This window comes from Lactuca sativa, chromosome 8 (assembly GCF_002870075.4).
Source record: "Lactuca sativa cultivar Salinas chromosome 8, Lsat_Salinas_v11, whole genome shotgun sequence".
Lineage (NCBI taxonomy): Eukaryota > Viridiplantae > Streptophyta > Magnoliopsida > Asterales > Asteraceae > Lactuca > Lactuca sativa.
The window spans coordinates 60,388,125-60,460,213 of NC_056630.2; the positions used below are offsets into that span (position 1 = coordinate 60,388,125).

Here is a 72,089-nt window from a genome sequence, read left to right on the forward strand (position 1 = left end):
ACAAGGTTACCAAGAAGCCAATAATTGATTCTGTTTTATTCAAACACGTCGTTACCATCGTTTCGGTAATGACTAAGAAGATTGTTGTTATTCCGACCCTAGTGGTCATATCGAATTGAGTCCGACTACAATAAGTATGTTCAGAGAACTATGTTTGATGTAGTGTCCGACTTAAACCAAACAATTGAAATCAAAGCAATCAATAGAAGTATCGCGCTCGTTGTTAAAGAAATTTGTGGCTAGAAATGCTACATGTTAAAATGTGATTATATCACATTAGACCATGAAGGAAGGCATATTCCATTCCAGAATTTGACTCTAAGAGACCTCAGTCTAAGCGTTGTTACATTTAATGATGACACATCGGTCAATTGTAGTAATCAAATTAATTTATCCTAAGTTGGTTAAGAAGAAGAAGGAGCCTCTGATAAAAAATGAGGTTGTGACGCGAAGGTCTAACGAGCAGGTGCAAGATCGAGCACCGCTTGTAGTCAAGGAGGCTAAGAGTTAGATACTCGTTCGAAGAAACATCAAAGTTATGACTTAGGATGAAGAGATAATGTATGGAGTCATCATGTGAGCCCTGTTTCGTTGATGATTCTGGGATGTAATCATCTTAAGGGGGAGATAATTGTAACTCCCGTAGATCCAGGCTAATCAATTTAGAGGCAATAGGGGTCGAAAACGATTTTTTGAAAAAAGATTATTTAGAATAAATAATTTGAACCAAGTTGTAGTATATGTCACAAGGTTTCCGTACATATAAAGAACGCCAAAATCCGTGTTATAACGAACAAGTTATGACCCGTTGAAGTTTCGCGGCGGAATCAGCACGGCACCAGGAAGCGTAAATAGTGAATTTATGATAGAGCAAGTTTTAGCCTTAGCGATATAAACGAAAGTCGTAGAATACGTTAAACTAAGAACATCGATAAAAAGAACGCCCAAATCTGACTTCGTATGAAGAAGTTATGATTTTTCGAAGTTTCAGATTAGTAGTGTACAACCCGAAATTTGAATGTTAGATCAAGCGGTTTTTTAGCCGACACGGCCTGAACGAGAATCGAAGATCTCGTTAAGAGTAGCGTAACGAGAAAAAGATGGGCAAAAACGGACGTCGGATGAAGAAGTTATGAGAATTTAACGGACCAATCATGTCCCGGCCTGTTAATAATATAAAATTTAAAATTGAATCAAAATTAGCCGACGGAGTTTAAACGAAAGTTGTAGAGTACATTCCCACCTTTGCATGGATATAAAGAATGTCAAAATCGGAGCTCGTACGCGAAATTTATGAATTTTTAAAGTTGAGTATGCAAATTGCAAAATCTGATGTGAGATGGATGACGTGGCCTCATCGCAGCCGTCCATCACCGATCACAGAGCGCCCTTTGGATCACGCCACGTCGCATCGCTTCGCCTTACGCCCCGCGTCGAAGTTCGGTACGCCCAGCGTACCCTCGGTCCTTATCCTCTTCCGAAGTGCGAGACAGCTGGATGCAGCTGGACCCTATCCGAAGTTACGCCCCGCGTAGCCAAGGATTACGCCCAGCGTAGTCCGAGGCCTCGCGGGGTATAAAAAGTGGCGAGGGTCTCCGCATTTTTCACACCATTTCTCATTCTCTCTCTAATTTATTTCTCTCTCTCTCTCTAAGGGTTTAACCCCCCCCCCCCCCCCCTAAGCCTAGGTGATCCCCTAGCACCCTAAGGAAGCCCCGAGGCTCCCGGTGTCCCGAGAAAAAGGGTCTTTCGGTTTCGGAAACCCTGCTCCGAAAAAGCCCGGTTTTCTTTAAAATCAGCTGTAAGTGAGCTACGCTTACGCAATTTTTAATATAGCTTCCAAATAATTATAGTAATGTTATTAGGTCCTTAAAATAATTATTTGGGCTATTATTATGAGTTATATTGAGTGTTATTTAACACTTATATATTAATAATAATAGTCAGACTATTAATTTGTCGCAGTTATCGTTAGACTAAACCCTAGTGGTATTGATACTAGGTTTTATCGAAGGAAATTGTTTTTAGAGAGTCGAAGCATTGTCCGAGTGCTGAGTCACCACCTTTTAGGTGAGTGCATGTTCCCTTTCATCTTACACATAGATATGAAGTATTCTATATAAATTATGTGTTATGTGTGCATATTATCGGAGTACTTGCTGTCTATACTAGTTGAACGATTTTATACACATTTTAAACGATTTAAACTGTATATGTATTTTATATCTACGAAAATGTTGGGATAAAACATGGGTAGATATAATAGATGGAATATGAGTTGGACGATGAGTTGAGAGGTGTTATAGACCACGAGGTGAGGGTGAGAGGTGAACGATGTGAGAAGCCTTTTCCCAAACGATGGCCCCGTCATTCAGCAGAGTATGGATGACAACCACGGACTATTCTAGACATTTACGTGGAACACTAGCAGGCTCGCAACCTGTAAGTGTTGTGAACGATGAGTTAACTCGGTGTACTCTAAACCTTGGCGATCATGCAGACTTGATGCCCAAACCCTGGCGATCATGCAGACTTGATGCCTAAACCCTGGTGATCATGCAGACTTGGTGCCAACACCCTGGCGACTATGTAGACTTAGTGCCTGATGTATAAATTCCGGCGACTATGCAGACTTAGTGCCTAAACCCCGGTGACAATGGACTTCGTGCCAATTCCTTAGGATGATCCTTAGGAATGTATGAACGAGGAAGGGTTGATTCTTAGGGTAGATCCTTAAGAGTAAAGAAGATAACGGGGTTGGGTAATTGGGTTGATTGTTTGATTGTTTGAACATAATAATTGTATTATTGTGAGTTGAAAACCCTATGTACTCACCAGGTTTCCCAACCTGACCCACTCAGTTTATTAATATCACATGTGTCGATATGAAATGACATTACACTGAGAGATTTAAAGAGATGTAGATCACTAGTGTAAATAAATGTAAGTTCTGTTTATGCTTATGTTTATGTATTAACGATGACATACCAAATGTTTTAAAATGAATAAAATACGTTTCTTCGAAAATGTTTTAATAACGTATTTATCGTGTTTTTTTGGGAACAAATTCCGCAACATTTTTATTAAAAGAAGTACTCTGATTTTTATAAAACATAAACAAAATCGGTCTTTTCTGGCCGTGAAAATGGGGATGTCACATTATCGACCTCTCCCCAGTTGAGTGGGGTACGACACTTCCTCCCATAAAGAAGCTCAAGCGGCGACGTACCAATACTATAGAGATAGTTGTTGTTGTAAGAAAATTCTGCCAAAGGAAGGTTGGAGTCCCAATTCTCACCAAAATATATGGAACAAGCTCTCAGCATATCCTCAAGTGTATGAATGGTCCTCTTACTCTGGCCTTTAGTCTGCGGATAATAAGCAGTGATAAAGTGCAATCTCGTACCCAGTTCCTTGTGGAACTTCTGCTAAAACCATGAGGTAAACCGAACATCCCAGTCTGAAACAATAGAAACTAGAACACCATATTAAGCTACAATCTCACTTACATAAACATCGGCCAATTTCTTGGTCGACGAGCTCTCACGGATGGCTAAGAAGTGGGCACTCTTGGTGAACCGATCCATAATCACCCGAATTGCATCAAACCCCTTAGCTGTCTGTGGCAACTTGGTGATGAAATCCATGGTGATTTTTTCCATGGGAACCTCTAAAGGCCGAAGCTTGCCATGTGGCCTATGGTGCTCGAATTTGACCATGCGAAAGGTCAAACACCGTTCAACATACCAGGCTATCTCCCGTTTCCTACACGGCCACCGATAACCGAGTCGCAAATCCCGATACGTCTTGGTGGCTCTAGGGTGTATAAAAAATCTAGACTTGTGTGCCTCGTCCAGTACAGCATGCCTGACCCCACCAAAATATGGTACCTAAACTCAACCATACCGGATCAATAATCCACGACTATCAGTATAAAACTTGTCAAATTTGGTACCCATTGTTAAGGCTAACCTCTCAAATAGCTTTTTATTTTTTAACTAATATTTATGTAACATCCCAAAAATCATAGTAAAAGTTTTTCATTTTACATAAGTCAAGCTATTCAATCATTATCCCAAAAACGACTAGGGTCAAAGTAATCTCAAAACATCAGAGTAACTTGTAAGCATTTAGCGCGGAATAAATCTTTAGGGGATGCAGTACGATCAAGCCGGACCCTTCATTTTGAAAACTGAAGTACCTGAAAACATAAACATAAAACCATAAGCACAAAACATAGTGAGTTCCCCAAATACCCCACACAATACTAACAAGTACAATACATGTAAATAGGGTTTGTTGGCTAATGACCTCAACCCAACCATCTAGTGTTTGTTGTCTTGCAACCTTAACTCAACTATCTAGAGTTTTTTTGGCTTACAACCTCAAATTAACCAACCTAGGTTTGTTGGTCTACCGCACAAAGCAATACTACGTCAACCCACCTATCTAGGGTTTGTTGGTCTCCCGCCTCAACCCAATCACCAATATGTCAACATATATAACAGATAAGCCATAATTAGAAAATAAATGTAATCATACAATTATGCAAATCTAAAAATTTACTATAGCATAAAACATCTTATATACCATAATACATAACACGATGTAGTCGGCCGACATTGGTGCCTTTGACACACGAGTATAGTGAGGAAGACTCCCCTGACTCACAAAGCCAACTACAATCCTGGCTCAATGTTACGTTGACCATAACTAACAACTCTCACCACCAAATGATGGGTGTGAAACACCTCTTATCAATCCACACACTGTAAACCATAAGTCTACCTTCTATAAATAGAAGTTTTACCAAAAGTCAACCCATGCCAAAAGTCAACAGTGAAGGTCAAAGTCAACATCCCAAAATGTCAACCATCAAGCCTCACGTCGTGACCATCCCTTGGTCACGTCATGAGAGTCCATTTTGTACAATTCAAAATTGTCTCAACCTAACTCAGTCAACTCAGTCATGGAAAAACATTTGAGCTAATCTCACGACGTGAACGACATAAAAGTCCAAAAAAGCTTAGCAGAAAATGGGTTCTTTCAGTCTCATGCCATGAGACCTTATGTCTCACGTCGTAACTACATAAAAGTCCAAGGATTTATGTCCTTAATCCATCAAGTCTTTCACTCTCACTTTTCCAGAAGCGAAAAGGGACTCCATATGTCCATAAAAATGATTACTTGATGGACAAGCATTCCTCATGCATTTCCTCCATCCACTTTAGGTCAAAATGAAGAGATTAAGCCAAAATCCTCAAGAATGGGTCCAATAATCAACCAACTTCTAGATCTGAACAATAATTATACTCCAATGACCCTTAGAATGTATAAAGTTGCCAACTTTATGTATTCCTTCCATTCAAGCTTGCTTGTACATTAAAAAAATGGGACAACAACTTAGATCTAACCGCCTTAAACAATAAATTTTAAGTCTTTTCCACTTACAAAGGTCCAGAAACAAAATGAGACGATGATGATGATGTTTTCTTGCAAGCTCCACCCAAAGAACACCTTCTTCTCCTTCTTCTCTTCTTCTTCAAGCCAAGAAATACTCCAAAACGGCCAAGAATCGACCAAGGAATTAGATATAGGGTTTTTAAGGTAAAAGGATGTTGGAGGCTAGTAATGAACCCTAAAAATGACTTAGAAGGGATTAAATATGAAATAAGCCCTAAATAATCATGAGCTTGGGTTGAAGCAGTTCTCACGCCGTGAGACCTTATGTCTCACGGTGTGAAATTGGTCCAAAACATTTTCCACGTCAGGTCTCACGACGTGAGAACTACTTATGTCTCACGACGTGAGACATAAGGATTCACTTGTCACACCGTGAGACCTTATGTCTCACGTCGTGACACTCAATTTTCTCAAAAAATCAAACTTTTGACTCCCCGAAACCCTAAATTGATCCATCCTGAGAAACGAGTGTTACACTTTCCTTATCTATTTAAAATGTTCTATAAATCTCCATATTTAATTAGTCAAATTTTAACACACATCATATTTTATAGACATTGAATGTCACAAAAAACGAAAATAGAAATAAAAGTATATCGGATCTTTATTTCATAAGCGTAAAACACGAAAAAAAAATTAATGTCATAGTTATAAAAAATAAAAATATTACATAATCATTAGAAATTTATATTTTATAAATAAAATGTGATTAAATATTTGATAAAAAAATAATTAACAAGTAAATAAATAAATAAATGTTTACAACTAAAATATAACAAAGGAGTAAAATAAAATATAAGTAAAAGATGAGGGGTAAAATATAAAAAAAATTGAAAATATATACTGATCCATATATATATATATATATATATATATATATATATATATATATATATATATATATATATATATATATATATATATATAATGAGTGGTCAATTAAAAACCAAATAAATTATCTACTCCAATGAAGTTGAGTGTGTATTTATTTATTTTTTTAAATTAATAATAATAATTTATATAAAAAAATCTCCATTGGAGATGCTCTAAATTTTATTTTTAAATATTTCTTTATAAAAAAAACTTATCTCTATTTTTTTATTTAATTTTACAACTAACCAGATTCCAAACCACTAATTCTTGTATATTTTCAAAACTATGGTTATAAGAAAGTGGTTTGCACACAAGAACCTTTTTATTTTTTATCATACGTAACGGTTTATGTTTTAAAGGATTATGTAATTAGTATATATATTATAACATTTTAAAACATAAAATTGTTGTATATATCAAAAATTGTTGAATACTGATCAATTTCCTTAAAAGTGATCAATTCAAATAGACATAATACATTAACTATATGTCAATCAAAGAGTCAAGAAATGATGCCACATTGTCATTTTTTTTCCTTGGTCTCGTATGCATACATAACGTGTGTGCTTGCGTGTGCATATATATATATATATATATATATATATATATATATATATATATATATATATATATATATATATATATATATATATATATATATATATATATATATATATATATATATATATATATATATATATATATATATATATTCAAATGTGGATTGACATCTATTGTGTGGACGTGTGGATAATGTTATTCTGTGAGAATGACAAAGAAAATATGTTGTTTTATAATATGAAAACGTTCAATCTTATATAATTATTGTAATTATTAATCATTTTCACTAATTAAATCGTGTACAAGGTTATTATACACTTTTTTTACGTATTCTCATTCTGTCATAATGTTATCAGGATGTTTATTGAGTCGTATTCTGTAAGAATTAAAATAAATAAAAAACGATGCATGAGAATAAAAATGAATTAGAATTGATGATAATCCATTAAAATAATAATAGTTCTGTGAGATTGAACGTATTCATATTACAAAACAATGACTAATATTATAAAAACCCTAAATTTTTAACACGTAATTGGAAAAAACCCTAAGATTTTTTTTATTATTGCTATGGTCACAACTTTCTTGCAGAATTATTGTTATATCCCGCTTAACAAGTTTTATGGTTAACTTGGTTATTTTTTTTGCAAACTCAATCCTAAAAAGTTCAAATTTGGTCCCTGAGGTTTGCAAAAAATTACACCACATGGTTTTTTAACATTATTTTTCGTTTTTTGTATATTTTCGGGTTTTTTGTAAATATATATACATTTTTTATTTTCTTTTTTATATATATTTTATTCATTTTCATTTTTTTTAACTTTATTTTTCAACAATTAGATTTTTTTTATCATTTGTTTTTTATTTTTTTAGTGTATATATAGAGTATATTAAAGTTTTTTTTTTCTTTTTTATATTTTTTTTTCATTTTTCTTTTCATATTATGTTTTTAACCTTTTTATCTTTTTATTTATTTTTTTTCTTACTTGTATTTCAATTATTTGCTTTTTTTTTTGTATTTTTAACTTTTTATTGACCTTTTTCAAAAAATATAAAATGTATTAATATATTAGAGTATATTACAATTTTGATAATTTATAGTTTCTATATTTTTTTTTATTTTTATTCAAGTAAATAAAATAGTTATGTTTATATTTGTAATTTCGGTCCAACTTATTTTCCTTTTATTCTTTTTTTTAGTGCTATTATATTTATTTTACGAAAAAATGAAAATTAAAAAAAATAGATTGTTTATTGAGATTTAGTGTTGCAACGTGTTATATAACTTGCAAATTAAATCATATTTTTATATGTGATATCAATAGTTTAAATTCAAGATAATATTTTTCAATTTGATACAAGACTAAAAGAAAGAACTAAAAATATAATAATATTCGGTCTTTATAAAAAAAAACTTGTTATAGTAATTTAAATTGAATTCAAGTTCTTGAATCTAAATAAATAAAAACATTAGAAAAAGCATAAATAACTAAAATAGAAAAAAAAATATAGAACACAAAATGTAAAAAGGTAAAAAAAAAAATTTCACATTGTTGAAAAATAAAGTTAAAAAGATGAAAATAAATAAAATATATATAAAAAAGAAAATAAAAAATGTATATATATATGTATAAAAAAACCCGAAAATAAATAAAATATAAAAAAAACAAAAAATAATGTTAAAAAACCATGTGTTGTAATTTATTGCAAACCTTAAGGACCAAATTTGAACTTTTTATGACTGATTTTGCAAAAAAATTAACCAAGTTAACTATGAAACTCGTTATGTGGGCTAGAACAATAATTTTGCGAGAAAGTTGTGGCCATAACAATAATAAAAAAAAATATTAGGGCTTTTTCCAATTACGCGTTAAAAATTTAGGGCTTTTATAATATTAGTCCTACAAAACAATATATTCTCTTAGTAATTTTCGTAAAATAGCAATATCCACACGTCCACACAATAGTTGTCCATCCACATTATAACCTAGCCCTATATATATATATATATATATATTCAAATGAGAACAAAAAAAGATTAAGAACTGTAAGAACCTCTAATTTTAGATGTTTATAAAGGGTTTACAGTTTAGGGTTTAGGGTGTTTATCAAGGGGTTAGGGTTTAGGGTTTAGGGTGTTTATAAAGGGTTTAGGGTTTAGGGGTTAAGGTTTAGGGTTTAGGGTTACCCTAAACCCTTTATAAACATCTAAAGTTAGAGGTTATTATGATTTTTAACCTTTTTTAGTTCTTATTTGAACCACTCCCTATATATATATATATATATATATATATATATATATATATATATATATATATATATATATATATATATATATATATATATATATATATATTCTGATACTTAAACTAGTAGATATTATATTTTCGAATGGTTTTACCCATTTATAGTATTACAAAGTCATAATTTTTAAGATTTTTCTTTAGGAGTTGCATTGAACGTCGGAAATTTGAAGGTATGAAGATTAGGCTTGTTTTGATATATCCAAAGAACCAACGACTTTAGATAGATGGATGGAGACGATCACAAGCAATGGTGCAAGCAAGAGATGAGAACGTTTTCAAAGGAAGTGTATGCATAATGTGTGGTTAGACTTGAAGAGATTTAATGTTACTTAGGATTTGACATCAGATAGATGACTCTTTGTGACTTAAAATCATGATAGTTGAGTAGTACAAGAGTTGTGCATGTCCTAGTTTCCTTTTTGATGTTTGTACATGCTTTCCATATAATATTTATATTTTTACCCTTGTCCCCTCTTAAGCTTTAGCTTTATTTCTAGGATCTTTTTAAGTTATTCTGTTATAATCTACTTTATGCTTTATGTAATGGTATTAGCTTGTGTTCTATAGGTCGTAGTATGTCTATGAAAACAATTTATGTATTATTGGGTGTTGGTACAAGTTCTTATATCTTACCTCTATACCACATTCATAATCTTATCGGATTTGGGTTAACCGGCGTTGGTGGGTCTTGGTGTTTATCTATTAAGCATTTCATCTCTCATAAAGTGAGATCCATAAAAATGAAATTGTTCTCTCCTTGTTAAGTACAAAAGGACCAACATGATCCATGCGTAGTTTAGGAGAGTTTGAAGCAGCATGATCCTTGTGTAATTTAGAAGAGCTTTTCACAATTTACACCAACATAACAAATATCAAAGAGTTTAGATTTGAGGTATCAATTATTTTCATTTTTTGAGGTCAAAGGTTAAAGTCCAATTGTGAATATATGTGAAATTAGTTTAGGAATTGTTTAGATTTGCCCATTCAAAAAAATAAAAAATAAAATAAAATAACTTTAGATTTGGAAGTGGCCAGTTGAAACTTGCAAAACTAAATACATCTCAACAAAATTGAATAGGCTGATATCTCGTTTGGTTACAACCAAACGGAAAACAAAATTCAATGGTTGATAAAGCATACACATAGACACATTGTAGATAAAGCCATTTCAAGCCACCCAAGATTCAGCTAAGTTGATGAATTAAAATAATAATAACTCGTTACTAAAAAGAACATCAATCGAACACGATAATAAGAATTAGAACTCTATTGTATGAAAAGCCAAAAGGGTCGTTACTAATCAATGGAACACGATAATAAGAATTAGAACTCCATTGTATGAAGCCAAAAAGAGTAGAATTTAGATGGAGAAATTGAATAATCTAACCTTTATAAATGATCTTTTTGACATATAACAATTTTTTTTTATGTTATTTTTTTATTTTCTTTTGGTAAAGTAATCACATGGTTTTGGAGTACCATTCGAACCATACTTCCGGAATAGATTTGTATTTTTTTTTTCATGTAAGTTTTGCTTTCATAAAATGTATAATTTTTTGTTTTATAAAATATAAAATGCAATTAAAATGAACAAACAACTAATAAATATGTAAAGTAAATAAATGACGTCTCTGTAGGTCATATTACAAATACAATGTTCAAATTATCTTTGTCCTTCTACCCTAAAATATTTCTGTCAGTCGTTTTCTATAACGTATAGCCCATGGATCGGTGATTTTACCCTCTATAAAAATTGATTTCTCGGTGATCAACGCCTCTAGGAACCAACAAAAAAACACTCAACAATCCCCTCTGTTGTCAATCTATTGTGGTACGTTTGGGGCCTTTTCGAGGGTCATCTTGGAGCTCTCAAGTGAGATTGAATCAGTTGGTTCGGTACCCCAGTAGTTAACTCCCACTAGTAGTTTGTGGATGCATACTCTCAGACCTATAAACCAATCCTTATTTTCGAACAGTAGCCGCCCTTCCAATGGTTATCGTATATAGTCATTTGCAATGTCTTCAAATCCAAAGCACCCAAAAACCAATGAGCTTGTGCTACGTTGATTGGGATGTAAATCTACAAAAAAAAAAGGTTAGAAATAATAAATTAGTATGTAATTACTCAAGTAATGTAATCTAAACAAAATTATACCGTATCACATTCTGTCCAAGCTGGGTAAATGGATCTCTCAGTCATGTCACTCCAGTCATATGTATCAGTGTTGAAAGCCGACGACACAACCATTCGTCGAGCATCATCCGCTCTACGCTCTAGCAACAATGAAATCCACATGTGTTGCCAATTATTATTATTATTATTATTATTATTATTATTATTATTATTATTATTATTATTATTATTATTATTATTTTTTGCAGTAAAGTAAGTATTGTTAATAGAAGCATATTATGTAATAGAAAATAATTATATTACTTACATCACATGACAACCATCCTCCATGACTATCCACATATAACCGTATCCAAAACTCAAGCGTAGCAAAACCAGTCAAATAATTGTGACCAAACAACAACGATCCATCCGTTCTTTATAATCAGTGTGTACGCTAGGATCTAAGAGATTGTCCAACAATATTGGTTGTTGTCGTGTAACACCTTTCCTCTTCATTTGTATCCGTGGTGACTTATACCATATAGACATAACTTTTTGGCGTTTAGAACGCCTAAGAGGTGTTGGCGACTGTGTTTTATATTCATCCTGCAGAATCTATATTACATCCGATGGGTGAATAACCGGAGACGACTGCTCAGGGCCGACATTCAGTGGATGTTCAGCGTCGACATTCATCGGCTTTTCGAGGGTGCTTAAGATATAATTATGCTCCCATAATTCGTTGTCATTGTAGTATCCCTGTACGGTTCAATAATGTATACTTGTAAAGGATGCAAAAACATAACGACCATAAACGATGAAATAATTAAAAATGTACCTGCATCCCCTTCGAGGTACCAGCATTGTCTCCGTGTTGGGAATAAAACCCTAATTGTGATTTGATGAACAAGATGCTGAAAATAAGAACAAACACAAACAAAGAAGATATGTTGAATAATCACTCGATTTATTCAATTATGAGGAACAAATTACACTTTAAGGAATAAGAATCTAACTCTACAAGAATCCTCACAACGTGGCGGTTACATTTTGCCTCACTCTTAAACCTAATTATGAATAATACATGACTATTTATAGGGAAAAGACAAGCTTTTAACCTACACTTCATCAAGGGGGGCCATTGCCATCATCCATGGAGTACTTTGAAACCTTACAATTCCCCCTCAAAGTATGGAATGGATGACGATGCTTCAACTTCCAAAACAAGCATCTAGCAAATAAGAAATGATCTCGCAACGAGGAATATTTGAAGCAATCCACGAATCTTGATTCTTCAATAGTCTTCAACAATGGGTTCTAGAATATATATAAAAAACAAACACTGAAGTAATGTTTTTAAACTTCATTTTCTGATGTAAGCCCAAAGATCTTCAATAAAGCCAAACCCGCAATAAAAACCCAGTTAAGAATTAAGAAACTGAATCACTTCTTGTCTTTGAAGAACTCCCCCTCCAAGTCACAATGATCTTTAAATAAGCTAATGATATAAGACACCAAAAATTATCATGTAACAATCCAAATTTTAAGATTTGTAACGCCACTTGATCGAGAAAATACTAGAAGTTAGAGATATAACAAGTTCTTAGAAGAGCTCGATGAAGAACTGCTACTGTAAAGGATACTTCTCTGTAAAAGCTTTAGAAGAGCTCGATGAAGAACTGCTACTGTAAAAGCTACCTTCATAATTCTACCACAAGCTTTATAAAAAATCTTCGAATTTGAAAATTCACAAATCCAATTACCAATGGCCATACCAGATTGTCCCCCGATTTATAATTAAAAACATGATTATAAAGCCTTCAAATGGTCATGAGAATGATCTTGAATGGATAAAAAATTACTATGCTCCCCCGCGACAAAATGATATAGACGATGAAGTATAAAAAATCCGAAATAGTCGAAAAAATTTGACTTTATTGCGAAAAACGACTTTCCGAACCGCCAAGACTTGATGGAATCCTTAATTTTTTGTTCACAATAAATATGTGCATTAAAAAATCCGAAACTGTACACCAGCCCTCAAATTTGTAAATTTTTCGAAAAATGGGCTGAATTTGTGACTTTGTTGAAATTCTGGGACTAAAAGTGTAACTCTGCATCAATTTCCCTTTTAATTGTAACCATTTCTGGGAATGGTCCAAGACTGCCAAGTCATGAAAAGTATAGGGACCGGATTGTCAAATTCTTGAAGTTGCAGGGACTAAGTGTGAAACTTTGAGTTATCTTCTTCCCCATTTAGACTTTGACAAATGAATACAGCGGCCCAAAACATGTATTCCGGAACATAGTCTCGCATTCGAGTCTGTTTCTAAATGCCGCAAGGATTTCCCCAACGATTTTGGGTTTACACAAGAGTGTAACTGATGCATCAACAATCATGTCATGCTGCACAAATAAAAAAGGTGTTAGCACTTCATTCTAAAATGGAAATGATCAATATTCAGGACCAGTTTCGGATGCATTCATCATGTTCCAGAATGGTTCTTCGCATTCTGGAGCCTTTCGGAATGACATTTTAAGATTTGTAACACGACAATTCGATGTAAACCAACAATACACATCTAAACTACTTTTCAATAAGTCCTACAACAATGACATCTTTAATTTAAATTTCACAACGTTTTCGGTTCATTCCGGAGGTGGTCAATTACATCCGGAACAGTAAGTAACAGTAGAAAACGAAGAACATACCCGTAAAATAACGGGGTTGTACTGCTCGTCTTCCATGTCAAAGATGGTTGTCAAGTCGGAACGTCGGAATTAGAATGCGCCTTTCCGGAATGAATAATATAATCCGGATTTTGAAATTTAGAATCACAATCCGGAACATATACGGGTCATCCGGAATAGGCATTTCAAACCCAATGAATTGGGTCAGGCCACCCGAAAAATAATCCGGAATTCGTTTCGGAACGACCCGTTTCAGAATTTGTGGTTCTTTGCAAAAAAAATTGATACATTTTAGAAAAACCCGAAAAAATAGTTAGATTACTCAATTTCCCATTTAGATTTATAATTGAACATTTTTTTTGTTGGTTGTAGATTCATCTCACCTTACTTGCCTGATGCATATTCGCTAGACATCTCATGAAAAAGGTTGCATATTACCTTACTTGCCTGATGCATATTCGCTAGGCATCTCATCGAAAAAGGTTGCATATTAAACTGCAAAACGTCCCATACTTCTGGTTCATCTAATCATCTTCATCTCTTCCCCCAAGATCAAAACCAAATGAGGTCTTGATCTTCGATTTTGGAAGATGAGAGAAGATTTATCAAAAATAATATACTACTTATTAATAATATTAATATTAATAATTAATAAATAACTAATAAATAATAATATTAAAAGGTTAAAACTTAAAAGTGAAAAAACCCATATGGATGCCAAGTGATGTGGACATAGCTTCTTAACGGTGGAACCAAACAAAAAACGTGGGTTTGGTAGCTAGTTAATCCATATTCGAATTTTCATGACCAAATGCTTAAATTTGACTAACTTCAATAATCAAACATGATATGGGAGGATATTTGAGTAGAGTGACGGTGGAAAATCGATTTTTTTTTGGATCTTGTAAGGGGTCGTTTGATAGTTGCTGACTGAGTTATTACTGACTGAGTTAGTGGTGACTGAATTAGAACGTCTGACTGAGTCCACATCTGACTGAAATCATGTTGTTTGATTATATCTCTGACTGACTGTGATGAATGATAAAAAAATGACCATATTACCCCTTAATGCAAAACTTTATATAACGCCAAAAAATAATAATGAATTTTATTCTTGATTAAGAAAAAGCAATGAACTTTGATTGGAGTTGGTGATACAACAAACAAATGAATCGATTTGGTGATTTTCCTTAGCTACTTACAACAAACACATGAATCAATCAACGATTTCCATTAGCTATTTACCAGAAACAAATGAATCAATTTGATGATACAACAAACAAACCAAAACCATGTTGAAAATTTAGACAGTTAACTTTTATTCAGTTTCAATAAGGAGTTATCATCATGTTTTAAAATAAAAAACTATGTAAAAGTATGGAACAAAATTTGTGTTGGTCAAACTCTATCATATGTTAACAAGACCAAAAGTTCCAACTGCAACTATGAAACTTGTAATTCTTAGTAAGCATGTACATATAATCAATGTGATCAATATACATATAGAAATGATCACACAAGCAGAGTGGAGTTCTTTGTTGTGCCCTACATCGTTTTCCATCTCTTCACTTCCCTTTGATCTCTTTCTCTCTCTATGTTCTTCGGTTTTGGCTATCTCTCTCTCTCTCTAACCATAAGCAAGTGCTTGTATGATGAGAGATGTTATTTCTTCATTTGTAGCGTTCTTTTTCTCTTTCTTGATAATCAAGACTTCAAGATTCACTCAGGCATGTGATCGAACACTTGGTGGGCAGATGAAAATCCAAGGTGAATTTGAGGCTATTATCGATTGATTCCTTGTTAATTTATCAAACATGAATATTTCAAACCGATAAAAGGAACCTTTAAAGCCTTAATTCAAACATATAAAACCCAAAAAGAAAACTTTAAGCAATATAACGAACCCATAATTTTAAAGCTTCAAATTAAACCAATGGATCCAATCGAATTTTACAACTGTAATCAAACTCAAAGAATAAAAATATGAGAAATCAAGATTCTTACCCGTTAATCGAAATCAAAGAATCCGTAGGGGATATTTGTAATCGAAATCAAAGGTGTTGTTTTCGAGTTGTGCATGGGGACGAAGTGGATATGAGAAACGATTTGGAGAAATCGATTTGAGGTTTGAGATTCACTGGACTTGCTTGTTGCGGTGCAGATGGTGGGTCGCCATACGCGCCGATAAAGGTGGAGATTCACTGGACTTGCCATACTACCTCTATCGCATAACAAGTCAGCATGCAAACATATCATCACATACTGTCAGACGTATCTGGGGTGTCTGACTACCCTTCGATCCTAAAAACCGAACTCTACTACTATCACATACAACATATCATGCTAGCATATAACATATCAGGTAGTAGCAACCTAGATGATATCACAAAGACAATCATCTATCATACGTCTCCTACTGGTGGGCCGGCATTGTGGCCTTAGACCCACCGCTACTGGAAGGTAACTCACCTCGTAGTAGCTGCTGATATGCGTGGGAACGGTCTGTCTGCTGCTGCTACTGCTCCGGAAATCCTCCGGCTCAAGGAAATCGCTGAAGTAACACCAAGATGCCTGGCTTCCTTCTTCCCTTCTTGATCTACTCTCCTTCCCTCTCAAAATCAGGAACCAGGTGCTACAGAATAGCTGACAATTTATCAATAACATTTAAATGAAACATTTTACTTTTCAAATATCCAAAACCAACAAATAATCCACCTCGAGATAGGATATACATATCCGATTCATAAACTTCTTTATAATCATCAGAATTGAAACAACTACCACTAACAAGATTAATTCGAATGAGGAATAAATTGTTGGATTAGGTGTCTAAGACAATAACTAAATTGGTATATATTTGAATTATTAGCAATGCCCTTTTGGGTAGCACTCAAAACTAGTAATTTAGTATGATAGCTTTTAGAGAGAGAGAGAGAGAGAGAGAAAGAAAAAGAGAAAGAGAGAGAGAGAGAGAGAGAGAAAGAGAGAGAGAGAGAGACGAATTTATTGTTTTATCATACGATTAATAAATAGAAATAAATGATTTATTAATATATTATGAAAATAATATATTAATTAGAAATAACATTATTTAATTAAGAATTAATCAGAAATTAATTAGATTAATTAAAAGTGCAAAGACTAAAGTTGTAATTGTTCAATAGTTGAACAAAAGAAGTTCCAGAACCTTCCATAGGATATCGACGATTTCTAAGGATAATTTAAGGATTTTGGAATTAATCCTTATAGATAATTATGGAGTTGGATAATTACGAAGTTTGAAATAATAATATTATATTCAAATTAAGGTTTCCAAGGCTCCTTGTATCAACTATAAATTGAGTCCCTTGGCATCAGATTTTCGGCCATCATTCCTCCTAAGAGAATAGCTGAAAATTCACCTCCCTTCTCCTCTCTCTTCAAGTTTCCTTAGTTGTTAAGGTTTAGGTGCGAACCATCAGAAGCACGAGATTTCTGGTGCTAGCTTCCAAGAGCATTTGAAGAAGGATTATGTTGATTATTTACAAGAATAATCAAAAGGTATGTAAACCCTATCTTTCTTATGATTTTCAAAAGTACTAGGGTTTCCATAGGGTTGTTTGATATTCATAGATTATAGCTTTCAATAGTGAAAACATAGATCCAATTAGGTTGCATGTGAATTTAAGAGTTAAGTTATTTTCCGCCACATGAATTTTTGTAAACTATAAAACTCATTGGTGGTATCAGAGCCTAATGTTTTTAATTGAATATGCATAATAATTGAATAGATCAAATTTGGGTTTATAGAAATTAAACCTTAAAGGTATGGATTTTCGACTTGGGCTAGGGTTCTTGAAACCCTAGCCTCCTACCTAATTTTTGAAATCATCTAGGTTGGTTAGGTTTTATTTATTTGATAATTATTGTTTTAATTGGTTAAAATAGGATAATCCCTATACCCTTAAATTTTGAAAATCTAGTAGGGTAAGGATTAAGATTTAATTCAAATTATTTAATTAATAATATAATGGTAAATAATTATCTAATCATTATATGATTTAAATTAATTTAATTAATAGTTAATTAAAAGATAAAGATTAAATCATAATTGGTTTATTTTAAATTAAATTAATTTTTTTATATATATTAATTTCGAAATTTAAAAATAAACCAAGTATTTTAGAAAAGTTTTAAAATACACCTTATACTTATATTATTAAAAATTTAATATATTATATGTATAAGAATAAAAGTCAATCAAATTGCCAGTATGCCTCATTCACGAAACTGTGATGTCAAGAAGGTAGAAGGAAGCGACCTATAAAATGGCCGTTGAATGGGTGTCAACTCTCACCCACCGCTCTCCTATCTGGTGGAGGATCATTAGCCGAACGGATTTGATAGGACATAATCTCATTAATAAGTATAATGATATAAAGTAACTAAATTATTTTTTTTTTTAAATCCCACTCTTAGTTACTTTAGGAAAAATGTGAAAAATATACTAATCCATTAAAATGCACATTATGCTTTATATGTAGTTAGTGGAGCGTGTGTGGTTAACCGACATAATAATAGTGACTATAAAGAGTAGTAATGGGCATCTTGAAGATTATCATTGTTAATGGAGCACGTGTGGTTAACTAGCACATTAATTAGAGATGATAAATGACATCGAGAGTGCCAAGCATATTTACATGGTTATTAAAATCTTATTTGTGATCCTCTGAATCCCAGTCACAAATAGAAGAGCATAATCCGATATTAAACATGTCATTAATAAGATTCAATGAATCTTAAAAGATATAGGAATTTCATTTTGATTGAAATTGGTAAATTTCCTTTACCTACTTTCATAAATTCACAATAAGATTACGACGTCCCTTTTCTTAGTTGTGAATTACTATTTTGGATCCTAGCCTTAAATATTTATTATGGGTTAAAATATTAAGCATTTATTGTCATCTAAATAAAACTTCTTTTTCTCTATAGATGTCTACTTCTGGTGATGCTTCTTCTTCTCAAAACTCTACCCATAAGTTCTCGCTACTCTCAATCATGTCCAAGGTGACACTAGATGGCACCAACTACAATGATTGGATGTGCAACATCAAGATGGCTCTTCGATACGAGGGCAAAAAGTATATCCTTGAAAAACAACTTGTTGAGATCGATGAACCCACTGCTACTCCTCTTCTATAAGAAAAACTATGACGATGCAACAAAGGTTGCTTACATCATGGTCGCCACTATGGTTCCAAAATTGCAAAGGTTCTATGAGGACTGCTGCCCCTATGAGATGAACTTCAATCTTGTGGAAAATTTTCACAAGAGACCTCATCAAAAAAAAGTATGAGGTCATCAAGGCCCTCATGGTGTGCAAGTTCAAGGAACGAGATTCAGTTTGCAACCACATGGAAATGATGAAGAGCTATGTGGAACGCCTTCAAAGGCTTAATGTGAATTTCGATGAGGAGTTGGTTATTGACATGGTCCTCAACTCCTTGCCACCTAGTTATAATTGATGGGTTTTAGTATACTACAACATCCTATGGTGCACAAACAACCCTAAATACCTTGGATCTATGTTTTCACTAATTATACATGAAAATGGTTTCCAAGGCATTAAACCTATAACTAGCATGCATTTTCAAATAGCAAATAAGACACTAGTTAGAGTAACATACCTTTTTGTGTTGTAGCTTGATTCCATGGAGCTTAAGAGCCTAGTGCCCCAAGTGTGAAACCTAAAATAGTTCACACAACACTAAAAACAACTTGGAATAACTTGAGAGAAAAGTCCTTATGCTCAAAATCAGCTAGCCCTCTCATATGAACCCTTTTGGGCCGATTTCTTGAGCTATGGGGTCTTTATATATTTTGGCTATTAGGGTTACACCATGTAACTCATGTCTTTCCATATTCTTCATGCTCCATGGGTTAAAACCTCCATGGAGTATCCATGGGTTACTCCATGGGTTTAGCCCAGCATGAAGAACTATGGATCATATGCCCATATATATAAGAATGAATGATTTACACAATTAATCCCCATATATTTAATTAATGTATTTTGATCACAAAATTAATTCTTGATCAATAGTAATTAAATAAAATGATTTCAAATTAATATATTAGAACTTATAATATATTAATAAATCATAAATATCATTTTCTCACAAAAGTCTATCCAAATCGTGCCAATGCCATGCAACCCAAATGGACCATGCCGAATCGGGTAAAGTACATACCAATTATAGTTATGGACTTAGATACTAATCCAACAATGATAAGTTCATATTGGCTTATCATTTGAACAATACTGAGACTACATCTGCCCAACTCCACAACCTACATTTGAACAATAAGTTCCGTTCCGCCTTACATTGAAACTTTTCCAATGTTTCAGAATTATACTTAAACTTGTAAGCATAACTATATTTAGTAAACTTTAGTAAATCATGATGAATAGCCTTATCGCTCTTTGTGGTGGACCTGACCAGCGCACACTTAAGTGTACCCGATCCATTAATCCTTCACTTGACTCACATATACATGTGAACAAGGAATTAGTCTTAATTTCCCAAAGATGAAAATTCTTATTCATCATACAATACAAGTTGCATGATTCCAAGTTTCTATCCAACGGAAACTTGGGTGATGAGAATCTTTTCTTATTTGGTAAATTATGACACTACCACAAACGAAAGAATCAAATCCATTTTCCAATATTGCTATCAAATGGAATCATATAAACAACAATTTTTCACAAATGCCATTGTTAGGATATTTAAAATAAATAAAATTTATACTTTTTTTCTTTTATTTTAAAACTTACGGAAAACTTATCCTTACAATGCAAATGCATATGAAAACAATGTTGCTATTTATTCCTAGGCAATCTATCACAACTCTTAAGCATTAGCTCAAAATTCTGATCATCGAACCATGCGATCGAAATCCATTTTCGTGATCAGAATTAGCATATTCTTCCTTTAAGCTTCCTCTTTTCTTTGATTCTTAAAACATCAACATGTGACCTAGTCAAATCATGTATAATAATCTCCAAATAGGAACTTAATAGAGTCACATAGTGGACTTTACCCGAAGTAGAGTCAAACTTTTGACTTTACCATCCTCATGATATTTCAGGTAAATAGGGTAGCTTCGTAACCAATGCCCCTTCCTTTGACAACATAAACATATGGACCCTTTGTGAATGGTACACGAGACTATCTCAGACTTAGCATTTCTCTTTACCATTTGGTCAACCGAGTTGACTATGGAAGATCTCTTTCCATTGGGAAGAGAAAGCTTTTCTAGAATTCCAATGCTACCATTCTCAATGTCCATGGAAGTTTGGGAAGTCGATCTTCCAATCAAATTTACTTTGCAGGTGCTCCAAATCATTGTTGATTTAGCAACATCAAGCAAATAGGTAAGATCATTAACGGTCATGTCATAGTCTGTTACATAGTAGTCCTTAAAGAACTAATTATGTGACTTAGAAAGTCATTGAAGAACCTAGTCAACAACCAACTTCCTCAAGACTTTGACACCCAACTCTCCCGACTTGTCAATATGTAACTTCATCTCCAAGATGTGAGCACACATAAACTTTGCATGCCAATAGGACTTGAGTAACCTTGAACTATTCAAGTACTTGTGGGATAGGGAGAATAATTGGAGGAGGTGGAGGAATTGAAGTATGATTTCCATGATCCAACCACAGAACATCATCTTCATTAGGAAAGCTTGTTCCAAGGGATTTGGGATGATCATAGTTGTCTGAACCAGACATCTAATATGGGAGATATTCAAGTTAGTTGATTTAAGTCCTTAATATAACACCCAATATGAAATATTAAGGCTAGGACCCAACACAATATTTTATAACTTGGAAGAGGGATGCCGTAATCCAAGCTATAAAATATTTGAAGGTAGGCGAATGACGATTCACCAATTTCCACCATGAAAAACGAAATAGGTATTAGGTTTTATTTGATTTGAAACTCCTAGATCTTTTGAGATTCATTGAATTTTCAATGGCATGTTTAAATCTCGATTGTTCCCTCTCAAGTTTGTGACTGGGATGTTGAGGATCACAAACAAGGTGTGAATAACCATGCAAATATACTTGGTACTCTTAATTTTTATCACCTAATCGATGTGCCGGTTAACCACACGCGCTCCACCGATTTATGATAAACCTTAAGCCACCCTTTGCCAACCTTATTAAATCTAAGTTAGTGTGCCGGTTTACCACACACGCTCCACTAACGACGTAAGCAAGGTGCAAAGTGTAATTTCATGGGTTAGCACCAAATTCACATTTTCCTAACTAACTAAGATTGGGAATTTATAAGTGTTTAGTTAATTAGTATTTATCATTATACTTTTAATGAAGGGAAAATTAGAGTCATGTCAAACCCGTTTGGCTAACGACCCTCCACCAGTCAAGGAAGCGGTGGGTGAGAGTGGACACTCATTAAACTGCCATTTTATAGGCAGTAACCGTATACCCCCCTTATAGACCGGCTTCGTGAATGAGGCCTACTAACAATAAGATTGACTTTGTTCTTATACATATATATATATATATATATATATATATATATATATATATATATATATATACTTCGTGAATGAGGCCTACTAACAATAAGATTGACTTTGTTCTTTTATATATATATATATATATATATATATATATATATATATATATATATATATATATATTAACTATTAATATTATAATAGTATAAGGGTTGAATTTTAACTTTTAAAATTCTAAGGGTTTAACTTCAAATTAAAGTATTCATGCGGGGAAACTTTACAAATTCCAAAACTTGAGGGCTAGTTTTGAATTATTCAAAACTTTTAAATTTCATAACTTATGTGTTTAAAGTAGTTTTAGTGGAATAACTCTTCAAGTTCCATAACTTGAGGACAAGGTATGGAAGACTTTAAAACATTTAAAAATGAGACTCTCCATTTTTCATAACTTATGGAAATCTTATGAGTTTTAATAATCATAAATGTGACCTTTCATATAACTTGAGGACAAGTTACAAAAACACATACTATGAACAACATGTAGATCAATTTGGATTGAAAACAAATTATCACATAATTTTTCTATTAACCTAAAGAACTCATAAGAACAAGATAATTCAAATCAAACAATTTTCATGTAATTAGCCTACAATTAAACTAATACAAAACATGAATCTATTGACAATTATCTATTGAATTGGATTAGAATGAACATTACCACATCAAAAACATGTTTATAGGTTCAAAAACAGCTTAGGGTAATGATTATAGTCCAATTCCAGCCTTAAAACTCGAAAATATGCTGTCCGGGGCTCCTACTCGTCGAGTAGGATGAATTCTTCATGGGCTAGGCGAGTCCATCAGTGGAGTCGGCGAGTCCAGTGCCCAGAAAGCCAAAATTTTCGATTTTCAGCCATTTCAGCAAGCATAACATGAAAACAAACCTTGCCTCTAATACCACTGATGGGTTTTAGTATACTACAACATCCTATGGTGCACATACAACCCTAAATACCTTGGATCTATGTTTTCACTAATTATACATGCAAATGGTTTCGAAGGCATTAAACCTATAACTAGCATGCATTTTCATAACCAAATAAGACACTAGTTAGAGTAACATACCTTTTTGTGTTGTAGCTTGATTCCATGGAGCGTAAGAGCCTAGTTCCCCAAGTGTTACACCTCAAATGGTTCAAACAACACCAACAACAACTTGGAATAACTTGAGAGAAAATTCCTTATGCTCAAAATCGGCTACCCTCTCATATGAACCCTTTTGGGCCGATTTCTTGAGCTGTGGGGTCTTTAGATATTGTGGCTATTAGGGTTACACCATGTAACTCATGTGTTTCCATATTCTTCATGCTCCATGGGTTAAAACCTCCATTGAGTATCCATGGGTTACTCCATGGATTTAACCCAACATGAAGAATTATGGATCTTAAGCCCACACATATAAGAATGAATGATTTACACAATCAATCCCCGTATATTTAATTAATGTCTTTTGATCACAAAATTAATTCCAAATTAATTCTTGGTCAATACTAATTAAATAATATGTTTTCATGTTAATATATTAGAACTTATAATATATTAATAAATCATAAATATCATTTTCTCACAAAATTCTATCCAAATCGTTCCGATGCCATGCAACCCAAATGGACCATGCCAAATCAGGTCAAGTACATACCAATTATAGTTATGGACTTAGACACTAATCCAATAATGATTAAGTTCATATTGGCTTATCATTTGAACAATACTGAGACTACATCGGCCCAACTCCACAACCTATTGCATACGACTGATCTGGTTTGAAGACAAATCAAAACTCTACTCTACTAGTGCTCCTGTCCTTTCCATTGGGCAAAACAAAGGAAAGACGAGAAAATGTGCTCCTAAAGAGAACTAGAAGGGAAAGACCCATGTTGGGTTATCTAGAAATGCCCCAAAATCAAAGCCTAGTTCTGACATTCCTTTTGTTAGTGATCCCAAAGAGGTCATGTGCTTTTATTGCAATGAAAAGGTCCATTACAAACGAAGCTGCCCCAAGTACTTGTAGGACATAGAGGATGACAAAGTGAAGCCATCGTCGGCAGGTATATACATTATTCAAACTAATAACTCACAATTTACTCGTTTTTGGGTCCTTGATACAGGATGTGGTTTTCACATTTGTTCTGCTTTGAAGGGGCTAAGAGAAAGTGAGGAGGTGGAGCATGGAAGGATAAATCTGATCATAGGCAATAGGCGATCTTCTCTTGTTACCAAGATTGGAATTTATTGTCTTGTGCTTGGTGGTGACGTTAGATTAGATTTTGTTAATTGTTTCTATTCATCAGAAATGACACGTAACATTATTTATTTTCATGCACTATTTAGACAAGGTTTTCAATATTCATTTAATGTTGTGAATGGTTCGATATTGGTTTATAAAAATGGTATTTTTATGTTTGAAGCTTGACCTTGTAATGGTATGTATGAAACTGTGATGTTTGTTGATAGCTTAGGTAATAGTGTATTACATATTGATTCGTCTAATGGTAGAGAGCATCTTAGTATCGAGTTCCACGGCTATCTCAAGGAATGTGGAATAGTTTCATAATTGAATCCTCCTAAGACACAACAACTTAATGGTGTGACTGAGAGGCATAATCAAACCTTGTTAGACATGGTTCATTCCATGATGATTCGAGCTTCTCTTCCCATTTCTCTCCGCGGTATGCCTTAGAGACAACCCTCCATATCCTAAATCAAGCCCCTACTAAGAAGGTTGCCAAAACACCTCACGGGATATAGACAGGGAAGGTTCCTTTGCTAGCACATATGAATGATTGGGGTTGTAAAGATTTTGTTAGACGAGAGACTTGCGACAAGCTAGAACCTAGAAGTGAGAGATGTATTTCCGTTGGATACCCATAAAAGTATTTTGAATATTTGTTATGTAGACCTAGTGAGAACGTGGTCTTTGTAGCATGAATGAGATTCTTTAGCGAGAGAGAGATCATATGAAAAGAGGATAGCGGGAGTACCATTGACCTTGAAGAGATTCAAAACTCAACCAATGAAGGAACCTTATAAGATACTATCGCTCAACCAGAGGATGATACTCCTGTTGAACCCATTGATAGTTCATTACCTCATCACCAATCTTGTAGAGTTTTTGCATGCCACAAACGTTCTATAGTTTCCATATAACGTCTGATAGTGACACGTTTATTAGTGATGGTACACTGGAAAATTTGGATGAGCTAGCTAACTACAAGGAAAAAATGGCAGACCCTAAAGCTGCCAAGTGGAAAGAGGCAATTGATAGTGAGATAAAGTCCATGTATGATAAACAATTTTGTAATTTGGTTGATCAAGAAACTAGTTGAAAGACAGTTGGCTGCAAATGAATGTTCAAGAAAAAGACCAAAATGGATGGAAAGGTACACACTTCCAAGGTGAGGATGTTTACATGTGTTAAATTGCTTTCCTTAACGGGAAGTTGGCTGAGTATGTTTACATGTGTCAGCCGAGGGTTTTATAGATGAAAAGTTTCCTAATAGAGTGTGTAAGCTTGAGAAATTCATTTACGGAGTGAAACAAGCATCTCGTAGCTGGAATTTTGTATTCCATGAGAAAGTCAAAGAATTTGGTTTCTCTACGAGTGAAGACAAGTCTTGTGTGTATGTTAAGGCTTGTGGGAGTATAGTAAACTTTCTAGTATTATATGTTGATGACATACTCTTTATAGGAAACGACGTTCCAACTTTGCAAGAAGTAAAGTCTCGGCTTGGAAAGTGTTTTGATATGAAGGATCTAGGAGAGGAAATCTATATTCTTGGGATAAGAATCTTAAGGGATAGAAAGAAAAGGCTAATTGGTCTTAGTCAAAGTGCATACTTGGATAAGGTAGTAAAACATTTTTGTATGGAAAATTCCAAGAAAAGAGAGCTACCTATTAAGAGTAATGCCAAGTTGAGTAAGACTTAAATCCCTAGTACAGATGAAGAGATAAAGGAAATGAATCGATTCCCATATGCTTCGGCTATAGGATCGATCATGTAAGTTATGACATGTACTCTCCCTGATGTGTCTTTTGATTTAAGCATGGTCAGTCGCTTTCATGGAAATCCTGGCAGAGCTCATTAGACAACAGTGAAGAACATTCTCAAGTATCCGTGAAGGAAAAAGGATCTGATTCTAGTCCTTGGTGGCAGTGATACATTGAGAGTAAGTGGGTATAGTGATGCCAGCTTTCAATAGATAGAGACAATCTTCATTCTCAATATGCCTGGGTGTTTCTATTAAATGGAGGAGCAGCCACTTAGAAAAGTTCCAAGAACGACACGGTGACTGATTCTACTTGTGAATGAGAGTACATAGCATTAAGTGAAGCATCAAAGGAAGCGGATTGGATGAAGAATTACATCTGTAATTTCGAAGTTGTTCCGACCATTTAGGAGCCTATTGAAATTTTATGTGATAATGAAGGATCATTTTCTTTGACTAAAGACTCGAGAGATCATGGTAAATCAAGACGTATCGATAGGAAGTACCATTATATCATACATAGAGCTGAAGAAGGTCATCTCATAGTAAAGAGAGTTTCATCAGAAGACAATCCTCCATATCCTTTCACAAAGGCTCTAAGTAAGGTTAAATATAGTCAACATGCTAGGAGCATTGGTTTGAGTGATGATGTTAGTTTCAGTAGTTAGATGATTAGTTTAAAACTTGTAATAGAATAAATGTAATTGATTTTGTTGATTGAATAATAGATTATTATTTATGAGTTTGTTTACTGACTTTGTCAATTATTTATTCTTGTGTTTCGTTTTGCATGTTTTACTTCCTGAATGATTTGATTATTCAAAACACCATAGTCTCTCATACTTTAGGAAGTAAGTAGTGAATGAAGACTATCATGAATTGGATTGTAGATTGTCTAAGGAGTTTAGACATAACAATTGTGTTGCTACAACATTCATGAGTACTTAGAAAATGGAGACTTTGAGTATTGGATAAACCCACGCTCAGAGAATTACTTTATTGATTATATCACAAGTAATTCTGAGATGATAATATCTTATATTCTTAAAACTAATATATATATATATATATATATATATATATATATATATATATATATATATATGAGTTGTAATTTACAAATCGATTGTATATTGGTATTGCAAAAACACATCAGTAACTTGGTGTTATAAAACATAGTGTCATGTATGATTTGGTGAGTAAAAGATACAAGGATATGAGTCAGTTTATTCTCTCATTTTTCCCTGACGGGAAAAGGTATATCTTTGGGCCCCTCAGTGATTTGGTGTTGACTTATAGCGTTGGGCCCATCCAGGACTAAATTGATGTGTTTAATTAGAAGTCTTATGAGGTCATCATAAATCAAGAAATCATGAAACATATTTTTGGACAATGAGATTGATTCTAATCCATGTCTTGTGTTCATATGATATCTTGTAGAACGAATGAATATTTGATCACTTATCTTAGGACTAATATCTGACCAAATAAGAGGCTGGAATTGCTTTTGGAAGCACCATTTGCTGATAATTTAGAAGTTATACTAAAATTTGTAGTTTTAGACTTATCCAAGTGGAAGACTGTTGTATTAGGTGTCTTATCCAATAAATAAATTTTTATATACTTGAATTATTAACAAAGTCCTTTTCATTTACCCTCAAACCTGGTAATTAAATAAGATGACTTTTGGAGAGAGGGACTAATTTATTGATTTATTATATAATTAATAAATAGCAATAAATGATTAATTAATATCTTATGAGAATAATATATTAATTAGAAATAGTATTATTTAATTAATAATTAATCAGAAATTAATTAGAAATAATTTTAGGATTAATTGGATTAATTAATAGTGCAAGGACCTAAGCTGTAACTGTTCAATAGGTGAACAAGAAGATGTTCCAGAACCTTCTACCCTTGGATGGTTTTCTAAGTCGTTTTGGAGCTTCTGGAATGTGCGTTGGAGATAAATAGGAATAAGGAGAATAGCCTAATTTAATATAATAGTATTATATTCAAATTAGGGTTATCAGGTTTTCCTATGTAGCTATAAAAGGCTCCTTTTACATGAGATTTTCGGCCACCCGATGTGTTATTTTTAATGCACTGGTTTTTTATTTATAATTCCTTGTTTATTGCGTCTTAACCGCACCATATAGGCAATGAACCCGATCGAGTATAATATAGTTTTGAGAAGCAAGGGTGTCGAACTCAAGGGGAACGAGAGTGAATTAATATTCAAGTATTTGATTATAGGTTATTCCAAATAAAAGGAAACAGTAAGGGGGGGGGGGGGGGGGGGGGGGGGGTTATTTAGGAAACTCAACTAAATAAAACTAACGAGATAAACTTATTAGAAACGAATCACTTTAGGTACTCAAGCTTAGATTGGATTACCGAATTCTAATATAACTAGTTATCTTGATCGGATTTCGTAGTACTGATAATTAATGAACAACTAACATAATGATCATGCAATTAGTGAACACATAGTTAATTTAATATTTTTGAATTATGAATGATATGATCTAGTGATTTCTCATCAATGATCATGACAATCGATCGAAGCATAACATGGATATCTTAGCTCACTAATACATCACAAATTAAGATTACCTAACCCTATGATTTTATCAATCTCTAGTCCTAACAGTTTAATGATCATAAACTAATTAAGATTCAAGTTAATGTAATTAGATTAGTCCTCTTAAATACACATAACTCAGCAATACACAATAAAAATCATAACTTTAACATGATAGGTGATGATACAATCAAACACAATTAATAACAAAAATAATAAAATTCAAAATCATTGAAGTCAACACATAAAATCGAGTTTTATTTACTCCAAACGAAAGCAACACGTTTTAACACATGAATTTAGAGAGTAAAAATAGTAAGAACACAATTGGAATATTAATCGTGATCAGAAAATCAAACCGAATGATTTGTGACGTAAATCCGCTCTTGAATCCTTCAAATTTTCACTTCATATCAGTTTAATGGCCCTTCGGCCGTTTTCTAGAACCTCAAAATGGCTTCTCTAAGGTTTATTTTCATATGGAATGAATTAGGGTTGAAGATATGTCAGTATGGCTAATTTCCAGCTCTCTTTGTATCATTTAACGTCCCCATGGTGTGGTGAAAGGATTTCCATGCCGTGGTAGATTGTTTATTCTCGTCGACGGAATTTTATGATGCACCACATCGTGGTGATGGCGTTTCCACGCTGTGTTGACTAGGAATCAACATTTTTCTCAAAAAATGGAAGTTGTCCGAAATTTTGTCTAGTTTTCAGAACACTTTGAATCTCTTCAATTTGGGTTTTGAGTCATGAGTTATGGCCAAAACACTAACGAGGGTCAAGTTGTCCAGTAACATCCTTTTTATGTCTTTTTAGCCCCTTTCTCCTCCTCTTGCATTCCAGTTCCCATTTTAACTGTAACTGAACATTTCAAAGCATATTAAGTATCTTATATCTTAAAATGTAACATTTTTGCTCAAATATATTAGGATAATGGTATAAAATATATAATTAAATATGACCATATCACCATCTCTTTGGATCTTAAAGCCAACCGAAATTTCCCCTTTCTTCTTCTCTTCCCAAAGTATTCCAAGTTTCTGAAGAAAGATTTGATTAGTTATTTACTACAATAACTAAAAGTTATGTAACCTCCTCTTGTGAATTTTTGATTTCATTAGGGTTATAGGGTTCTTGTTGTTCAATAGAATGTTACTTCATTAGTGTTATGACTAGATCTAATAGGTTGCATGTACCCGTAAGTGTATAAGGATTTTTCCATGTTATTGCATGTAAAACCCATCATTTTTGTAACCTATAGAAGCCATATAAAACCCATCACAAACAAAACATCAAAAAGTTTAATTGTCTTTCCAGAAGTAAATTCTAAACAAAAGACACTGACACCAAAAAAATAGGTTTAAAAGAATTGTCTCCCATGTGCAACACATACCCATCTTGAAGCGGTGTTAATGTTTCAAACAACCGTTTATCCTTGCATACATGGTTCATTGCACAATAATCGATCCACCAAGAAACATCATCATCCTGTACATAAAATGATTTAAGAATAAAGGAAACATGATACCATAATTCTGAATAAAATTATCAAAGTTAGTCAAAAATTGACCTCCTTTCACTTGGTCCTTGAACTCTTTTCCACTTCCATTGGCTCTATATTTTCCAGTATCATTATTGTCTAGATTCACACAATAATCATGCTTGCAATGTCCCACCCTTAAACATCTCCAATAAACTAGTTCTTTTTTCTTTTTGTTGGGGTTATTTGGGATATGTTACTACTTGCCTTTGTCATTGTAATGCCTCAATTCTCAGGTATCGATTTTATATAAGAATTTTCTTGATTTCAAGGTCTACTCTACGAGTTGGTTGCCCTACTCGTCGAGTAGAAGCGGGTCGGTCCACGTGCTTTAGTGAACTACTCCCCGAGTCCAAGAAGGGACTCGATGATTTGGAGCTGGCAGATGAAACCCTAAATTCCGGTGTATTGTACCCTATTTAAAGGATCATTGGCCTTCCCCAGCCTCCCTTTTACAACTCCTTGACACTCTTAAACCCTAAATCGCGTGTGTATCTTTCTTTGGTGTGGTAAATCTTGGAAGAGGGATCTTGGTGAGGAAACATTTGGGGAAAACAAGTAAATTGAAGCAAGAACTTGTGGGAATCAAAGATCTACTTCAGTTGGCACTCTCTTGAAGGTATTAGGCTGTTTCCTTGGCTCATTTCATCTTTAATCTCTTTTGGGTGGGTTTTAGGAAAGGTTTCTTGTGTTTAAGCCAAGATCTAAAGTTGCAACTTCAGATCTGGACTTCCTTTGGGGGTTGGGTTGAGGCGGTCCTACTTTGTGCTGAAGGCCAACACACCCGGTGAGCGGTCTGGATAGGCTGTTGGCCCTGGGAGGAGGTCCAGTCATGTCAAAGGCTCGGGAGCGGTCCAGATAGGCCGTAGGCCCTACGAGGCGGTCCAGTCAGGCAGAAGGCTCATTATGCATACTGATTTGTATTTGTGGATGTGATATGATTATGGTTATAAGAGACTGGTATTTTAGGGGAACTCACTAAGCTTCTGGGCTTACAGTTTCACTTATTGTTTCAGGTACATCAGGGGATCGCGGCAAGGCGAATGCATGGTAGTACAGCTCATCATGATTTTTTTATGTTTTTGGGAAAACTCTGATATTATACATTTTGAAAACAAAGTTTTAATGAATTTAATGGTTTGAAATGTTTTAAAAGTTCAAATCTGTCTAGAAATTTTTGGGTGACACAGTCATGTCCTTTATTGTTCATATTTCTTGTTTTTTTTCAGCCATCTAATCAAGGGTTGTCCAAATTCAAATTCACCTTTTCCTTTGTTTTTGTCGCTCTATTGCGCACGAAGGGATTCCTCAATGCACAAATGACTACCAAGTTGAACCATGGACATTTCCTACTTTTGATGTTTCAGATTATGTTTGAAGTCTTTACATGATGGTGGAAGTTTGTCAATTACACTCGAAACATCAATGGTTTCATCCATATTCATGTTGTGCAATTTAAATTGACTCAAAATGCGAAGGAGTTCGTTGTATTTTTCCATGACAAATCTTCAATCAACCATTTTATAGTTATTAAAATCACTGACCAGAAACTTCTTGCTAAAAGCATCCACATCCCTGTATTTCGATTCAAGAGTGTCCCATAACTCCTTTGCACTTTTAGCCTCGTAATGGATATCAAATAAAGAATCATCTATACCATTCAAAATGTGTCCTCTATAGATGTATTCATCGTTTTCCCACTTGCTCCTCCTTCTGGTTTCTACTAATGTCTCACTCTCCGCCACTTCTGGTCTTGGAGTACTCAGCACATACACAACCTTTAGTATGGTCAGCATGAATGACATCTTTTTCTGCCAACACTTGAAATCATTGCCTTCAAACTTTTCTAGTTTCGTGAACTTTGTTTTCACTCACGGATTGGTTCTTCCATCTCCACCAGACGAAGATATCAGTTCGATTGTTGGAGGATATTTAAGTAGGGTGATGGTGGAGAACCAGATTTTTCTTGGATCGTGTAAGTTGACTTTCGGAACTGATACCTCCACCCTATGCTTGGTTTACAGGAAATCCAGTTTAGGATAATCCAAAAGGACACTTATGTGTCTAGGCACAGAAACACAAGCCAAATCACCGGAAGGTTTTGAGTTCGAGAAGAAGAAGAAGAAGAGGTGAGAAGGGTTTCTTACTGCTCAATTAAGGGGTTGTATTTATACTAGACATATTATGGTTTCTTCCTTCTAAATTAGTTAAGAGACTCATGAATTTAATGGAATAATCATTGGTTAAAAAATTCAATAATATTTATCAATTTTACCATAATCACCCATTAAAATTTGGTTTTTCTGTTATATAACTAATTTGATTTTTCAAAGACCTATTGGGGCACTACCCCAAACCCCCCGTATTCTCCAAAAATATAATAAATAATATAAATGATAAGTCCCTTATCTCACATGTCAGTTCCAATTAAATAAAATGTTTGGTGACACTAAAATCACCAACGCATGACACGATAGATAACAAAAGTAATCATCAAATATAAAGGTAATACCGTACGTACAAAACCGTCATAAACAGTAAACTGTCTAGGATTCAGTAATCATCAAATATATTGGTAATACCATATTTACAAAACTGTCCTAAACAGTAAATTGTCTAGGTACAACAATTTTCGGGAACAAGACATGATGATTTCAATGGATTCAGGAATTTTAAGTGCACTAAAAAAATAATCTTGCAATGTTTCAGTGACTCTGTCTTATGTATCAATTATGTTTTTATCACCACATATGATTACTCAAAACTCTCATATTTGGCACTTTAGATCCTTCTTTATTATTAAACTAGGTGAATGTCGATGCATTACGGTATAATGCAACCATGTAGTTCAAATATTTATAAATATATGTTATTAAAAATAAACATGTCGTTATTAGCTTTGAAATAATAATTTTCTATTAACTTGATTTATGATAAGGTAGACATGTATTAAGCAATAATCTCAATCGTCTTTACACATAGGTTGCATGTGAAAAAATTAAATATAATTTTCGATCTAGTGTTATTTTTAACAATGTGTATGGTTAGTTAATTTGGATTAAAATATATTTGAACCATACCATCTCAATGGCCTTTTTTTAACAACCAAATTTTATAACCACCGACTAGCAAGGAGCTAGAAAAAGAAATGACATTGTTTTGAGATATTGTAACGACCCAAAAACAGTGATAAAAGTTTTCATGTTTAAAACCAATAGTTTCATTCACCATATATGTCCAATTCGATCACAAAATACAATATCAAAACTTTAGAGTACAAATATCCAAAAAGTACGAAAATCATGAGGGAGGATGATGTGTCATCACGACGGGCCCTTCCATTTTGTACCGAAAGTACTTGAAACCATAAACTTAAACTATAAGCACAAGGCTTAGTGAGTTACTTAAAGTACCACATATCAAACATACAATTAGGTCTTGCCTTGGGGTATATTCCAACTCAATACACAAATATGGGCCTAGCCTTGGGGTTTCTTCGAACCCATCATAAACTCATGGGCACAACCCTATGGTTTATTTCAACCCAATCATACATGTAAGAGTCATACAACATATAACATTCTACATAAACAGTTTGGTGGGCCGACATTGGTGCCTTCGAGCCACAAGCATAGTGAGAAGACTTACCTCAAACTGAAGATGACTGAATCACACACTCGAGTTGCTGCTAACATGGGTCCTCACACTAATCAAACAAAAGACAGTCGTAATTAATAATCATGGTTTTAACCCACAATTTATGGTCCAAAAACCTATTTAGACTTACCAAGGCCAAAAGACCATTTCTCCCTTCCCATGCATGACCCAAAAAGCAAGGCCCAAAACCCTTAACGACCCAAGGCCCAAAAATGGCCTAAGTGGGTTTTCTAGGAGTACGCCCATCGTACGGCCTTTTACGCCCAATGTATAACTTCGACTTGGAGGGATTACGGGGCTGCAGCCCAGTATGCTCGATGTACTCAGGGTTACGCCCAATGTACTATTCAAGCATCCAAATCTTCTATTAAGGTCTTAATACCTTAAGACTTAACATCCAAAGTTCATGTCTAACCCTAATAAGTGTCTAAAATCATAAATTTGCAATCTTTATGCCTTTTCATGGCCACAAGAAGTTAAAAACCAAAACCCTAACTCATATAACCATTTAACATCCCATCACTCTTACATGGAAGAAAACAAAGGACCAAGCTTGCATTTTTATTGCACCAAACACCCCTACATGCCTAAAAGGACAACTCAAATGGTCTGGAGTTAACTATATTCATAAGACCAAGGTTTTTGGGACAAAAAGGTCATAACTTGCAACCTAACAAGATCTAGCAAGGGAAGCACCAAGATTTGATCTTTATACTTACTGAAGATGCACAAAGGTGAGTAGATTCTGGATCCTAGAGCTTGAGTGCAACACCACAACTCAAAAGATCTTCCTTCACCACTAAGAACACCAAAATGTCACTGTATAGCTTCAAAACTCACACATAAGAATTAGGGTTTCGAGATAAGGGATGAGAGGAGTGGAGGTTGGTTGTAAGGAGGTCCAAGGGGAGCTAATGACCTTAAATAGGGGTCACACCCCAAATTTAGTGTTTTAAGACAAGCTCGAGTACGCCCGACATACCTACACGTACGCTCAGCGTACTCGCCACCAACCGTGGTCCATTAAAAGGCTTACGCCCAACGTCCACTCTGTATACGCCTAGTGTAAGGGTCTATTTTGCAAGGGAATTTAAACTTTTGGGTTGAAAATGAAAATACCTAGAATGGGTGTTACAGATATTGGGTATCATAACCACAAAGTCCAATGCTACTTTTATTAAATGTAACAACGTGAAAATTTTAAACAATTTTTCATTTTTAAAAATGCATACTCTTCATAACATATTATATAAAAATCTCTTTTATTCAATTACAAAGTACAACTCCATAAATAATCCAGGATCCTCATAACTCTTTCTCTAGTGTGTACAATCAAGTCGACGTCGTCCCGTGATCCTGAGAAGAAAAACCTGAAACACATAACCCATAACACGGTAAGCTCGAAGCTTAGTGAGTTCCCCAAAATACCACATACAACACATATTAGCCACTCGAGGCTATAACTCTGTTTGACCCTCTGGTCAATGTGTCTTAGTGGGACCCTCCAGTCCCATAACTCTGTGGACCCTTTGGTCCTAACTCTGTGGACCTCCCGGTCCTAACTCTGTAAACTATGAAACATAAATAACACAAATCACATAGAAATAATGCAGTGTATCACATCATATAAATGGCATACAAAATACTATGTCACATAACTCTAATTATCACTCTAGGTAAAGTATAGTGAGAAGACTCACCTCGGGTAACTCGGTAAATCTCGAACTCGGTCATATTAGTCTAGCGTCCGCCTAATCACAAGGAATAATTACTCTAATCAATACAACTCTCAAAGGCTAGACTAATCCCTCTCTAAGTTCTCTCAGAAGGGTAAAAGACCATTTTACCCCTCTAATGGCTCAAAGATCCAATCATTGACTAAACCCTAAAAGTCAACAAAAGTTAACCCTCCGGGTTACGCTGCGCATACCAAATCTGTATGCTGGGCCTACCCAGCGACTTCACAAAAACGGGGAACGCGACCCCCTACGCTGCGCGTACTGGGATTACGCCCCGCGTAAATCCCAGTTTTATACTCCTTTTGATTTTGGGTCTTAAACGGTTAACACATATACTCAAACTTCAGATTTGACTTCTCTAAGGTCACTTAATCCATAAAGTCGAAACCTTTAAGCCTTTGCATGGCTGTAAAGGCCACTAATGTTTCTAAGACCTTTCCTCTTTCCTTATAAAGCCTAGATCTCATGCATGGCTTAATATTCACGTCCAAGATTGGATTTTTATGAACCCACAACTCATAATGCTCTGAAATATAGTTGATCTAAGCTTGTGGAGTCCTTTTGCTCATAAAGTCTCCACCTTGGGACCAAAAACCCTAAAAATTGGTCCAAGAAGCACAAATCAACAATAATAAGGAAAGCTCTAAGCTTTTTACCTCCAAGTGAAGCTCCTCCCTCTGTAGAAATCAGACCCAAGCTTGCACTCCAACTTCTAGCCTCCACTAGAACCTCTTATTCTTCTTCTTCTTCACTATCACACAAAGGCACTTTTTAGCTCAAGAACACTCACACACTAGCTTGGAACGATAATATTGCTCTTCTAGGGTTTTTCTCTGAGGAATGGTGGCTGGGGACAAGACCAACACATTCCTTTTATAGTCCACAAGCCACAATTAGGGTTTGCATCTGGGCCCGCTACGCCCAGCGTAACCCTGGGTACGCCCAACGTACCTAGGCGAGTCCGCGTCCAACTTAAGCGCATGAGTACGCGCAGCGTACTCTTCAGTATGCCCATCGTACTCATTTGACATAACTTTTCTTTTAAGGGTTAAACTTGACAACTTGGAAAAGAAGAAGGGTTTAAGAGATGCACCTGAATTTTGGGATGTTACATTTCTCCCCCACTTGAATTAAATTTCTCCCTCGAAATCACTCCTTTCTATCACATAGATTGGACCCAACAAACTGAGATGCACCACCGAAGGTCCTCAAACCATACAACAATCACTTCCAAGGATACTCGTTCCCATTGGGGACTCCCGACCTAAAAGAGGCAGACCCCACTGCCGTTGCGGTACCCAATATGAATCTCCATAACTGGAAAAACTCTTGCGGTCTAATTACTTGCCAGACAATCCTCGAACATTATTCTGTTAATCGCCCACCGACTAACAGACTCTAAGAACATATGGTCATTCAGGCGTAGACCCCTCTTCAATGTGAATGCATGTGTAGGACTTCTATTTACTAGAATGGAAGCTTGCGAAGACTCCAGGCAAGCGTTAATCCACCTTAACCATTTATGGTGAAGCCCTGTATGCTCCATGATCTTCAATAATAATCCCAACTCACATAATCATAAGCCTTATCAAAATCAACATTTAACACCATGACTCCTTTCACTTAAACTATTCGGTAACCTCATTCAACACTGATAGGCGATCCAAAATATGTTTGTCTTTAACGAAAGCATACTACTTTGGACTAACAAGAGCATCAATACCAGTTGCCAATCTAGTAACTAAATGTTTTGCAATAATTTTATATTGCACTTTATTTAAGCTTATCGACCTATACTCTTTAGTACGTATTGGAAAAGTAACATTTGAAATTAACGTAATGAAAGATGAGTTGCATCCATGAGGTATCGAACCAATATGAAATTAATGTAATGAAAGACAATGAACGTTTCTATTTTTTATAAATTACATATTTGGCACAGACTATTTCTTTAACTTTATGATACACATCGACTATTTTTGTAATTTTCTAATTAAGTAGGTACCATTTAAGTATATGTATTTGATAATATAAGGAGGAAAATTGCTTTAGGGGTTAAACTTGTAATTTTTCTAAAACACGAAATTTTAAAAGAAATGAAAGATGGGTAGTTCATTAATAATGGAGAAGAGTCTAAGGACCAATTCTATAATTTGGAGAGTTTGTGAATAATAAAGAAAAATCAAGGGGCCGTTATGAAAATTGGATACTTTAGCATGGCGTAAGACAGCACTAGGCCACCTGAAAACGTCAACAATTGTCATATATAATATATAATACAATATGTATAGCCATAAAATTACATAACTTATATGTTTACAAGAACTCCCGATATATACAATAAAAAAATTGAAAAAAAAAAAAATGATTCATTTGCAATCTTAACAATTGCTAAAACCTCACAAAGGACTCATACTGGATAAGATGATACATTTTCCATCGCTTATGCTATCTATATAAAAATATAAGGAATCAAATACAAAAACAAATATATAAGTAGTAAGTAGCACCTCTATATATAATTATATATATTATGGTAGTATACACAATTTAAACAAGAAAAAAGTGTGAACTTTTTCACAAAATACATATACCACAAACCAATACTAATAATAATAACATTCATACAATATAATACATACAATATAATACACGAAAATAGAAATAAACAAGTCACAATTTGCTGCAAAATTTTCCAATAAACTCAGCTCTCAAATCTCATGGCTCTGCAGTCGATGTGATTGTTTGATATTGTGCAGCTGTTTGAGGAGGCATAGCCTGTTTTCCATAGTATATATGCTGCTGTAACTGTTGTCCTTCATAAGCATAATTACCTCCACCACCATATTGATTACCGGATGGGACCCGCATCAGCTGTGGAGTACCTGAATTTGTTCTTCTGTAAACACCTGCCGGAAATTCAGTTTTTGGAGCAGCTTGATTTTTCCGGGGAGAATCTGAATCACTTGGTTGTTGTTGTTGCTGCAATGGGAAGTTGTACCCTTGGTGGGGCATTAAATACACGAAATTCTGCTGACCCATTGCCGGATTTTGAGGATGGTGGTGGCCCTGAGACTGGTACATCTGGTAGTAAGGTGCTACCGGAACCACCGCCGGAGAAGGGTGGTGGTGGTGGTGGATGTATTGTGGTGGTGGAGCAGCAGTATGAATAAATTGGAGTTGTTGGGTTGTTGGCATCGACAATAAATAAGGAGAATTTTGAATTTGTTGTTGCTGGATCTGAATTCTCGTGTTTTGATCAGGGGTTTCGTTTTGATCAGTAGATCGATTAGTGTTACCAGAAGATTGGATTTTAAGAATTGGCGTTAACTGATCGCTGCAATTTTAAACCAATGATGATTGATAAACTCCATTAAAATCAAAGTAGATAGTATGCATTGCTGATATAAACAGGTAGAGTATGAAATACCTTAAAACTGAATCCGAAGAAGCAAAATCAAATCCCGTAGATTGTTTTTGCTGAAATTGTTGTTCATCCTTTTGATAAGCCCTATGTAAACCTTGATAGGATGAGAAGGGATCAGACTGTTCTGGGATCGCCGTCGCAGAAATCATCGGAGAACCTGAAACCACCACTGGAGTCGCCGCAGGGATGAAGCCCGCATCGTTTTGTTGCTTATGATGTCGTTGCTGTACAGTCATCTGAGAAAATTGCTCTTCGATTCCTCCTCCTACAACCTTAGGATGATCATCGACGTTTAATTGGATCGGCGGCAAGTTAGGAAGCGACGGAGTGGACGATGCCGACCCAAACGATGAGGTTGTTTCCATCATCGGAGAATCGGGTATGGAATGAACATCCTGACCCGAATTGTTACCTCTGAGGTTTGTAGCGATGGCACTTTTGTGATTAACATCCTTTTTCTCATGGAGAGAGATCTCATCATCCAGACCTAACAAGTAGTTAACCGATGAAGTATCGGAAAACCCTGAATCGGTACCATTTAGCGCGCTAAGAAACCAATCTTCCGATTTAGTTGTGTTCTCCAGAAACGACGTGATTGAGGAAACGGATTCAAGTTTCGTCGGAAAAAGGAATAAACGAAGCCGTGAGGATTTACTCCCGGCGGAGGATGAATTCAATCTTTCGTATTCCTCAATCATGTTTTCGAGGTCTTCATCGGTGGTGACAGAGATCAACGAATCAAGGTCTTCAGAAGGAAGCTGGTATTTGAGAGTAAACGATGTGGACGCCATGGGAGTCGGCGTTGATGAAGACGATGATCGGAGTAGGGTTTTGGAGAGGCGGTTAGTGAGGTCTAGTAGAGTAGTATGACGGTCTACCACCACCATACGCGTCTCTCCACCAACGTAGCAGAGAGTTTTATCGTGGGGACGAGGGACAATATGTCCGCCGCTGCTGCACATCAACCGGAGCTTAACTGAACCAACTGCCGCCGCCGCCGCCGCCGAAGAACCATGATTAGATGGATATATGGAATTGTCTTCCCCCCATGAATCGGTGTTGCGGGATCGAGGGGAGAAGTCATTGGAATGGAGGTGGTTGAGGGTGGCGGAGGAAAGCCGTTGCGGCGGAGCGACGGTAGGGTCCATGTGTGAATTACGGGGAGGAATGGATCCGATTGGGAGGTGGATGTTCTTATATGTCTCCAGCTGGATACGCTGCCCGCTTTAACCAATTAAAAAAGATGTGTAGATGTGAGTCATTGCCACGTCAATTTTATGAATAAAGTTATAATCTTCCAAATTTCTGTTTATTTATAGCTACAAATATAAATTATACAAAACTGGTAATGTATTTTGATACAAATATACAAAAGTTTGGTAATGTATTTTGTCTTTTATTTATTATAGAAACTTAGTTTATACTTTTCTTTTCTATTGTAATAGTTATATATTTTCTTTTTTTTACCTACAATAACTATGTATTGGTATTTTCCTACCAATATAAACATTGTATTTTATTTGTACATAAAGTTATCATCAGTAAGAAAAAGATGTAGATATGGTGTTTTTATTAATAAATAATTGTAGTCACTTTGTTATAATATACTCAAATTATTTAAGTGTGTTGCTATAATAATTTATATGTTGTTAATATCAATACAAAAAATATAATATATTGCTATATTATCGGTTTTATAATTGATTAAAAAAAACAAACAAACATACGTTACTTTGTTATTTTTTGCAACATCAGAGTGATCTAATTTTGATGATTTGTGAGGATATTAGGATTGGTCACCACTTAAACACTCGAAATTGTTATCATCTTATATTATATTCCTACCATTTTTCTACAGTACATCTAAAAATACTGTACTCACTTCAAATCACCTTTATATATATATATATATATATATATATATATATATATATATATATATATATATATATATATATATATATATATATATAGAGAGAGAGAGAGAGAGAGAGAGAGAGAGAAAGAGAGAGAGAGAAAAGATGTATGATCATATGTAAACATACATATATTGTGTAACTACGAAACCAATAATATATGTTATTTTTTTTATTAAATTTAATTAATAAAGGGTATGATAGTAATTTAATATATAATTTAGTTAATTAATTTAAATTAAAAGCAACAATTTAGGAAATGTATATCTCTTTCCTTATATCACGTATTCTCTTGCCTCAAATTCTAGGGGTCCGTCGGCTAGCCCTGCCATGCCTCTTCTACAAGTCTTATTCGATTCACCATACATGCAGCTCGAGAAATAGAAATGAAGGGAGATTACTTGAATTAAAAAAGAAGGATTACTTGAATTATTTATTCTTTTTCATACCTACATCAACATCACGAATCTATTTTTTTCATGTTTAAACATGTATAAATCACGAAGCGTGGTGTATCGCTTCCAAGAAATACATTCAATTAAAGAAGGTGAAGGATATGATGATCGTTCGTTTCTAAAAAAAGGGAAGAAGCAAACCTAAAAAATCGATTATTAAGGGAGACAACCTTGTTTTTACATAAACACCTTTGTTGGCCCTGTACATCAAGAAGATGAACCTGTAAAAAGTTGCATACACCATCGTCGACTAATCACAATCGCTGCCTCATCTCCGATTTCAACTTCAAATTTTATTGGTTCAGGTTCGAATTGAATCGTTCTCAATTTTGCAACTATGAAACACCACCATCATCATCTCCATCGCTGGGGACTCGACTAATATTTTCTTTTTGCAATGCTCTATTAGGTTCCTCTCCTACTCTCCCACTCTCTCGTCAATTATCATTTTCTTTTTTGTTTTGGTATTCAGGTGGAATTGATTTATGTTTAGTGGTGTAGCACTTGGTTCCTTGTATGTAAAATTTATCTAAGTGTTTTGCATTTTTAGCCTTGGACTCGGCGAGTTGTAGGCCCGACTCGCCGAGTAGAGACGGGAGATGGAGCATGTTTAAGTTGGCGAATCGGCGAGTCCATATTCTGGACTCGGCGAGTCCCCGCTGTCTGATGAAACCCTAATTTCAAGGGTTTGCACCCTATTTAAGTCATCTTATGCGCCCCCAAGCTCGCCCCCTTCACCCTCAGAGCTCCCTATATCGTCCAACCCTTGTTCCTTGTGAGATTGAAGTGCTTTGGTGTGTTTTCTTGAAGATTTTGAGAGAAAAGGAGAGTAGATCAAGAAGAGAAGAAGGAGGCCAAACATCTTGGTGTTATTTCAGTGATTTCCTTGAGGTATAACTTAGTTTCCCTCTGTTTTCATGCTTATAGTCCCTTATAGCTCCATTAAAGTCCTTCTTGAGCCATTTCCAAGCTTGATTATGAATTAGGGTTTGTAACAAGTTGATTAACCTTTAGATCTAGGCATGATTGAGCTCCAGGAGCTCGGATCTACTTCCTTTATGGAGCCATATTGCATGAAAGCCCTAGATCTACTCTTTTAGTGAATTTTGAGCCCTAAAACCTTCATTGGTGTTTATTTACACGTAAAGTTGGAAACTTTACGTGTAGGTAAAATCGAGTATATAGTTTTTGCTTGTGATAGACTCGGCGAGTCATTCATCGGACTCGGCGAGTCGAGTCGCGAGTCCCCGAGTTTTCCCCCTTTTCGTATTTGCGGAGTGGAGTAGTGAGTCATGGGGTGTGACTCAGTGAGTCGGAAGCCAGACTCACCCATGAAGTAACTCGGCGAGTCAATGCCCTGACTCGGTGAGTCCAAGGCAATCTTCTTGCCTCAAGAACAGACTCGGCGAGTTGTTCATACAACTCGGCGAGTCTCAGCATAGAATGTTCTTCGGATGAAGATGAACTCGACGAGTTGTTCATACAACTCGGCGAGTAGGATGAAGGACTATTGGACATCGGTTAGAAGAAAACTCGTCGAGTCAATGCCTAACTCGACGAGTTGTTCCGCACTATGAGATCTTCCTGGGGATTTGTACTCGGACATTATTATGTTTTATAAAATGGTTTCTAGACACGCAACATCTTTTATGAAATGATATGATCGGTGAATGTTTTATTTCTAATGTTTTGCAAAGTGTATGTTTTAAAAATGAAATTTTTGGCTCGTATTTTTGGGACGTTACAGGTGGTAAGAAGGCTTATTTAGTCATAACGATTATGGTGTTTAGTTACTCTACAAGTGTTAAATATTCGGTGTAGGTATATAATGAGGCGTGATCAATTTTGTGGTTGAATGCCTTACGCCCCAAAACGGTCTGTGAAAATGTCACCTTGATTTGCAATGAAATACTCCTACTCTTAAAGGAATGCTTCAACAAGGTTTCAAATATATTGGGGCATAAGACATTCAATTTTGGAGCGTAAGACATTCAATTTTGTGGTTGAATGCCTTACGCCCTAAAACGGTTTGTGAAAATGTCACCTTGATTTGCGATGGAATACTCCTACTCTTAAAGGAATGCTTCAACAAGTTTTCAAACATATTCCAATGTCATCAAAATACTCCTTCCAATTTTTCTCATATGAGTAGGACATAGTATGTTGTACATCTTTTATCTGTCTTCTCTTTATTCACTTTCTTTTTATTATTAATTCTTCTTCCTTCTTGTTTGTTGTTTTGACTTTTACCTAATATGGCCCATAAAACTAATAATAGTATAATACGTAGTTTATATGCAAAACATAAGATCAAGATATGTAAAGAATAACAATAATGATAAAATACACATTAATGATAAAGTAATATGAACAGAAGAGAAAAGAACTTATAAGAATTGTTCGGGGAACAATATTATGATTTTTAAAATAATGTTAATTGTGCCAAGCCATGAACTTATTTAACACTATTCGTACTTTATATGGAAAAATGTTTGGCCAATTTCCATTAACAATAAGTAACAAATTCGTAGGTAATGTTTTCGGTTCTTATATCAATTATATGCAATCAAGTGATTTTTTTTCATGAAATGATAGATTTTGGAATGAAGTAGGAATGTAGACGTACATATATTTGCAAAAAAAAAAATTACTTTATAAAATGAATTTTTTTTTTATTGATGATTAGTTTCTTTTATTGAATGCTTTTAATACATATTTTATAAGAATGTTTGTTCTTGGTCTCTATTTTTAAAGATTGACATCCTAAATAATGAAACATGATAATTCTTGTCATTAATGTTGCAACCCTATCATGATTTTATATTTGTTTATGTATATCTTTGTGGTTGATTCACGATTCGCGATGCCATTTAAATGAGCTTAGTTATTATTTCATGTGTTACCCAATCAAGGAAAAAAAATCACTAAATCAAGAAAAACAAAGATCAGGAGGAGAAGAGGCATAAGATCGTATTTTTTTATTTTTTATTTTTATTTTATTTTTATTTTTTAATAATTCTCATTAGAATGTCACTTTTCTTCTCTTATAATTCTCTTAATCTTATGAAAATGTTAGAATAGTGCTTGTAATTTTTGTTTTCTCTCTATTTATTTCTTTTATTCTAAACAAAATTTTAGTTTTGTATTTGTATTCGATAATCATTCTCATACAAATTTCAGTTTTGTACTTTTAATTCTTGCCAAAATGTTTTTTGTTTTGAATGCGCTTAGAATGTTAGTCCAACATGTATATTTTGTCAAATGTTAATATAAATTTTTTTAGTCTCATGTATATTTTGTTAAATGTTAATATAAATTTCTTAGTCCTTTACATTCTGTCAATTTTATATTTTATATTCTTATCGGAATATTTCTTAAAGAATTAATTTTTAATGTAAATAAAAATAATAAATTTGTTTCCTAAAATCTTGGAATTCATTCTTTTGTTTCTTTAGATAAAGATACACAAAATGTCCAAATTACCCCTAAGACATTTTGAAATTTGAATTCTTAAAAATAAAAATTAATAATAAATGCAATAATATTCTTCCAAGAATGATGATATTTTTCATTGATCCAATAGCTAAGATTTAGTTAGACAATAGATGCTAGTTATAAATGATCATATATCAAGGTTCTAAATAACGTAAGGCGTGACTTGGCGGCAATGTCAAACCTCAAGTTTTTCCGAGCCTTGGCGAGTCATGACGTTTGTAAGGCGTGACTTAAGGCGGCAATTTTCTATATAATCAACATTTTTATATGTATTTTCAACTATTATTAATTTTTATACACATATATGAGTTAAGGCGGCGTTTTGGCAAAATTGGCGGCAGATGCAAGCCTTAGAGTCGTGGCGCGCCTTGGCGGAGCCATGGCGAGTTTTTTAGAACCTTGATATATATATATATATATATATATATATATATATATAGAGAGAGAGAGAGAGAGAGAGAGAGAGAGAGAGAGAAAAGTTAGGTTCAAATGTTTCTACTTTCTATTATGTACATGTATGATTGATTATGAATCAATCATTTTAGTTATTTTAAGAAAATAATTAATGCATATTAAATGCTGACGATTTAATTAATACTCATTATATTTTTAACATATAATATGTATTAATTACTTTCTTAAAATAACTAAAATGATTGGTCCACAATCGTGTGTGTGTGTGTGTGCGTGTTGTACATCTAAGAGGAGTAGTAACACTCCTAACATCTTGTCACCTTAACTTTTTGAATGTCACATTATTTTTCTCTATTTAGCATATAATCTTAGCATTTGGTAAAGAGTGAGAACACTTTTAACACTCTATTTTTTATTTTCTTTTTCTAATTTAATTAAATTACTTTATTTTAATACACAAACATTTTTTTATGTACACATATTAACTCTCTAAATGTGTACACATAATAAGTTTATTATCATTGTAATTGACCCATAAATTTACCAAGGAATGTATTCTCTTTTACCAAAACATTATTGTCATATCCATAACAACCAAAGTGATAGGATTACTTCAGGGCATTTAACAAGCCTCAAAATAGCATGAATTAATCAACATTTCAAACACAACTCCTATAATTTTAAAAATTTTCCTATATATTCAAACATGTAAAATTGGGTCGTGGTCATCTTGTGAATAAAATCAAACCTAAAACCAACACCTTATATTTGGATCCTTGAGCTCTTTCAGCAACTTGATTTCTCTTAGAGCAGTAAAATTCACTCCTTCCTTTTGCTTCATGAGCCGGATTTTCTTTATTGCAACAGTTTGCCCTGTCTGTCCCACAACCCACTACTTAATCAAACACTGAAAAATGCATGCAAATGTAAAACAAATCGTTATGCGTTTTCTTTTCTTTTGGTATCTTAATATATAGAGATTATATGTATAGAGTAAAACACACACATAATTATCCTTGTTGCTGGTTGGTATAATGGAATTACTTTCCAGTGACATACCCTAAACCCCTAAATTTTATTCAATGAAGAATCATGCGGAGATTATTTCAAGGGGAACAGAAACCCTAAATTTTATGTTACATACCCATTCAATAGCCAGATAGAGTATTATAATACCTTGGTATCAATGGCTTTGTAGACGACGCCATATGTACCTTCCCCAAGAACTTCACGTTTCAGGTATCGATCAACTACTTTCTTTGCTAATAAGTGATCCACTTCTGACATCTCTTTCCTCTATTTATATTATTTTTGGCCGACCAACAGGCTATGCCAAATATGTGCTTGTTTCAACAATTATATTAGATTTTGTTCCCAAAGCCCTTTTTAGATGCAAAAAGGATTTAAGCAGAGACAAAATTTAAATGGAATAGATAATAATGTGTACACAGACCTCTTTGAGCATATGTTGTGAAGGAATCCATAGTTTATTTACTGAAGAAAAATGATTACTTGCTTGAATAACATAATCTTTGGTTTGGTTTTTGGTTGAAAGCGATTCGACCCTACAAGCACCAATCAAATTCAACCTTCACCCTCTCTCTCTCTACTCGCCGAAGGTGTAACAAGGCTCCAATGGCGACCCCCTAAGGAGAGCTAGGGGTAGTGTTCAATGATCACTGGTGAGCTCGGTGGCGACCCCCACTCCTCTTAGTCTCAGTCATGGTTCCAACATCTAACTACGACCAACCATGACAACACCAACCGCACCACCCTTGGGATGGTCACATTGAAAACGCGCACAATGCGTATGATAGTGACTTCGTTTTGAGTGGCCTTATAAAACACTACAAAATGAAGTTTGACTTTAATTCAATAAGGCAACAAGATGTTAAAGAAAATGATCTATTTGCTCTCTCTCTCTCTCTCTCCCTATATATATATATATATATATATATATAGAGAGAGAGAGAGAGAGAGAGAGAGAGAGAGAAAGAGAAAGAGAAAGAGAGAAAAAAAATTAGGTTCAAATGTTTCTACGATTTAGTGTGTGAATGTAAGATTGATTCTGGACCAATCATTTTAGTTATTTTAAGAAAGTAATTAATGCATATTAAATAATGAAGATTTATTTAATACTCATTATGTCTTTAACATTTAATATGCATTAATTAATTTTTTAAAATAATTAAAACGATTGGTCCATAATCAATCCTACATGCAGACAATAGATAATTAGAACACAATAACCTAACTATATATATATATATATATATATATATATATATATATATATATATATATATATATATATATATATCCTCCTTAATAAATGAAAATTAATTTTGCCACTTATCATTCTCTTATTAATTTTGACACTTATCATTTTATGATATTTTTTAAATAAATAATATACACATGTCAATTTAAGAGTTTTTTTAATTTTTAATATTAAAAAGCTACATAATATATATATATATTTTTTTTATATATGTAAAGTATTAAATGTGATAAATATGATAGTAAATTGTAATTAATATGTTTTTTTTTTACTTTTTGTTTCAAAATTGTATATTAATAAATACTTATTATTTAAATTTTAATATTTAATTTTTGCAATCAACCCGTATAACATACGGATCATACATCTAGTATATATATATATATATATATATATATATATATATATATATATATATATATATATATATATATATATATATATATATATTACCAAAAATCTCGAACCTTAAAAGTTAGAGTAAATTATGAAAGCATTTTTTGTGCATGAAAATTTATGAACAGTTCCTGTCAGAACTCCATATTTTTGTTTTCTATGGTGAAGTTAAAGTTACTTAATAGGACAATTTCATTTATGCCTTTTTCCTCCTCTATCTTAAAATTTTAATTACAAAAAGAACCTAGTTAATACTTTTTAAAGCCTCCATAATCCGATGCCTACTATATTATATTTTTAATCACGAGTTCAAGGTCGACTTTCATGGATAGTTCATGGTTGTTGTGTAAAATATTGATTATATTTTTATGCATTTAAAACTGAAATTTCTTATTAAGATTTTCTAATTGATTCCAATTTTCCCTAATGATTAGTGGAATATATCAATATTTGAAGCTTACACGGATATTGTTCCCTTTATTGATAAAGCGTCTTTTGGTGCCAAACTTTAGAGAAAGATGTCGAACTTCAACCGCTTGAAATAGATGATGACATCATTTAAGATAGTTTATATAAAGTTTGAGCATCTAGATTTTTTCCATCACTTCTTAAAAGCCAAATTAGATTAACTGAAGTATCTATTGAATTAATGTTTCCCATAAATTGATGTGGTCTTCTATTATAATATTGGAGTTCTATATTTTGTGTCTACGCTCAAGATATACAAAAATCGAAGATCAAACTTAGAGATATTCTTTGAGATAGAGTATGAAACCAATAGAGATGGATGTGTGTTATTTTGAACATTTAAAATTGTTGAAGAAGCTACAAGGTGTTATCATGTCTAAGCGATAAGGATCCACGGTGATAATGCATATCTAACTTCCCTCATTGTGTCGAAACCATGGAAAGTGGTTTCCAAGTTTAACCCCACCTCAAACAAAAACACTAATAACGAGTATTGTGGTTTGTTTGGATTTATGGAATAAAAAACACAAGATAATCATGTTGCACACTTAGACAATCTATAAATTTATGAAAGAAATAAACAATCATAATTCTCAATAGAACAATAATAAAATAGAAAAAAAATTACTAAATCGAATCAACAAAATTCGATACAAACATGAAAACGTACTTGAATTTGAAGATTACAAAGACGAAATTGTGTAGATTGAGGTTCGCCAAACAGTGTCCCTGGACAAAAAAAAAATTATGGTATTGATATGTCTAGATGATACAACAATTTATATTCAAGATTGATCTTTAATATGACAAATCAACATCATGCTTCCATCAAGAAGAAGAGAAAAACATGAGCAATTTGAAGATTTATTAATATGGTTTGATATATGTTGAGCATAACCACTCAATTGTTATATTTTTGGTGTTATATCTTAGAGTCTGATGCACACATTCTCAATATGGTTTCAACCAAGAAAATGAATAATACACCATACAAGTTATGACATGGGCTAGTGCAAACATTGTCTTACTTGAAGGTCTAGGGTTGTGAAAATCACGTGAAGCATAGGACTTCTCACCAACTTGATTCTAAGACCAACCAATTTACTTTTGTAAGGTACCTAAAGGAAATGGTATACTTTTTCTACAAGACTATCGAAAACAAAGCGTTTACTTCTCAGAATGTTGAGTTTCTTGTTATAAGAACCAAGTAGGAGCAACATAGATCTTGACAAAATTCAGGAACCACAACATGAGACACCTTCTTAAAGAACTAATAAACGGTGTGATGAGCCCCTACAAAAAGATGCAAAGGAACCATGATGAACTAGAAAGCACTCTCAGATCTCAACAACCAAAGAGATGGACTTCTCGTGATTAAGGAGGAATCTAAAGATCATTATGAGCCTACTAGTTACTATGATGCTATGTCATATTCAAAATTTTATAAATGCCTTAAAGCCACTCATATGCAATCCATAAAGGATAATTAACTTTGGAACTTTATTGATCCTCCACTTGATAGTTATAATGTTGGATGTAAATGGTTCTTCAGAAAAAACCCGACATGGATGGTAAAGTACACCTTTAAGGACCGAATTATGGCACAGGGTATGCACAAATTCATGGTATAGACTATGAGGGAACATTCTCCTTAATCTCAAGCATAAATGTTATTAAAATACTGATAGTGATTGTTATAGTTACATATTATAAAGTCAAAACAACCTTCTTGATTGGTCACCTAAGTCAGGACGTTTATATGTTGCAACCAAATGAGTTTGTGAATCCAAAGCATCATAAGAAAGTGTGCAATCTTTAAATATCCATTTATGGATTAAAGTAAGAATTTAGAAGCTGGAATTTTTGTTTTTATAAGAAAATAAAAAAAAAAGATTGGTTTTACTCAAAATCAAAACCGACCATGTGCTTACATTATATATAGTAAGAGAGTGTAACATCCCGATGATGTGGTATTTTCAATTTTAACCATATGTATGAAGGAATATTGCGTTTGACCCTTGTGCTCGAGAAAGATTGCAAGAATGACCCATAGTGGCATTTTGGTGATTTTGGCCAAAGAGTTAGTACATTGTGTGTATGTTGTGTATGTTGGGCGTACTAGGGCGGACCCTAGTACGCTGGGTGTACACCGCGTATGTAGGGCGTACAAAATAAGTCCTCAAACCCTAATTTTTAGGGTTTGGGCCATATATAAGCATCATTATCACCTCATTTCTCATTCCCTCATTAGCCTCCACGTGAGAAATCGTCCCTCTAGCAAACCCTAAGTGAGAAGAGTGCATTTTGAGCTCATTTGAGTGATTTAGTGGTGTTCTTGAAGAAGGAGAAGTTGGTACAAGGACTTTGGAGTTTGGGAGAAGCTTGGATATGGGATTATCCACTTGCTAGCAACCTCCAAGAGGTAAAAAGCTCCTTGATTGATCATCTTATCGTGTAGATCTAACCATTTCTTAATTTAGGGCATTTTTGGTCCCAAATATGGTGATTCTAGAGCATGACATGCTCTTAATCAAATAAGTCGTCCTTTCAGACCTAATGAGGGATCTTGAGTCATAAAAATGTGGTCTTGATGCTTAGTTTTTCCCCATGCATGCTCTAGAAGATCTTAAGGTGTTAAGAAGTTGGGGGTTTGTGTATTAAGCACTTATTGGGCATGCAAAGCCATAAAGTTTGAAACTTTATGATCTTAGTGGTATTTTAGCCTTGGATCTACATTTGGACATATTAAGTCGAAGTAATAACCTCTTAATAGGTTAAGAAGGAAAACTGTTGCGTGCGCTTGGCGTACCAAATGGTATACTGCGTGTACGCAAATTTGGCCCCGACGTCTAGGACCGCTAGTATGCTCTGCCTAAATCAGGAGTACACCCCACGTACGAGCCCTAAGTTGACTCGGTTGGGTTGACTCAGTTGGCTTGTTGATTTTGACTAGTTTTAACCAAGGGTATTTTAGGAAAAATATTATTAATTTAATTGGAAATGTTATGATATTTAGGAGTCAGGTTGAGTCGGTTATTGGAGCGGGGTTTTATTCAGACTACATTCACACTGTGAGATGAGTCTTCTTCACTGTATGTGATGACCCAAAAATCATGACTAAAAATTTTCTTTTGAAACATTACTAAAATCATATTTATAAAAACATATCACTGGTGATAACATAAATTCAGAGTATTAATTCAAACATATTCTTTTTATCAGAGTAAACAATCCCAGACTAACTGACTATGGTGTGTGCACTACAATCTCTCCGAGCTCCTCTTTCGAAAACTGAGTACCTGAAACCAAAAACTGAAACCGTAAGCACGAAGCTTAGTGAGCTCCCCCAAACTACCACATACCATGCAATAACATATAAAGTACATACTGGGCCTTGCCCATTGCATCAGACCGAGGTCCGGACTAATTGGGGCCTTGCCCCCTACATCAGACCGAAGTCCGGAACTGACTAGGACCTTGTCCCCTGCATCGGACCAAAGTCTGGACTAACTGCATCGGACTGAAGTCTGGAACTGACTGGGACCTTGTCCCCTGCATCGGACCGAAGTCCGGACTAATTGCATCGGACCGAAGTCCGGAATTGACTGAAAATAACATAACATAACATATCAACTAGCATGGACACATATACTGCATACTGCATCGGGTTGTAGTCCGGAACACATAACACATAAATCCTGTTTGAGCCACGAAGGCATCAAACATACCAACTACTGCATTGGACCGAAGTCCGGAAACTACTACTAACTTAAACGGGCTGGCATTGTGGCCTTAGACCCGTTCCTACTGGAAGGAAACTCACCTCGAAGAACTGACTGCTGAAGGCCTGAGCAAGAAATCCCTTACTGCTGCTCCGACTGCTCCCCGACTATCATGACCAATTTAAAACACTAAATCAGAATAAGGATTCCTTCTATGGGTAAAAGGACTATTTTACCTCCTGCTATGGTGTGGGTCATAACCAAGGCCCAAAACCTTTAATTCTTCTAATTCCATTAATGGCCCATTAAAGGCCCAATTTTCTAAATTGGGCCTAACTCCTCATAAGGGCCCTACTTAAGCTCAAAAATGTTCCTGGCCCATAATCTAACTGACTTCTGATGGCCCACTAAGGCTTCACAGTCCCAAAATCCACAACACAGCCTACACCGAGGCCCAATATGCACAAAGCCCAACTCTGTTGAGTACGCTGGGCATACTCCATTGTACGCTAAGCGTACTGGCCTGCTAGCGAGTACGCGGGGCGTACCTTCACTTACGCTCGACGTAACCATCCTGTTAAGGCACTTTTCCATTAAGTGCTTAATACCCCAATTCAGAGGCTACTAACTCAGATCCAGGTCCTTACTGATGTCTTAGTCCATAAAGTCACTAACTTGGTGACTTGCAATCCACCAAATACACTCAAACTCAAAAAGGTGACCATACACTTCTAAAACCAAGGCTAGATCTCATGCATGAGCTCATTGGGACCATAAAGATCGAGACTTTACTACTTATGGGGAACTTTTAGCTCTAAGGGTGGCAATCCCAAGCTTGAAGGCGAAGTTACATCTTAAAGGTCCAACCTTTGGAACTAAAAAGATCCCAAAATCTCCCTAGATCTAGATCTAAGCTTCTAAGAGGAAAGTTAGAAACTTTATACCTTCAAGAGCTTGCAACTGAGCTAAAGAACTTGGATCCAAAGGCTCTTCCTTGATCAATGAGACCTCGAGATGGTCACTCCACCCCAAAACCACCAAAATGCACACCAAAAGGCCTTACAATCTCCAAGAACACTCTAGAGAGATTAGGGTTTCGTGGTGGCTGAGTGAGAATGAGAGAGAGGCTGAAAACTAGGGTATCATGTTCTTTATATAGAGACTTACCCAAAAATTAGGGTTTTGAGACTCTTAGCGTATGCTGGGCGTACTTCTCGTACGCCTGCCCGGACCCATGATCACTTGCTCTTCTACGCTAGGCGTACCCAGCTAAACACACGTGCACTACATATATGCAAAGGGGCTGCCTTGCCAAATTTTCCATTAAGGGCCATTATTGTCAACATCTTCAAAGTGTTGTAACTTCTTTATTCTTGATTCGTTTCCGGCGAACTTTATGTCCATGTAAAGGTGACGAGAAACCCTACGTTTCTAACAACACAACCCGGCCCAAAAACTTCTCGAATAATAACTCTAAATTTAATAAAGGACTAAAACGCCCCTGGCATTGGCCTCTGAAATTCCATAAACAAATATTTTAGAACAGGGCATTACACTGTACCCATGGGTCGAAGGCACCAATGCCGACCCACTAGATTATTTATCAAGTTTAGGATAATGCTATGTTAGTACGTGGCTGATTAGCAGATCTGTATGATTATTTGTATTTTATTGGTTCCGTTTTTATGTTTATTTGTTACATATGTCGATATATTGGGTTACGTTGAGGGTCTACTGTTTTGTGTTGTAGCCAACAAACCGGGGAGCATTCCAGATATGAGCTGAGGGCCAGAATGGCATGCCAGACTCATACTGAGGGTTTGGGAGCATTCCAGATATGAGATAACGGCCTTAATAGCATGCCAGAATCATACTGAGGGATCAGGGGTATTCCAGTCATTCTAGTTGTGGATCCAGTATATGTTGTTATATGTGTGCATGTGCTGGTACTTTGGGGGAACTCACTAAGATTTGGCTTATAGTTTTTAGTTTATGGTTTCAGGTACTTCAAAGGATCGTGGTAAGGTAAAGGCATGATCGTATACATCTTCCTGTTTTGTTACTGGATCTTGGGGAAAACTTTGAATTGGAACTAATACTTTTGAAACAATGACTATTTTTGTAAACAATGATGATAAACTGTTGATTTTGATTTTTTTTTTAATTTATTGTGATTTTTGAGTGTTACAAGTTGGTATCAAAGCCTTGGTTTGAGAGAATTGGATGTGCATTCGTGTGAATCCATACTGAAACTAGGGAACTGCAAAAGTTTTTAAACTAATTTTCAAAAAATTGTTTTCAAAAGTAAACAAGGAAAGATGTGATATGTATGATCAGTCGGAGCAAGAAATTATGCCCCAAATTACCCACACTGTTATTTTCTATTATGCTTATGATAGAACAACATTCTAGTGATAGCCTAGGGATCTTCAGGAATTGCATGACAGAATTCCCTAATAGTCTAGGGTTTCTTTCCTATATGAAATCGACATCATTATTGTAGTTGCTTAGTGTATGCATCATAGTTGTACATAAATAAGTTTGTATAGCTTGAGAATGTTTGGTTTAGATTTATTTCCTGTTCTTATTTGAGGAAGGGCTTAGGGTAGAATCATGTATTGGATTGTTTATAGGATCCAATGTTATGTATGACTAATATACACGAGTGATGTAGGGTTGGTGAAAGTTTCATGGATGAGTTATGTGGGGTCAATCGACTAGTTGAGGAATGTCTAGCCTTTCTCTAGGAAGTGAGAATAGGATGTATGTGTGTTATAGTGTGTGTTGTTAGGGTTGTTGTGATGATCTTTTGAGACAAATACAGGTAGGTCAGGAAGGTAGTATGGGCTCATACCACTGGAAGCACATGACTCGTATGCGTAGCAGGGAAGTTACAACTCATAGGGTTTTGTTTTTTGGAATAGATCATATGCTATAAGTTGTGCCACATCTAGTATTTTATGGTTTATTTTCAGTATGGTGGTTACGAGGAGATTCGAGTGGCCAGGATAGGTCATGGTTGATTGAGGAGGAGATTAGGGCGTTGATTTCTGTTGAGGTTGTGACTGCTATCCGGGGGCATACACCAGAGCTGTTTGGGTCTATCAAGACCGCCATGATTGAGTACTTTGATGACTGTTATGGTGCTCTCAATGAGACTGTCGGTGTTGCAGCTAGCGCAACCGTTGCTGCTGTGGGGATTGGCGGGGGAAGATCCTTCTAGTACTGTGACTTCGACAATACGAAGCCCCTAGTGTTTGATGGGGTTCTGGATCCAATTATTGCTATGAGGTAGCTTTCAGATGTTGATAGATGTTTCTTTACTTTGTCTTGACTAGCTAACTAGAAGGTCAAGTGTGCTTTGAACCTTTTTCGGTCTGGAGCAAAAGATTGGTGGAGATTGGTCACTAGCTCTTACACTCCGGAGCAAAGGGCTGTTGTTTCTTAGGAGCAGTTTGTTGAGTTGAAAAACTTTTTAGATCGATTAGATCTTTAGCAGGTAAATCAATAAAAACAGTAAATACTGAAACACTCAATGAATCAATCCGTATTTCGAATGATTAAAATATAGCCACACCTCAGAAGAGCTCGATTAAGAACTTCCTCTGTAGAGGTGCGCTAGGGTTTACAGTACAATAAATACGATAATTAAGAAAAGCGTTAATGACAAGGATGCATGCATGTACCTTATATACTAAACCCTATAAAGACAAACACGGTTGGACAGGCCCAAACCGAGAGTACATGAAAGACTAAATAACAAAGGCCCAACACTGCAACACTAATATCTTCAACAATCTCCCCCTTTGCATTAAGTGAAACCATGGCCATGTTAATTTAAGATTCGCTTCTGCACTTCATAGACTTTAGGAATGAAACTCAGCAGCAGCTTGCGAACATGAATGTAACAAGTGATCACATCAGTGAAGCACTTAACATCATCATTGTTGTTGCCCTTATACTTCGTAACAAGTTCCAAAATGAACTCCAGACAAAAAGTAGCAAACAAGTGCTTGTCTTCAAGATGAAATTATAGCTTGCGACGATATGCACTTGGATGATCTCTAGCAGTGTAAACCACAAACCATCCTTCTTTGTAAATCTTTCCTGGCTTGAGCTTCTGGAAGTCTTTCGGAGCTTCTTTTGGAACGACACTAGGTTTTTGTCTTAGAACTACAACAATTTCCACATCCATTGACCCAACTTCCTGAATGTAAGACTTGATCATGATATGAAGATGAGCAAATACCGGTTCATACTTCTCCTTTTCTCGCAGTAAAATGTTGAAAATCACCATACACTCATTGGGGTTCAAGCATGGTAAATCTGCGAGAGTGAATTCGCAGGCTTGTCGTGCAGATCCTCTCGCAACTTTAAACTTCACATTAGGGAAGCTTTCAGTCTCGATCGGCCCAGTAACCTTCACGGCTACAATTTTGCTCACACTCCAGGTCTCGAAATGGGGCTTCATATGCTTCAAGTAGAAGGCAAACAACAGTTGATCACCGGTGTTATCCGAGAAAGGAACATTGTCAACCTTAATAAAGGCACGGAATCTGAACGCCTTTGGTGTGATGGGAGGGTCAAATTGCAAATCTTGTGAATTTTGGATATCAAAGGAAGCAATAGGATCCAACCAATACTGACTTAACATATCCAAAACTTGGTTCTACAAGCGCTTCAAGGTCCACTTTGGAAATAGAAGCATTTTGCTTTTAAGAGTGGCCTGAGCTTCCTTTTCAGCTCGTTCTTTTTCTTCAGCCTCTCTGACAATGTGAGCATGTTGATCAATCTCTGCCTCGCGAGCCTTCTGCTTTTTAAGCTCAGCTTCATCAGGCTCTTCGTCTTCACTGTCATCAATGATGGGTTCATTGCTGAATAACGGATCCTTGTATTTTGGATCTTGCTTGATGACAGACACTAAGTCCATAGCTGCCAATAAGCCATGGTGAACTCCATGGTCGACGAGTCTTTGGGCCAAGCGTTTGGCACTGTCGAAAGTGGTTGTGACATCCCCATCTTCACGGACAGAAAAGACCAATTTTGTTTATGCTTTATAAAAATCAGAGTATCTCTTTTAATAAAAATGTTGCGGAATTTGTTCCCATAAAAACATGATAAATACGTTATCAAAGCATTTCCGAAGAAATGTATTATATTCATTTTAAAACATTGGGATGTCATCGTCAATTCAGAAACATAAGCATAAACAGAACTTACATTCATTATCACTTGTGATTTATATCTCCTTAATCTCTCAATGTAATGTAACTTCATATCGACACCTGTGATACAAATGAACTGAGTGGGTCAGGTTGGGAAACCTGGTGAGTACATAGGGTTTTCAACCCACAATAATATAATTATTATGTTTCATCATCAAACAGTTATCCCAATTACCCATCCCCGATATCTTCTTTATTCTTAAGGGTCTACCCTAAGAATTACTTATCCTATATTCCTTCAAACCGAAGTCCATTGCTTCCAAAGTTTATACGACATACACTAAGTCCATAGCTGCCAATGCTCATTCATAAAGCACTAATTCCATATGTTGAGAGAAGAACTTGAAAAACACACTTGAACAAACGTTAGAACAAGTTTATATTGCGGAAATTAAAGTTAATCTCAAAGGATCATAAAGCTCAACAATAATATAAGTTAGAGTTAGATAGATGATTAGTTGCGGAAAGACAAGGAAATATAAAATACAACAAGTGTTATATCAAGTATACTCTTAAGTTGATTCATAACAAGGAATGCAATCAGACCAAGTTAGTGAGTGAGATCAAACTTAGTGATTAAGTCTAAAAAGACTTGATGTTGAAGAGAGATTACAAGGAGTTACAATTATATTTAAGTGATAAGATAGTAGAGAGAAAGAAGGGTGATAAGATTCAAGATACGTAAGAGAGGTGTATTCATTGAGAAATGGAGAACTCTATTTATAGAGTCTCGAAGATTACATACAGCCTAATCTGTTAAGAGTTTCCACGTAGGGCACTATCAATAAAAGATAGTACTTATACAAAGAACATATAAAATAATGAATCTAAGAACTAATGACGATGACAGCGGTTGTTGATCTGAACTGCGGGGAGAGATTGGTTGCGGTTCCTGAAGTAACTTCAGATTTCTTTTAAGTTTAAGAGGGTCACTTTAATGTTTCAACACCATAGCTGCTAAAGTTCATTCATCGGGTACTAAATTCATAGCTACCAGTGTTTATCTAATAGGTACTAAGTCCATAGCTACAACGTTTATCTAACAGGTTCTGAGTCCATAGCTACCAACATTTATCCAATAGGCACTAAATCTATAGCTGCTGATGTTATTTATTGGGCACTAAGTCTATAGCTGCCAATGTTCACTCATATCATCTTTCATCTCTCATCATTCATCTACCCATGTTTTACCCAATACATTCGTAGATATAAAGTACATATACAGTTTAAATCACTTAAAACTTGTATGAAATCGTTCATCCAGCATAGGTAGCAAGTATACAGATAATATGCACACATAGCATGTAATTTATATAAAATACTTCATATCTATGTGTAAGATGAAAGTAACTATGCACTCACTTGTTAAGGTGGTGATTCTGAACTCAGATAGCGCTTCGCTTCTATTAATTTATTTTCTTTCGACGAAACTTAGTATCATTACCACTAGAGTTAGTCTAATATTCACTGAGACTAATTAATAGTCTGTCTATTATTACTATTATATAAGCGTTAAACAATACTCTTCACCCACTATGTACAGACAGGAGCCAGACATAAAACACCGAAGGGCAGGACCATTTTGGCATATAACACTTCTGAAATGCAACAACCCTATGCGACCCTTTAAACCAGATTCCATGTACCGCGAGTGGTTAAAAAAATATTATAACGACACTTAAATAACTCATAATAATAGCCTAAATATTTATTATAAGTTCCTAATTACAATACTATATTTAAATAAAAGCTATATTTAAAATAGGGTAGGCGTATCTTACCTACGAGGGGGTTTGGCTAGAAGTCGGGCTCTGTTGGGGTAGAACTTCCAAGCCAAAAGCTCTTCGTCTCGGAGCCGTCGAGCGCTCTGGGGTTTTCTTCTAGCGCTAGGGGAGTTTTGGGAGGTTTAGAGAGAGAGAGAGAGAGAGAGAGAGAGAGAGAGAGAGTAAAGAGAGAAGGGTGGAGGTGTGAAGAAATGAGGGTGGAAGGGGTTGTATTTATAGGGTGAAATATGGCTGAAATTGGTGCCACATACGAGCTTTGTTTTTGACATTCTTTAAATAAACGCGTAAGTAAAAAAAATATCTACAACTTTCCTTTTGAATCCGTTAGCTAATTCTCGACCGATATTAAATTTAACAGTAGGAGGAGATTATATTGTTAAATGACCGCGTAAAATTCATAACTTCTACATACGGGATCCATTTTCGTCTATCTTTTTATCATTGCGCTACTAATAATGAGATCTTCAACTCTCATTTAGGTTGTGTTGGCCAAAAACCGCTCGATCTAAAATTCGAATTCCGGGTTGTGCACTGTTAGGCAAAATCTTAGAAAAATCATAACTTACTCATACGCAGTCAAATTTGGACGTTCTTTTTATGAACTCTCTCGGTTTAACGTATAATACAAATTTTTTTAGATCACTAAGGCTAAAAACCACTCTATCGTAAGTTCACTATTTACGTCGCACAATGTCGTGCCGGTTCCGTCGCAAAAATTCGACGGGCCATAACTTCTTCGTTATAACTCGGATTTAGGCGTTCTTTATATGTACGGAATCCTTGTAACATATGCTACAACTTTTATTAAGAATATTTATTCTAAATAATCTTCTATCAAAAAGTCATTTTCGACACCTATTGTCTCTAAATTGACTAGCCCGAATCTGCGGACGTTACAATTATCTCCCCCTTAGGATGATTACGTCCCGAAATCATCAACGAAATAGGGTTGTATAATGACTCCATAAGTTATCTCTTCATCCTAGGTACTAATCGTAACTTTTATGTTCCTTTAAATGAGTATCTAACTCTTGGACTTCTTGACCACAGGCGGTGCTCGATCTATCTCATGTTAGATTTTAAATCATGACCTTTATGTCACAATATCGATCATTATCAGAGAATCCTTCTTCTTCTTTACAAACTTAAGATAAGTTGTTTGATTTTCACAATAGACCGATGGGTCACGTTCTAATGACCTCTCATCGTATGTTGCAATGCTTAGACTCAGGTCTCTTAGAGTCAAATTGTGGAATGGAATATACTTACTTCATGTTCTAATGTGATATAATAACATTTTAAGATGTAGCATTTCTAACTACCAACTTCTTTAACAACGAGCGCGATACTTCTATTGATAGCTTTGATTTCATTCTTCTGGTTTAAGTCAGATGCTACATTGAACTTGGTTCTCTAAACCACGTAACATACTCATCTTTGTCAGACTCAATTTGATATGACCACTAGGGTCGGAATAACAATAATCTTTTTAGTCATTACCGAAATGATGGTAACGACATACTTAAATAAAACGGAATCAATTACTAGCTTCTTCGTAACCTTGTGACTTTACTTGATGTAAGTGTGAGTCCTGTGCTTCCGGTAGTATAGGCCTCTACTACCACTCACACCCACTCATACTCGTCCAAAGTGTTGTCTCGTAGTTTTACAATTCACCATACAAGAAAATCACATAAGGACTTTAACACACCAGATAACAAAATGAAGGTTTTATATTATTTCTTGAAACGATTACATAGGTGTTCAAGTCCAACCTATACTATGCCTCTAATAGGCTACTCCTCCTGGATACTTCATATCATGATCTTTGGATATAAGGTCCTCATCCTTGATTCCTCGCATTGTTATCTGCTTCGTTGAGGATCATGTGGAATGCCCTTGGCCTTGGTGGTGTATCTGTCCTTACTACTTTATTTTTCCTCAGGCAGTCTCTGGACATGTGCCCCTTTCCTCCACATTCGTAACATACCTTATCATTATGCGTGCAGTCCTTGGAATAGTGAGCGGTCCTCCCACACTTGTAACAAGTCACTTCTTCGTTGCATCTCCCACTATGCTTCTTCTTGCACTTATAACACCACTTGGATCCATAATTTTGGTTATCCGGGTTAGACTTCGGGAACTTTCCTTTCTTATCAGGTCTTGAGGATTCTTCAAGCTTCCTCTTCTCGCCAACTTCAACTTTTTCCAAACCCTTTTCCCTTATTTGGGTCTCAACATTCTTGGCTGCCCAGATGGCGGCTTTCAAAGTTGTTGTTTGATTGGCCATTGGACCGAAGTCCACTGGTAATCCATGGGCAAACTTGTCGACCTTGGAGATTTTAGTAGGAACTAGGTAAGGAACAAGCTTCATTTTCTCCATAAAACTTGCAGCATACTCGGTAACGCTCATTCTTCCTTTCTTTAGGTCCTGACACTCGTTTTTGATCTCTAGTATATCTTGATCAGAGTAGTACTGCATTTTTAGTTGCACCAGGAAATCTTCCCATGACATCTTGCTTGTTTCTCCTTTGGGCATCGTATCTGCCAATAACTTCCACCAGCTCAAGACTTTGGTCTTCAGTTGTCTGACCGCAAAGACAGTTTTCTGCTTGTTGCTACAGTCGCAACTTTCAAACACCATCTCCATTTCGGAGATCCAGTCCATAATCTCAACAGGCTTCAGGCTTCTTAAGAGACTCGGTGGTTTTGCACTCAAGAAGTTCTTATACGTCCGTCCATCCTTGCCGTTTCCCTTCTCCGGTCCATTTCTTCGTTCTCCTTGAGTCCTAGCTTGACTCATAGGGCGTGTGTAGTTTCCTTCCTCCAATTGCTTGGGGACCAGTTCAGGTTGTACAATCGGTATTGTAGCTTCCTCTCGGTTCTGTTGAAGTAAGCGTCTGGTCTCCTCCATTTGACGATCCAACATTATTTGGATCATCACTTGTACTTCGGCCATAGTGATTGGCTCAGGAGTGGCTACCATAATAGGTATTTGCTCAATCATTGGGGGTTGATTCATGTTTCCGTTCGCATTCCCGACTCCACTTCAAGTTCCTTCCATTTCGATCAATACACCAAATCATACGTTTGGTGTGTAATGACGAGAATTAAGTTATGAAAGATTCGACGTGTAATTCTCCCTATCACTCCGAAAAGTTACATGCTAGTTCTAATACTGTAATTAAACATTTAGAAATCTGAACACATAAAATTTCCAGATCTGGTCTGCAACAGACCATAGATCCGATCAACCAATAAGGCATCACAAATCATTTAGCACATAAAAACATTTTAGGCATATTCCTTAATTAAGCTAGTGCTTGTGTCTATTCAGGTGTACTACCTAATATATTAGACACACTCCTCTCGATCATCGCTTAGCATTCTAAGTTTAAGTCTAGAAATAAATCCTTATTCCTAGTTCGCTTAAGCTAATGCTCTGATACCAACTGTCACATCCCCATTTTCACTGCCAGAAAATACTGATTTTGTTTATGCTTTATAAAAATCAGAGTATCTCTTTTAATAAAAGTGTTGCGGAATTTGTTCCAAGAAAAACATGATAAGTACGTTATTAAAGCATTTCCGAAGAAATATATTATATTCATTTTAAAAAAATTGGGATGTCATCGTCAATACAAAAACATAAGCATAAACAGAACTTACATTCATTATCACTAGTGATTTATATCTCCTTAATCATTCAGTGTAATGTAACTTCATATCGACACCTTTGATACAAATGAACTGAGTGGGTCAGGTTGGGAAACCTGGTGAGTACATAGGGTTTTCAACCCACAATAATATAATTATTATGTTTCATCATCAAACAATTATCCCAATTACCCATCCCCGATATCTTCTTTATTCTTAAGGGTCTACCCTAAGAATTATTTATCTTATATTCCTTCAAACTGAACTCCATTGCTTTCAGGGTTTATACGACAAACACTAAATCCATAGTTGCCAATGCTCGTTCGTAAAGCACAAATTCCATAGCAGCTAAAGTTCATTCATCGGGTACTAAATCCATAGCTACCATTGTTTATCTAATAGGTACTAAGTCCATATCTACCAATGTTTATCTAACAGGTACTAAGTCCATAGCTACCAATGTTTATCCAATAGACACTAAATCCATAGCTGCCGGTGTTATTTATTAGGCACTAAGTCTATAGCTGCGAATGTTCACTCATATCATCTTTCATCTCTCATCTGTCATCTACCCATGTTTTACCCAATATATTCGTAGATAAAAAATACATATACAGTTTAAATCATTTAAAACTTGTATAAAATCATTCATCCAACATAGATAGCAAGTATACAGATAATATGCACACATAACACGTAGTTTATATAAAATACTTCATATCTATGTGTGAGATGAAAGTAACTATGCACTCACTTGTTAATGTGGTGATTCCAAACTCAGATAGTGCTTCGCTTCTATTAATTTATTTTCTTTCGACGAAACCTAGTATCATTACCACTAGAGTTTAGTCTAATATTCACTGAGACTAATTAATAGTCTAGCTATTATTACTATTATATAAGCGTTAAAAATTACTCTTCACCCAATATGTAAAGATAGGGGCCAGACATAAAACACCGGAGGGCAGCGTTAAACAATACTTTTCGTATGATGAGGTTATGATTTTTCTAAGATTCGACATAGCAGTACACAACCCAAAGATCGAAATAAAGATCGGACGATCTTTAGCCGACACAACCTAAATGAGAATCTAAGATCACGTCATTAATAGTACAACGGTAAAAAGACAGACGAAAACGGACATCAGATGAAGAAGTTATGAATTTTTAACGGATTTTCCTATCCCGGTCTGTTAAAAATAATAATATTGAAAATAATGTCAAAATTAGCCGACAGAGTCTAAACAAACGTTGTAGAGTATAATCTCACCTACGCGTGCATATAAAGAACGTCGAAAACGGAGCTCTTATGCGAAAGTTATGAAATTTTAAATTTCGAGGCATAAAAACCGAGAACCTTCGCATATGCAAGGTCCTGGTTCGGCCACGTCACCCACCCTCGCGAAGCCGCCCTGTGTTCGCCTGCTGACTCATCCGAATGCGCGGCCCCATCACGATCCGACGTGTGTGACGTCCGTGGAGGCGTCCAAAGGAGACGCGTGTCTCGCATCCGAAGCCAATGCCTGGCCCTCCCCCTTGCCTGCGAAGCTGCCGCGTGGCTTCTTATGGCACAACAATTATCAATTTAATTGAAACATATATTGTAAACTATAGTAGATATAGTTTGGGTTACATTCTCACTATATTTTACTCTTTCGGGACAAATAAAACAGTTATATAAAAATATGATTATTTTTATATATTTTATAAACATTACGAAGAGAATAACATTTTCGTATATGAATATTCTCATATACAAATATGTATTTCGTTGGGAAATTGTGAGTCATTCGTCTTCATTGTACCTATCAAGGTATAACAGCAAGTCCTGTTTTATAACCCGAGTCTCCTCCCGAAGAGCGTGATACTTGTGTATAGATCTAGTATGCATGCATGTATGTACACTTTTATAAAAATATTATTATATTTAAAAAATATATTCCTTGGCCAAAGTGTTTTAGTCCCATTGTATTTATAGTTGGATGATCACATAATTTCGGCTTCTGATGTTTATATATGTTTTGTATTAGAGATTTTTAGTGTTGAGTTCCCAATCAATCTCATTCCTATAAACAATGTGGGATGTCTGCGTTATTAAGGGTATGGACTGGTTGAGTCGGTATGTGGGTTTGATTGATTGTAAGTGACAGTTGGTGATTGTTCGAGACCCTAGTAGGGGAGTACTGATAATTTATGGTGAGGACACTAGGGTCGGTTCTGTGTTTTATTTTGCTGTCAGGATGAGGCAGTCTTCAACATGGTTGTATGAGTTGTCTTGCGTATGTGGTCGACGCGCAGGTCGACGACAAGAATTCAGTATCTGATGTTCCGATAGTGAGTGAATTTCCCAATGTTTTCCTAGATGACCTACCTGGCATGCCTACCAAGAGACAGGTTGTGTTCAGGATTGATATGATCTCTGGTGCTACCCTGATTGCAAAGGTGCCTTATCATCTTGTGCCTCCTAAGATGCATGATTTATCCTCTCAGCTTCAAGAGCTGCTAGGGAAGGATTTTATATGGCCGAGTAGCTCGTCGTGGGGAACACCGATACTTTTTTCAATAAGAAGGATGGGTCACACCGGATGTGCATTGATTATTGGTAGCTGAACAAGCTGACAGTGAGAAACCGTTACCCATTTCCAAGGATTGATGATCTTTTCGATCAGTTACATGGAGCATCTTGGTTTTCCAAGATCGATTTGAGGTCAGGCTACCACCATATGAGAGTCAGAGAGGATGATATTTAGAAGACGACCTTTCATACTCGTTACGGTTGGTCATTACGATTTTGTGGTGATGCCTTTCAGACCCACCAATGCACCAGAGGCATTCATGGACCTCATGAACTAAGTGGGCTAGCCGATTTTGAATCGATCAGTGATCGTTTTTATCAATTATATCTAGGTCTATTCTAAGACCAAGGAACAACATGAGGAGCACCTTTGTGAGATTCTTAGAGTTCTATGGGCGAAGAGGTTGTACACCAAGTTATCCAAGGGTGAGTTCCAGTTGCACGAGGTTCAGTTTCTGGGGCACCATGTCAACTAGAATGCTATCTTTGTTAACCAAGCCAAGATTAAGGCGGTCATGAAGTGAGAGATTCTGAAGTCACCATCTTAGATTTGAAGTTTCCTTGGGTTGGCTGGTTAACGTAGGAGATTTATAAGGCATTTCTCCAAGATTGTAGTTCATCTCATTAGGATGACGAGGAAAGACGTCACATGCAGATGGGGGCCTGAGCAGCAGGCGACATTTGAGACTCTTCAACATAAGCTTTGTGAAGCACCGATACTTACCCTCTCGGAGGGAGTCGAGGATTTTGTGGTTTATTGTGATGCATCGATTATGGGCTTTGGTGCTGTACTCATACAGAGATGGCATGTGATCGCTTACGCTTTGAGGCAGCTGAAGCCTCACGAGGCGAAGTATCCTATGCACGATCTAGATCTGGGGTTGTGGTTTTCTCCCTCAAGATATGGCGCCATTATTTGTATGGGGTTCGGTGTACCATCTACATGGACAATAAGAGTTTGAGATATCTTATGTATTAGCCCAACCTCAATATGAGACAACGGAGATGGTTTGATTTGGTGAAGAATACGACTATGAGATTTTATACCACCCAGGTAAGTACAACATGGTGGTCGATGTTCTGAGCCGTAGGGTGGTTAGAGCCCCGATTTAAGATGTTTGTTTGAGGATAACAGTGGTAACTCCAGTCTTGGAGATGATTAGGGATGAACATGAGGAAGCCATCAAGGAAGAGAATCGGAAGATTGAACGAGTGGTTAGTCATGTTTCTACTATTGATATCGACAGTAGGGGCTGCTGACTCTTCATGGCAGGATTTGGGTGCCTTATTCAGGTGAAACCTGATAGATTTTGATGGACGAGGCACATAAATCGAAATTTTTCCATTCATCCAGGAGCAACAAAGATGTATCTTGACATGAGCCATAGTTTTTGGTGGCCATGTATGAAGAGAAATATAACTTGGTTTGTGCAGTGGTACATGACATGTCAGAAGTTCAAGGACAATGTCAACACCCTCACAACAAGTTTCAGCCTCAAGAGGTCCCATTGTAGAAATGGGAACATATTACGATGGATTTCATCATGAAGTTACCAAAGACGACAAAGGATTTTGATGCCATTTGGGTGATTGTGGATCGTTTGATGAAAAGTGATCAGTTTTGCTACTTGTGAGAGCTCTTCTGCTGAAAAGTTGGCTAAGATCCATTTTAGGTAGGTGTTTGCTCGACACAGTATACCTAGTTCTATCATTTCAGACCGGGATGTCTGTTTCGCTTCCAAATTTTGGAAGAGGTTCCATGAGGAGTTGGGTACCTGGGTGCATTTCAAAATTGATTATCATCCAAAGACGGATGGGCAGATTAAGTGGACCATTTAGATGCTCAAGGATATATTGAGGGCTTGCATCATAGATCTCGGTGGGAGATGGGACTCCTACCCTCCCTTGGATTAGTTTTCATACAACAACATCCATCATGCTAGCATTGGTAAGCCTCCCTTCGAACTTCTTTGTGGGAGGAAGTCTCATACCCCTATTTGTTGGGGATAGGTTGGACAGAGAGTTATAAGGAGCACATAGATAGTGATCAAGATGACGAAGCTTATAAAAAAGGTTAGACAAATATTGCAAACACCATAGACCCAACATAAGAGTTACGCTGAGCGACGTCGATCCGATTTGGAGTTCCGGGTCGGGGATATGGTACTCCTGAAAGTTTTTCCTTAGAAAGGCATTATCCAATTCAGGAACCGGGGCAAGCTAGGCCCCAGGTTTATCGGGATATTTTAGGTGGTAGCTGTGGTAGGAAGGTGGCCTACCGATTGGATTTAATGGATGAGTTTAGTCAAATTCATAGCGCCTTCCATGTTTCCTAGTTGCATAAGTGTGTGACCGACGAGACATCAATAGTACGTTTGGATTATATTCAGGTCAATGACCGCCTGAATTATATTGAATGAACGATAACAATTATCAACAGGAAGATGAAGACCTTGCATAACAAGGTGGTGGGCTTGGTAAAGGTGTAGTGGCGGTACCGGAAGGGGTCTGAGTGGACTTGGGAACCCGAGGAGGATATGTATATCCACTATCTTGTTTTGTTCGAGACTGTGGCCTTCGAGGGTGAAGTCTGATTCTAGTATGGAGAGTTCTAACATTCGAGTCTTCAAGGTATATCTTTATTTAATTTTTATTTGAATTGGAAGACCACGGTGTCACAACTAGCATTTTGGCTCAGAAATTCTAGTCTCATGTAAACATTCTCCACTGTGATGCTTGTAACCCTAATTTTATAGTGCAACCTATGCTATTCCAATGACAACACACTTAATCAACATTCTTCAGTAAAGCTCAAAATCTTATATGATACATCCCTTATAGTCAATTATGTGTTGAAAACCCTAGAAATTCCAGTTCAAGTTTATTATGAACTAGGATTATTCTTATTGGGCCTAATGGACCATTAAACCTTCAACATGACTATCTTGGGCCTAGAAACTCTAATTGGGCTCTAATTAAACCCACACTCGTAAAACTTTAGCATTTTGGGCCATGTGGACCTAAAAGGGCTCTCTTATCCCTAATGGTCCTTGTTGGGCCATAAATGATTCCATTAGTCCTAATGGGCCGTAAATTACCTATGGAACTTCTGTTGGGCTGTACACCCCCCTAAGGGCCCAATAGGCCGAAAATTTACAATTGGGCTTCATAAATTTGAAAAAATCAAGAGAAGATCCAAATTTCCTCAATACCTTTCTCCTAGCCCAAATTCTTGGCCCAATGTGCTTATTAGACAAAAAAAAAAAGAAATGAGGAATTATGTGCATAAGACACCTCATGTTTGCATGGTGGTCTTCCACGCAAACATCACCTCAATCTCTCTCCCCCCTCTTCTTATTACCCTCAGCTGAAACCCCCACCACACCACCTCCATTGTTTCTTTCAAACACATTCAAACACTCTCAAGAATTTCTCCTCCTTCCTCTAAATTTTTCGAGATTTGTGGGTATTTTCAAGAAGGTTTTACATCAAGATCATCATCTTTGGTAAGTTCTTACTTGGATCTATGGTTTAGCTTCTTGATTTCTTCGAAAATCTCTTCTTAACCCATAACATTTCTTGATCTATGTTCTTAAACTTTATAGAGTTTGAAAACCCCCTCAAGGAGCTTGTTAGGGTCGAGATCTTCACTACATTCTTCATCAAAACCGAATCCAAACCTCAAAGTGAGTTCATACCCCATTGTTTTTGGTTTTACTTTGTTTTTTTAGGAGGGGGGGGGGAATACAAGTACATATGTGTGGATCTATGTATTAGTGCATGCTATGTGTGATTTTCTTAGTTTATGTTGTGATTATGTGATGAAATATGATAGATCTCGAAATCTATAACAAAAGATTGTGAAATTTACAAACTATAACACTTTACACACCATAACATGGGAATAAAAGTGTACATATGTGATGATTGTTGGAAAAATGAAACAAAATCTTGAAATAGGGCCACTTTTGACAAATAAACAAAAAGATGAGATTTTTATGACACTTACGGTTTTTACAAGGACTAAAAGAGTCACTTTTATACAAAAATGAGTTTTTATGATATTCTTGGGAATAAAAGGGCCAAAATGCAAATATTTGTATATTGGGCCATAAAAATGGGCTTTTCGGTTTTATTGGGCCTGAATTGTAAAAATCTCGATTTTTATGAAGTATATTGTCAATTAACTCAAGTTTGAGTCGAAAATGTAAACCTACGGTTTCATGCGTTAAAAATACAATTTTTCCAAAACTTGGGCCAAAAACATAATTTCTATGAAAAGTGAGACAAAAATGTAAATTTTTATAATCATGGGCCGAAAAAGTTTTTTTTTTATAAAACGTGCCGAAAAGTGTCATTTTACTTAAAAATGGGCTGAAAAGGTAAATCTTTACAATATTGAGCCAGAAATAATATTTTATATTTTGGGCCAAAAATGTTAATTTCGTGATATTGGGCCTAATATATTCAATACATGTCCATTTGGGACGTTGTGGCCCATTTACATGTTTTTTGGGCGTATTGTGTTTATTACATGTTAATTTGGGCCTTTGTGACCCATTAACATGCTTATTGGGCCTAATCCATGCATCACATGCTTAGCGGGCCATAACTGCTCCATTACATGTCTATTGGGCCTTATACATTCACATACAAATTCTTTCTGGGCTTTGCAAATCTTAACTATATATATATGAAAAGATTATACATGGCGTAATTCAATACTCGCTTGAAAACAATTAGTGATCTAGTGAAACATGTCGTTTGACACCTTAGAGTGTATGATGGTAGCCTGTAGTTATAACTAGAGTCTCCTAGAGGGAGAGCGGGAGTTTGTGTATAAATCTATATGGTGTGACTCCCCCACTCCTGAGCTGCTCGCTACAGCTATACTAGGCCAGTCTAGGGTGACAAACCTTACCTAAATCAAGTCGGCGCCTAAAAAACGCCACGACAGGCGAATTCGTCATAATCAAGTATGGTTAAAACGACTCACATAGAGATCCTTTCCAACATAATTTTATGGAATACCTATGCAATCTCGTTGATACAAAAACATACACACACTGATATTCGGTCTTAGGGTTGAGACCACAACACTTTTATAAGTAGAAAATATAGGATTTTTTCGGGTAATACATAGCTAAACCATACCTTTTACTTGCTACAGAAAATACAAAGTTTTATCTGGATTACATTCTATATACATTCCAAATACAGAAAACACACATGCATTAATACTTGATTTTGATACATCACGTTCAAACCATTTTCAGAAAATATTGGATTTTCTCGTGTTTAGAAATAATTCAAAACTTTTCTTTCAAATATGCTTATGAACTCACCAACATTATATATGTTGACATTTTTCAAAATAACTTGTATTCTCAGGGAATCGTTAAGCAGAAAGGTCAGCAGGAAATGGTAGAATTTGTTATATTTTGTTATCATCATACACTAAATATTTTGAGCACCTAATTTATGATATTGTACTTGATGTAAAAAATGCTGGTTGTATCTTGATATGTATGATGATGGTGTTGTCTTGTTTCAATTATATACACTTGTGATGATATTGCAAGATGAAGTCACGCGCAAGCCCCCGGACGTTTCCGCAGTCTGGTTCGGGGGTATGACACATGGCATGGCAGAAGCACCACCACAACGTGGCATGACCCAGATCGAACACAAATTTATTTATGTCACCCACAACGTGGCACTTTGTTGGCCATGACGTGGGAACTGTTTTGGGCCAAAACCCTAATTTGCGGGGTTGGTGCCATATTTAAGGGCACAAACTCCTAGGATTGCTCATTTGGCAGCCTCCACCCTCTGGAAAACTACCCGAACCAAATCCTACCCCCATTATAGGAGATGTTAGCTTGTGTGGTCACTTTTGGCGTTTTGAAGGAGAAGAAATCATTGTTGAAGCATTGATCTAGCTTGCAAGTCTCATCATCATCTTCATGTTTACTTTCTGGACCATTATAAGTATCCAAGACTCAAGCTTTATGTTTTTAGAATGTTAGATCTTGATTTGTGCCCACTTTTCTCTATGTTGGGTTGGGTAGAATGCATGGATTCCATAAATTCAGCAACTTTATGGATTGATGAGGTCCCTTAGTAGACATATGTTCCAGATCTGAAGTTTTA

At 35.5% G+C, this 72,089-nt stretch overlaps 1 protein-coding gene across 1 annotated transcript; it reads right to left on the minus strand.

Annotated features, from left to right (window-relative positions):
- Positions 1–38,614: 38,614 nt before the first annotated feature.
- Positions 38,615–40,840, minus strand: LOC111911259 (uncharacterized). Its single transcript, XM_023907049.3, has 2 exons — positions 39,552–40,840; positions 38,615–39,458 (listed from the first exon to the last, which is right to left on the minus strand). Exons 1-2 carry the CDS (start codon positions 40,694–40,696, stop codon positions 38,840–38,842), a joined length of 1,764 nt encoding a protein of 587 aa, XP_023762817.2. The 5' UTR covers positions 40,697–40,840; the 3' UTR covers positions 38,615–38,839.
- Positions 40,841–72,089: the final 31,249 nt, after the last annotated feature.

What these genes read in the sequence shown, in the direction of transcription:
- LOC111911259 (XM_023907049.3), bottom strand. Translation starts at nt 40,696, where the DNA reads ATGGACCCTACCGTCGCTCCGCCGCAACGGCTTTCCTCCGCCACCCTC. An exon ending in TCTTCGGATTCAGTTTTAAG is followed by an intron (nt 39,459 to 39,551) that starts GTATTTCATACT and finishes TTAAAATTGCAG; the next exon opens with CGATCAGTTAACGCCAATTC.